At 30.2% G+C, this 72,089-nt stretch overlaps 1 protein-coding gene across 12 annotated transcripts; it reads right to left on the bottom strand.

Annotated features, from left to right (window-relative positions):
- Positions 1–23,194: 23,194 nt before the first annotated feature.
- On the bottom strand, positions 23,195–68,977 carry LOC142328597 (uncharacterized). 12 transcript variants are annotated; one of them, XM_075372387.1, is made up of 3 exons: positions 68,878–68,977; positions 49,096–49,240; positions 23,195–24,432 (listed from the first exon to the last, which is right to left on the bottom strand). In XM_075372387.1, exons 2-3 carry the CDS (start codon positions 49,222–49,224, stop codon positions 23,245–23,247), a joined length of 1,317 nt encoding a protein of 438 aa, XP_075228502.1. In that variant the 5' UTR covers positions 49,225–49,240; positions 68,878–68,977; the 3' UTR covers positions 23,195–23,244. The 12 variants fall into 12 exon arrangements, with proteins under 12 accessions (XP_075228502.1, XP_075228501.1, XP_075228500.1 ...); XM_075372386.1 differs by lacking the exon at positions 68,878–68,977 and adding an exon at positions 67,855–67,979; XM_075372385.1 differs by lacking the exon at positions 68,878–68,977 and adding an exon at positions 62,784–63,101.
- Positions 68,978–72,089: the final 3,112 nt, after the last annotated feature.

Genomic DNA, 72,089 nt, shown 5'->3' with positions numbered 1-72,089 from the left:
ATCTACTACAAAATTAGAAACGCAAATATGAATTACAGATATAATACAGTGAATCAAACTGAAACTTTTGATGACATTATATTATTTCTTGACTCCTATCTTTGTGAATTTATTTATTTCTTTATTCATAAATACAAATAAAGTTTTAAGCCCAGTTACAGTTCCCGGATGAGAGGTGATGAATTTCGTAGCGTATGAAAAATGTCAAGCCTGATCGGAATTCGCACCCGATGAAAGGTAGAGAAGCTATGATAAGGAAATCCCGACCGAAAGGAGTAAATATATATTCCTAAATTCTTTTAATGATATTATTGGAAATTTTCCTAGTATTTAATAAATGCTTTATTTTTATAATTTTTATAAATACAGTCATTTTGAATTAAATAAAGTGTTTTAATGAATTTGCGCAATTACTTTCTTAAAATAAGAATTTTGTTGGTGCCAAAAACATATCCAAGTTTACCCTAGATTTGGTCTTATAAAGGTTTTTTTTTTGAAAAAAGGGAATCCACCTCTCTGAGTTAGTTTTATTGAGTAAAACGAAACCTGTATTTTGAATTTTTCCTGATATGATATGCCTTAAAATCCAGGCTTTACTTTTAGTTGTTCTTACTACATTCTGACCCCCGTAGGGAAAGACACCCTTCTTGTGACGATCCCGGTTGCCACACCTTCCCTCCAATCCTAGCCCTGATGGGCTTTACCGGAGGTCGTCTTTTACACCCATAAATTTAATAACACAACACAATCATCAGTTTAACCTCTACGAGGATGCCACCGATGCAAATGTCTCGGCAGATATTCCATCAATGTATTTACACAATCTACTATCACCTTCGTTTGGCCTCTTCCAAACACAAACAGCTACCATAACTTACAACCTACAACTATCAAATTAACCGGTTCACGGAATCGCGATCCCCGCGCCTTCCTCTAACACCGAAGGTTTCACGCAAAAACTCTTCCTACATCTAACTTTAATTAGACTAGATCATTACTTCATTAAGTATTGATTAAACACTCAGATCTTACTTGATTAAGTCTTTAAACACCAAAAATACTTTTCTCATACCAACAAAACAAATACTGATCGCAAAAAAGACAATTTTTCCTACGTTTCAATTTACTCAATGGCCTCTTGATTTACTTAAAAATCACAACACAGATTCACAAATTAATAAGCCGCTAGTGAAAACATACCCTATCTTGCTCTGATCTGGTTCGCTTTTGAGAACGAGGTCAATACCTACACCTTCCCACATCACAGCTCAGCGATGAATATCTCGGCTAATCAGAGTTCGCCAAAACACCTATCTTGGCGAAGTAAGTATCCAGGCGGTCCCCTAGCTGCCCGGGTTGCTATTCTATCCATAACAGCATCAGACCCCCGCAACCAACCTCCGCAGGGCTGAGTATTTAAGGTATAGTTGATGTCATCAACTATGTTCCATTCCCTTTCGGTTTTCCAATTATCTTGCAGATCAAAACCACAATTGATCCTCGCAAGCTATCTGGCTACTTTGGTACATTCAGCTTCGTACTTGGGGCAGACATATAAGACATGCGCACATCGTCAGTGACTCTACACTTCGGACACAAGCTTAAATTAATCTGGCCAACCTATGTCGAAAAACTCCATGTCCAGATAGAAACTGTGTAATATGCCGATTGGGGGAAATTCACCCAACCTTCTAATTCTCACATCAGGAAAACTTCCACGCGTGTCAGATGATTCAGTCCCCATGCATGACCTTGGAAACCCATGAATGGAAACCTTGGTCATCTATTTCTTTGCCCAGAGGCAAGTTGGCCTACCTTCATAGCATCATAACGTAATTGGCGCTCAGTCGCAAGGATATCAAGCGGCTTAATATCAGAAATAAGATAAACCGGCTCTCTTGGAAAACAGTCCCACAGATGCCAATCACAAATAACAACTGGAGATGATGGGCTCTCAACAAATATTCCTATAATATTTGTACTTCATTCGAGTACAGTACGAATAGCTGGATATTTGGGGTTCGAGTGAATCGAAAGTATTACAACCCTTTTATGCTTTTAAAGCCATCTCAGAAGTAAACTTGAAACGGCAAGAGAGTTTATTCAATGCTCAGTTGATCTTAATCTTGAAAATTTGGAAATTTTGACATCGTATGGAGTTACACTATTTTTCTAGTCTTGATGAAAACTTAAAGAATGAGGTACTGCGTGATGGATGTTAATGTTTTAAAATTTTTAAGTTGTACCCTCCTCTCCAGTAAGAGAAAGAATGCCATTATTACCCCTGAAGGTAGAGTAATTGACCCATAAATTCTTCTGAACATCACGAATCTCCATTTGAAACAGCTTGAAAATTAGAAAGCAATATTTTTGACCACGTATTACAGAAAATAAAATTAGGAGAAGAAAACTAGAGTTATTTCTTTTAAAAAATTCTAAACTAATAAATTTATTCTTTTTTTTTATTGAGCTTTTAATATAAAACCGTTTTATTTATATTTTATTACATGTATACAATTCTCGTTTTGTTACTTCTCTACAGTGCATATAAAATATTTCTCTATTTTATAAATGTACTGATTATACATAATTCTCTGTGATACATAGTGTAGTACAATAAGAAGTAAGACTTTAAAAAAGAATATATTTGAAAGGTACTAAACGAAATGAATTAATGAATTATTATTATTATAATTATTATTTTACTATATTTCTACATTTTTTTTAACAGATAATAACTATTGTCCAGATTTAATGTGGGCTTATCTTACACACTATAGGGTTATATTTCAGTAGTTTGTGTATATAAATACACACACACACACACACACACACACACACACACACACACACACACACACACACACACACACACACACACACACACACACTCATACACACAAAACTATGTTATGGTTTGGAACAGAAAAAAATAACGGGAGTATTTTAACCTAATTTCCATTAAGACAACCTTCTCCTGGTTGTTTTTTCTCTTTATTCTTCTTTTTTTTTAAATATATTAATAATAATAATAGTAAACAGGCTTAATAATAGTAGTAATCATCTTCAGTGTTAAAAATCTTCGAAAGAATTTATATCTTTAGAATTTAAAGCCATCCATTTAATGCACAGGTAAATCTCTTATGATATATTTTAAAAACTGTAGTTTTACGTATTTAGAATTTGGGCTCTATAATATAATTTGGGCTTTCTATAATATGAAATTCTGTTTAATGTTCGACATTTAGATCATCATTTGATGATAAATTATTGCCTCGTAATAATAATAACTAAGTTAGAAGACTGAATTTAAAGGTCAGAAAATGTATTACTGTTTATTTTATGTAGCATCTAAATTTAAGGTCATCTGTAAGGGTGATTTAAATTCCTCATATATATATTACATTTTCAAGTTAAATTAATTATTCGTTGTTATTTCTTGGTAATATCGAGACAATAATATTTATAAAGAAAATTTTTTTAAGTTTTAAATTGTGGTAGGACGCTCCGGCGTCTCATCACCGATGAGTGGACGGGGACTCCTGGCGGAGCCTGAAGGGGGGGGGGAATAAGACTGTAGTCCCGGTGGGAGGATCCATCGGTGTCCCCTCATTTAAGGCATGGCGACTAATCGAAAGACCGGGTCCCGGCTACCTGGGTTGGACCTTGAGTTCTGCGGAGGTAGTTTGAGGCGATACCACCCCACGGAGCTGTATTTATGCTAAATTGCAGGTTCGGCTCTAGGGGACGGGATAAACAAAGAGTAAAAAAAAAGTGTTTTAAATTGATTAATAAAAAATTGATTGATTATTTCAATAAAAATCCAAAAATATATTTCGTGCTAAAATTGTTTCAAATGTTATGTAATTTAATTCTTTCCCCTTCTGAATTCGTTTACTAAAATTCAAAAACTAGATCATGTAAAAGTAAAAGTTAATCATAAAAAAAGAATTCCCCGAATAACGGAGATAGAACCTCCGTTTAAAGTATGAAAAAATGTATTTAAAAGTAATATAAAATATTGTGTATTTTAATTATCATAGCTTCAAAATTTTCGCTAAAATTCATTCCCAATCATAAGAAAAAAAAAACATTTTTATTACAAAACGAGCAAGTTCATTCAAAATAAAAAAATAATTTGTGTAAAATAATTTTCTTTAAGTTTAGTTAAATCAGCTTTTACTGTTTTCTCGTAGATACAAATCAAAAATGTACTGACATGATAATGAGGACAAATAATGAAATAATGGTTTCAGTTTCTATAAAATGCAAAATTATATTGTGAATACACAGATGTGTTAAGAGATAATTATAAGAATGTTTCATTAAGAATAAGCTAATACAGAGATCGCTGTAGCAGAATAATGCTTTATAAAATTTTTAATGTGCTTCAAAATAGAATTCGCCCAACGTAAAAAATGGAATACGTATAACTACAGAATAGCAAAATTATTAACACAAAAATAAAGTCATTGATTACGTTTATATAATAAATAATAATATTGTAAAGGTGTCCCATATAAAACGCATCCCAACCTTATATTGGTAGGTATTGAAATAATAAAAAGGCATGAGTAAATGTAAATGTAATTTTTATTATTACCATCCATTACCTTACATTTAGAGTAAATGTTGGAAGTGGCCGCCATCTTCTTGAATACAAGCTTCAATTCTTTTTACAGCGTTTCTTGCAACTTTTTTCAAAGTTTGTGGCTGGATATTTAATACGGCTTGTTCAATATTGACTTTCAATTGTTCAAGTGTTCGTGGTTTGTTGCTGTAGGCATTTTCTTTGAGGTAACCCCATAGAAAAAAATCCGCCGCAGTCAAATCTGGAGATCTTGGTGGCCACAAGCCTCGACCGATAACACGATTACCAAAGAATTCCTCGACGAAATCAGAAGTTGAACCTGCGTAGTGCGATGTCGCACCGTCATGTTGTAGCCAGCAGTGTCTGTCTTCCTCTTCCAAGAGTGCAATGAACTGAAATAAAATATCCTGATATCGTTTTGCATTAATGGTGTACTCGAAAAAAAAAGGACCGATTATTTACTTCCGCGATATCGCGCACCACACGCCCAACTTCTGCGGGTGTAATTGATTTTCGTGATAAACGTAGGGATTTTCAGCACTCCAAATTCTACTGTTTTGGCTGTTTACGTAGCCATCCAAATGAAACCGTGCTTCATCTGTGAAAAATAACGAATCCATAACATTAATTCCCTCACGCAGAAATCGACGGAACCGTTGACAATATTGTAACCGTTTTTCTTTGTCGGGCTCAAGAAGTCGATGAACCGTTTGAATGCGATAAGGTCGTAATTGTAATTGTTTGGTCGCCCGATGAACAGTTGATTTAGACAAATTAATTTCAGCAGACAAACGTCTGAACGATTTATTTGGCGAAGCGAGTAATCGGTCTTTGATTTCAGCGACTGTATCTGTATTCAACACTGACGCAGATCTTTTGTGTTCCTTGTTATTAACAGAACCAGTCTCTCTAAATTTTGCAACTAACCTTAATACTGATGTTTTGTTAGAAGCTGGTTTATCTGGGTACTTATGGCGAAACAAATCTTGCACTGCAACCACTGATTTCGTACTGAAGTACGACTCAACAGTGAAAACACGTTCATCTAGCGAAAGCACCATCTTGTCTCTAACAATACACTGAACGTTATGATTGCATTGTTGTTACTATCGGTAGTGTTCTACTGCGTCACCGCGATGTTCAGATGTTGGAAGAGTCCATTTCAGTAACGAGTAGGGGAGTAAGCTTGACTTTAGAAATTTCATGGATGAGTGATTGATGGGTTGCGTTTGATATGGCACACCCTTATTTAATAACTCGCATTATTAAAATTACTAATAAGATTTTATTATTTTTATTTTCCAGGCGAATAAAGTTAGAATAGCTATATTAAAAGGGAATTAAAGGGGAAATGATATTATCGTTAACATGTCAAAACTTGAGGTATTGAGTTTTTTGCAAATCTTTACGTTTAAGGGCCCAACTATTTCATCTTGACCAATAAAACACATATACGTATGTGTATCGCACTGCTTTTGTCCTTATATCTCAGAACTGACCGAACCGATTTTCTTCAAATTTGGCTCAAATATTTATGTATATGAGGCATTGGTCATTTTTTCAAAATTTGTAAAGGAGGTAGGGGGATATCACGAAAAAACCAATTTTGATTTTTTCAAAGAAATTTCAGAAAAAATGTTACTAAAATAGGATTTATTTCCTGCAATATACATATAAATAATCAAAAAAAAATCTGCCGATCTCTGTGGCGGATACGGATGCGGATGTACGGTAACCAAATAACTATAGCTTAATTTATAATAATGATAAAAAATAAAGGGTGGAACAGTTTTTCATAATTACTTCGCTCTTTTCTATTATCTATAAAATCTAAACCCACTGTTATAAATTCTGCATAAAAAAGAATGGAGTAAAATTATAATGAAATTGAAGAATTTTTTTTAAATTTATTGCATTTTATCAGCTCTACTCGTATATAGAAGTATTTCCATTAAGGTTTTGTATAAACATAAAAAAATAACGAAAATAAATCTAGAACCAGCGATTTACGAGTCGATCTTTTGAGGTCGTCTAAATGTGTAATATAATAACAATATATCACAATCAATGTTTAATTTCTTAACTGCATCTGCATTTAACATCTTTTGATATTTTTATAAACTTTTTTTGCATACAAATAAAATTTTTTTAAACATTTATAAAAAACATAAATGCTTAGGTATTTATTTAGACGAAAATTTATTACCATAGTCACACTAACTTGGAATTTTAATTTAAACTCCTAAAAATTCGATTTTTTTCTTCTCGCTATAAAATAATTCGCTATTGATTGTAGCATGTGCGGTAATTCATCTCTTGTATGTAAAAATATAATTTAAACATCATCAACCGGAATAAAAAATCAGGGCATCAGCACATGCGATTTAATTTAAATTTCACGATTATTTGAATTATTATAGTTTTCTTGTTATCCCTTGGCTTGGATTTTGTATAAAAATATATTCTGGCAAAAGTGGAAAAAACTGCTTGAATATGGATCATTTGGAAATTTTTCTCTACATGTTTTGATTATGGTACTTTCAAAGTCTCTCCGTGATTTCTTGAGGCTTACAATTTTGAATTTATTTATTAATAGGTAATTCACGTTGTTCTTTAGCTTTTCTCTTGAATTTATTTTTCATTATCACAGCTTCTGTTTTTTCTATATTAACCGGATAATGGGCTGATATATCGCATTATATAATGAGCTTTTGAATTTCAATATTTCAAAATAGCTGTTAAAAGCTGTTATTGCCCTGGACTTCATATTTTTTTTTTTTTTAACTATTAAAATCTCAAGTATGTTCGACCTTTACTTACTTTAGAAAATAAATCTACTGGTTTTATCAACCATTTTTGGATTAGGATCCATTATAAATCTAGATATATAATGAATTCATTATAACTTTAGAGTTTTAATGGATCCTAATCCATTACATCTTTAATTTGTCAATAAATAAAGGTTGTTTACGTAGCAGTCAATTTATTCGGGAGTACAATTTAAAGAAAAAACTATTATGAACAGTCATTCGGCAAAAATGCATTTGAAAAAAACAAAATAACGATGTAATGCGGTTAGTTGGTCTTCATTTTTGTTGAAATTTTTTTGTAACTACATACGAGTAAATAATTTATTTATGAAATTAAAAATTTGTAGGGCTGTATTTCAAAAAAACAAAAAATTAAATAATTTATAATTAGGTTTTTTATTTTTTATTTGTACACTATCGTTAAAATAAACTATATACTTCTTCCTACTTTAAACATCAATAAACAACCCTCTAATCTTCTAACCACACCTTTATTTAGCATATATGAAATACCACCTTTTTTTTAAAAAAAGGGTGATCCCTTATACCGGCATTCTTTATTAGTTAAATAATACTATCTTAAGTAAATCTATAAAGATTTTTAGATATTATCTTTTATTAAGGATGTAGAATTCAATAATACATCACACCAGTACTCATATTTCTGTTTCTACCGATATATATATTTATATAGCAACAAAATCTTTAGAACTACATAGTAAATAGGAAACGGGTCTTAAAACTTACACCCCAAATAAGACCAGCACTGTTCAGACATTTTATTAAAATATACTAAAATACTAAATAAACACTACGACAGAAAAATTGAAAATTATTTTTTTTTTATTTGTTGATCCATTTGTTTTTTAACTAAAATAATTATAATTTATGCAATTTAAATTAACTTAAATAATTTATAATAATAAATAAGATATCAGTGGTAATTATAAAAAATTTTTGCGGGAATATCTTGCAATAATTTACTAGTTGTAATATAGATGAATTGTTCTAGATGGGACCGATATAAGAAGAGAATTAGATAATTCTCTCTTAATGAACGAATTGCGTGATACAAGAAGAATATCAGCATATATCTAAATTGGATAATGATAGATGGGTTAAACAAATAATTAATTATAAACCAAGCGGAAAGAGAAATGTGAGGAGATCGCTGAAGAGATGGTTATGATTTCTGTTTAAAGTTGTTACAGGTTTAATGCCTATCCAGGATAGCAAGCAAGAAGAAGAAAAGAAGCTAAATAGATGAAATTTACATATTTCATTTACCAAATTTTCAAATTTACATATTACCAAACGTAATGCATTGTACATATGAGAGGAAACCCACCGGGTTGGTCTAGTGGTTAACGCGTTTTCGCAAATCAGCTGATTTGGAAGTCGAGAGTTCCAGAGTTCAAGTCCCAGTAAAGTCAGTTATTTTCACACGGATTTAAGTACTAGATCGTGGATAGCGGTGTTCTTTGGTGGTTGGGTTTCAATTAACCACACATCACAGGTATGGTCGATCTGAGACTGTACAAGACTACCCCTCATTTACATGCCGTACAGATCATCCTCATCTCATTTGGGGGGGAGGGGTTTCTTATTGTTCACTAGTTGAAAAGATTGCTACGTACGATAAGATGGTTGTGTATAGCTTGTTTTCAATTTGGCGCCTACATATAAAAATTTAATTTTTTTTTTAAATTAGTCATGCATTTTTAAGATATGTGTTTCTTTTGTCCCACTTTTTATAATCATTTAATTTAATATATTAATAGAATTTTTGTTTATATATCAAGTACGAAGTTGTCGCAGTTTAAAATAAATTTAACCAGAAGAGATTGTCTACATATTTAAAGAATATTTTTAGAAATTAAAAATGATTGTTTATGTGTAGGTGTCTATTACTTTTTATTCATTTTTAAATAAAATTAAGATGAGAACTCACATTGATAATTTAATAAATAATTTATGTTTAAATATATTTATATTATATAATTTTTATGAAGTAATACAGGCGCCAAATTGACAAGAAAGTTGTGGGATGGACATTGACAAGGTCAGACTTTGTTAGACTACTACCTTAGCGATTTTAATTTAATTAAAACATTTTTCATATCTTTAAATTCATGTAAGTCACGTAATCTTTAGACTTTAACTATGTCTGTGTTTATGTAAAAAAAAACAACACAGGATTTGTGCATTTTAGAAACCTTGAAGTCGTTCAAGAGTTCATTTGTAGGCAACTACAAATAATAGTCGTATTTTTATAATATCTTATTGCAAATTATAATACTTCTAAGAAAAGAATTGTGGCAATTTCAGAGTTGTCATTCTCTATTTAATGCAACAAAAATCTATTGGTTTGTATCTAGATCTTTAAAAAATCTTTTGAACCTATTAAAATTGAAATTATATCCCTTGATCATTAGAGGGAGAATTAAAAGATCCAACTTTAGCCGATAAATATTATAGCCATTAGGCTTATCGTGCAGTCAGTGGATAAGAAAAAGCCCTCAAATAATTTCATGATCCCCTCTTCTGATCACTTATTCTCTTTACTGATACGGGCATCCCAGGATCATACCTACACCTCCAGAAACTAAAATAGGAAAGAAGAAATCAAAGAGATGGATCTAACAATGGAATAACCGCAGCAAGAGGCAAATAACGGGACTCAAAAATAATTTCTCCAGATAGTAGTTATCTATTCCGCTCCCAATTACACGGAAAAAGGAGGGATTTTTACAAAGAGTAGAAGCAAAGTACCGTTCAAAGATTTTGTGCAGACCGTGGGCTTTAATAAAAGTTCCCTTTCAGAAATTAATTACAAAGTGATCCGATTATTTTTCATATAAAAAAGGCTTAAGTTAAAATTTTTGCTTATGATAATGAGAATGAAGGATAATTTGACTTATCCAATGTTTTTTTTTCCTTTTTTTGGTTTTTTCCACCCTATCCCCCGGTACGGATCCACAACAAAGCAAAGCACAACCCAAGGGGTTGTCTACTCAAACGGGACTTCCCATCCGCTGGCTATAAGTCTAGTCTGACAGGTCAGCCCGCCGATTAGATCTTTTCATTGCCTGCCTCTAACCCCTAGGGCGAGGTATCCAAGTTCGACTATGTCGTTCCTGGACTCCACCCCAGAAGCCGGGACTCGGTCTTGACGCCAATGCCTCTAGTGAGAACACCCTGTGCAGGGCACTCACACCGAGTCTCGGTCTTTTTCGCGAAGAGATGAGAGAGTCCCAGTGCCTCATCACTGCCGCCCATCCGTGCAAGCACAGACGAACGGCAGCTCCGCAGGGGGCTGGCCCTCAACCCCTCGCCGCTCCATCCTTCCTTGCTTTGTGCCGGAGTATTCGTGTCACGAAGTCAGTTACCGTACGAAATCTCTCTGCCCCTGATAAAATACAATCTATGATTGTGTTAACTATAAGGGGCCCAAACTTATACAGTGTTACTACAGCTTATTGTACCTCACTCATTAAATATCTTATTGGTCAGATTTGAGAATAAATATTTGGAAATGTATAGTTAGGTTTCTGTCAAGAATACGTGAAAGTTTATCTGATTCCATTTTCTTAATTGTTTTAAAAAAATGTTTATACGCTTGATTTAAGCTTCCTTCCCGCCTTGTTCACCATACATTAATATTTTTTTTTTTTTAAATTTGCTTATCATACTTCACTTTATAATTATATAATAATACCAAATACGTAATGAAACTACCTCTAATTTTTGGTTTACCAGATCAGTTTAAAACACTATGACATTTAAAATTTTGAAACAATCTATTTATGAATTTCATACATTTTTAGCCACAATAAAACCTAGTATATGAAAAATCTTTTTGGATGTCTCCAAAAGAATTATTTTAACAGGGAAAATTTTTTGTATACACAATTTTTTGTTTACCAGGTTTTTTTTAACCTCCGGAACCACCGTTAGATATTGCTTCAGAGGATGAGATGGATGATTTTTAGCGTGTGAAATGCCGTACCTGACCGAGATTCAAATCCGGGACCTCCGGATGAAAGGCCGAGACGCTATCACTCGCGCCACGGAGGTTCAAATCCTTGTAAGATTTAGTTGTTTTATACGAATTTGAATTACAGTGAAGTGATGTACTTTGATGGCTGGAGTTCAGTTAACTACACCTCTCAGGAATGGTCAGGCTGAGTCTGTACAAGACTACATCTCAATTACGTGTTATATATATTCTCATCTCATTCGGCTGTTGAGGAGGGTTGCTTATTATTCACTAGTTGAACAGTTTGCTACGTACACATTAGGGAAATTATAATAACATATACCTTATGAAAATCCGACAACGTAGTTCCGAGATATTTCTTTTAAAATTCAACTGTATGCAATATTTAATCGGCCGAAGTTTACATATTATAGCCTGTTCCTTTCCCCAATAAAAGAGGACCTTAAATCATGGGTTCACTCTCCTAATGATTATCAAATTATAATAGTCGGGTTGATATATCTTTACCGATGAGTCTGAACCTTAATAATTTGTTTTACAAAACAAACAAAAAATAGAAGGTTGTTATTTTTATACTCTGTTACTTCTTGAACTAACCTACAAAATTTCATTTAATTACTGAAATTTTCCATCGGAACACTGAATGAAAAGTTCTTTTTATCTTTCTCGACTTTATGACCATGTGAAACGCAATTTTTTAAACGTACTCTATTAAATGATCTTCCAGTTATCGTTCATATTCTACGTAATAGCAACTTCAATCAGATGTCATTTGTTTTTAATTCTAAGAACCGGATAATGAGAAAAAATATATAGTAACTTAAATTAACTACTATTACTTCTCAGATGAAATAACATTTTTAAATAGAAATATAATTAAACATTTCGCGTCAGTGCGGAGGAAGTACAACAACTGTCAAAAAAACGATTAGCCGGCACATTGTCTTATAAGTAGTGGTTTATTATGGAGTGAGTCTATACTAAGCGTCTGTTAACAATAATTTTTGTAAAATATTTAATTTGAAATATCAGTTGTTCATCAGCGTTGTACTATTAGCGTTTTAAAAATAATTATTACTGATTGAAATAATTGTTAATTTATAAATAGTTGATATCCGGTAAATTTTTGGTTCAGGAAACTTCCTAAATTTGGAGAAAATTGTAGGTTGATATAAAATTATAATTAGTAGGTTATTTTTTCGTTCTTCACAACAGGATTTAAATTCCCTACATAAAGAAAATAAAAATCTGCATTTTTTAACATTTTTTTAAAATCAAATTTTGTTTATCCCCAAAATGAAACTATACAGGTTAGCAGAAAACTGATTGAAACTTTTGTTTTGTTTCATTATTACTTTCCCGTCTAGCGCTATAGCAAAGCTACAGTTGTAAAATAAAATGTATTGTAATCGATCCAGTTTGGGCATATGCGCTTTTTATCGGATCTTGACGTTTTGATACCTAAGGAACCCAAAAAACCGGATGGAAATTTTGCAGATGTCCGAATGTTTCATATGTACGTGTGTGTGTTCGGTATCGCCCTCTAAATCACCTTATATTTCCAGAACTACTGGACCGATTTTGACCAAACTTATTCAGATTACTTCTATATTTCGGGATTGATACCATTAAATTTCCAACTTAAAAGGTCAAGGGGGTGAGCCTGTAGAGCAAGGTCACCCTCAGTATCTCGAGATTTCGCCTAATTAAGGTCATATTTTTCTTAGGCACATTTGTTAAAAGTTAAAAAATAACAATATATGAAAAAAAACGATTTTTGCAAAATCGCACCCCCACCCCCAAAAAATACACTAAAATAGTAGCCAAGTGGGCATACTGCGTCAGTAGTACCGATTGTCACCACAAGTAGCACTAGTGTAGCACTGACGTACAGCTGTTGTAATTCACAGCTATGTTGTGACGTCACATGTGAGCAGTAGAATTAAATAAATGAATAATATTTAAAGTATGAAAAAGTAACTCGCCTGGCTAGGTCTCAAACTCGATCGTGAGTTCATGCGTGCGTTCATGCGCGCGCGTGTGTGTATATGTGTGAGCTGTGCATCAGAAACTCCACTTTCCCGGAAACCAGCTTTAACCGCGTGACGGCAAAATCCTACAACTGTGTTTTCAGCTTTTTTTTAATCAGTTTTCAAAGTTGTAAGTCGAGTTTAATCACAAAAAAGATTCTTTGTAGTTTTTAATTCACTTCCACTTTTGATTTTGTTTTGTTTAAAAAAAATTGGAGTTAGATCCAAGCACCTGAAATTATTTTTTCATGTAACTTAACAAGAAACATGAAATGTTGTCCAAATTAATTATTAAAACTATTTTTACTTCCTTGTACGAAGTATTATGATCGCGAAAAATTTTGGTTTTCAGATTTCAACGGAAATATACATTTTGACCATCCCTGAATTCATTTTGAATAGTTTCGGCGTGATATCTGTAAGTACGTACGTACATATGTGCGTATGTATCTCGCACAACTCAAAAACGATTAGCCGTAGTATGTTGAAATTTTGGATTTGTAGACAAATAAAATTTTAATTAATGGATCTATAAGAGGAAGGCTTCTAATCAGATTTCATTCCCTTTTTTATTTTTTTAACTTCTTTTTTGTAACATATTTTTTAAATTAAATATATTAATTTATTAATAATTATTAACCCGTGATTGTAAAAATCTTTATAATAAATAATTATTCAATAATGACAATAAAAAAAAATTAATGAAATATTCAGAAGTTATTAGTGAAATAAAATGTTATGTACTTTTAAAAACGTGTAAATGTAATTTAATAGGCATTATTACATTTGTGTATATGTAAGAATTGGTAAAACATATGATTATTTAATATTAACTGAAAATTATAATTTTGAATCATATTATTTTTGGATTTTCTAGTTTAATTTCTTTTTAATTTTATTTAACTATTCTGGAATTTCTGTTTAATATTATCTACATTAAAGTTAACTACAGAGTGATTGAAAAATAGACCCTCACAAGAACATATACACTGAGGCATATTTGCCCGATCTTTGAAAAATTGCAAAAAATGTTTATCTTTTAGTTCATTACTCCTCTGATATTGTCGGTCAATATTCTCCCTAAGTCAGAGTTGATCATCATTTCGTTTATTTATTTTTTGTTGCCAGTAATTTAATCGCTCTTTGGTTTTTATAATTCTTCTGATCTTAATTTGTGTACATGTTCTGTAGTTTTCAAATTTTCTCTCTCTTTTTATTCATCATCCTCTCTTAATCTTTTTATACTTTCCTTGATCTTAACGTTTTCTTCCTCTTTATGTTTATCACCTTCTCTTTAATCATTTTATTCTTTCTTTGATTTTAGCATTTTCGTCCTCTTGTCGTTTTTTTGAGAGATATTTCTTCATATTATCTTTTTTTCCTGTATGATTGTTTTTTTTAATTTTTGGTTATTCGCCAAATAATCCAATAATAAAACCTGAATATTTTACACCGTAAGGTCGAAATTAACATTTGTAACCAGTATACAGGGGTTCACTAAACGGAATATTTTAATTATTATTAACTTTTTTTTATACGACACACCAGAAATCTGAAAATTTTGTTAATTGGCAACTCATGAAGATACGTATAATACTAATATATGAGTAATAAAGGGACTTTTAACTCTATCCTAATATCACATGTAAGACTGTTGAATTAATAATTGTATAAATATTTGATGTTAATAAAAACTAATATTTCAGCAATTGTGTAACTGTCCACTTTATTTTAGAATTGGAGGATCGTATCTCACTTTCAAATGAAATAATTTTAAATGAAGTCCAGCAAAAATGTGTATATATAATTTATCAGGTGTACAAGGAAGTAATGGGGTGTCCACATTAGATTTTTTCATTTAATCTTAATTAAAATGATTTGTTTCGTATTTGGACACCATAAAATGTGATGAAGTGTGATTTTACTGGAATATTAATTCTGATATTCAGACAGGCTATTCTAAATTGGATTTTGTAACTTAATGACAGTAACGAATGAAAAATCGTACATCATAATTTTATTAATTTATTTAATTACTTTAAGATATAAAAATATTTGAAGAAGAAATCATTCGTCAATTTTTAATCATCTGTAATTTATCTTTTATGTTACTTGTCAATAAATAACGGTTAATATTCAAACGTTCACTAGTAATATTTATAAATGTATGCAAATTATATTTTCACGTACGGTACTTAAATTTTTGGCATATTGCATCTTTTTTTGCGGCACACTTAAATAGATTTGACCTTAATATACTGTCGTATGTTTTATACAAATTATACTCATAGGTTGGTGTTATACTGAGTTCCTTTAGTTTCTCTTAGTGTACGTTAGTTAATTATACCTTCATGAATTTATTTTTGATTAATATATTACATGTAATATACAAATATGCACAAAACTTAATTTTTAGGTCAACATGTCGAAGGTTTTCTGTTTGTTTCATTTACTTCATGATTTCATTCACCTACTTTCATGTTACCTGGTAAGTTACTTCAAAAAATAAAAATAAAAGATAGTTTAGTATATTATGAAACTAGTTGGTTTAAATATTTGGCTAACATATATATAAAATATCCAATTTTCGGTACAAGTAAGGTTTTAATATTTTAATATTTTTACAGATGTAAGAAAGAAATTTTAGTCTTTAAAAGAAAATTAAAAGATATAACGTGGTAATTTTATTTATTTATTTATTATTAATCAATTTTCAAAGTTGTAAGGCAAGTCCAGTCAAAAAAAATTCTTTGCAGTTTTCCCATTTTCACTTTTGATTTTGTTTTGTTAAAAAAATTAGAGTTTATTGGATCCAAATAAATTTTTTGTCAACTCCTGTTTTGCGCTACTCGTTCATCTTAATTTGCAAAGGTTTCGTTTTGAAAAAAAAAAACAAATTATGCCGATCTCCATGGCGAAATGGTAGCGTCTCAGCCTTTCATCTGGGGTTCCCGGGTTCGAACCCCGGGAAGCTATGTCACGTTTTTCATATTACAAAATTCCATTTCCATATTCCATCGTAAAACGTTTCTGTAAGTTTCTCTGGTGAATTAATTCATCAAAAAAAAAAAAAAAATATATATATATACAAATGAAACCTAGTATTCTTTAAATATTTAAACACTTTTTTCAGAAAATCTTTTGGAAATTTTTATATATTTCTTTGACGTTAGTGCTGATTATATGGTTTATTTTGATGTATTTGAAGCCCCTTTGTGATTTTTATTGTGAAACCCCTTTTAATATAAATAAATAATGGAATAAAATATGATCTTATTTGTGGTTTAACGTAATTTTTTTATCGTTTTAATTATTTATAAAAATGTAATCTATTGGTTTTGAGGCAATTTTTTGAAGCATAAAAAATACACAGTTGGAATAACCGAGGTTAGCCAGCAAACCGGCCTCCGTGGTGCGAGTGGTAGCGTCTCAGCCTTTCATCCGGAGGTCCTGGGTTCGAATCCCGGTCAGGCATGGTATTTTCACACGTTACAAAAATTGTCGTTCATCTCATCCTCTAAAGTAAAATACCTAACGGTGGTACCGGAGGTTAAAAAAAACGATGAAGGTTGGCCAATGAAACCCACCGGCTTGGTCTAGTGGTGAGCACGTCTTAGCAAATCAGCTGATTTTGAAGTCGAGAGTTCCAACGTTCAAATCCTAGTAAAGATAATTACTTTTACAATGATTTGAAAACTAGATCGTGGATACCGGTGTTCTTTGGTGGTTGGGTTTCAATTAACCACACATCTCAGAAATGGTCGAACTGAGACTGTACAAGATTACACTTCAGTTACACTCATACATATCATCCACTGAAGTAATACCTGACGGTGATTCCCGGAGGCTAAACAGGAAAAAGAAACAGATACTGTTAACTTACAAGTGACATAACTCAAGTGAAAGGCGTTTCAGACATTACAATTTCAATTTTAACGAATAACTTGGATCCTAAACAAAGAATATTTCAAATTTCACCAAAAACAGAGATGAGTCCATAACTGTATATAATTACCTTATTCTTTTCAGGAATGTTACCCTTTTTTTTGCAAAGTTAAAATCTACTTTTTAAACTTTTTATATTTTCTTTGAAGAAAGAAAAAATTAAAAGGGAAATCGCTATGAAAAGTTATAAAAGTTTTAATGCAATCGAATATTAGAAGCAACTTATTTTAATTTACTTAAAATTTTTACTAAACTATAATAGTATTTGATAATGTTTTTTTTATGTTTAATTCTACTTTCGTTGTAGAGCACGTAGAATTAATTGCGGACATATACACTGATGTTAAATATAATATACATTAATATTGTATATTCATAATTAATGAATTAAGGAATATACATAATTATGTATATTCATTAATTATTTAATTTTAAATTAAAAAATTTACTGGAGAAAAGCAAACAACCACTTCTTTTATGTTTACAATGTTATATTTACATTATATAATTTTATATTGTATCATAAAGCATTATCATCTTGTTTATTTATTGAAAGATTATTGAGTAAAACTAATGACACACACACACACACACACACACACACAAAATATATTTTTTAAAGAAAATATTATTCCGTTAAAATACCAAATGGTTTATACTTTTCTACTTTTAACCTCTTCTGAATCATTCCACGATTGTTCAGAACCTGTTTTTTTAACATTATTTTTTTTATTCTTTTAACTGCAATAGTATCACGAATTGCAAAATGGAACAAGTCACGATTCCGATCACATACGACATTAGTAAGTTAGTTTTTTTTTTAACTATCATAAAATTTATACATATATATTTTTATTAATCATTTTCTTTTAAATCAGTATTTAATGAAGATTGAAACTCTTATTATTTATTTGAAAAATATATATGGGAGTATTTGGTACAATTTTTATAGCATTTTATTCTATAATTTTTATTACATTTATTTCGTTATTGATAGAGTAGGTTGAAATTTAAAATTACAATAAATAAAGTTAACATAATTATACAGTACTTTAAATTTTATCAGCCTTTTTATTAATTCTTATTTTTAATTTATTATATTTTTATATATTTTTTTTTTAGTTCAAGCAAAATAACATTTTAAAATAAAACTCCGATTGTCTATACATATAATAAAACTGATTTGATTGTAATTTTCTGCTCGTCCTGGTATTGTCACTCTAACATTCGTAGTTGACAAGTTTTGGGGTACCTCCATTCTTAAAACTACGGAGTTTTGTATCGTAGTTAATTTAAAAAAAACGTAGTTTTTTTTTAAATAAAAACCACTCAGTTTTGAGAATGAGATACTCGGAAACGTGTCAACTACTACTATTGCCTAATTCTAGCTGAAATATAAAATATAATGAAAAAAAATTCCTTTTCGGCATACCGGAAGGCGTAGGTAGATTTCACTAAGAAATGCTTACTGCTAATTAGGGGATAAAAAAGCTTTCTACCTTAATGTTAAGAAAAACTTCAAATTTACTCAATACGACAACGGTTGCATGTGAAAAAACTTTTCACACGTTTAGCATACGACAAGCCCCATCTTCTTATAATTCCAGCAACATTTTGGTCATCCCTTGCCGTAAGGGTTAGTTATATCAAAAATTATAGGTTAATCATAACAAAAGTTTTAGGTAATCTTTAGAGGACTAATGACCACTTTAAACCTGTGCCTATTAAGGAAGGAATAATTTTTTTGGTCTTCGAAACCTCATTTTTCCGCTCCCTGAGCCAATAGTTAAAAAAAATATTAATAAATAGTTATTAATAATTATTTTAACTATAAACTAATAGTTAAAATCACCAATAGTTGGTGATATTAAAAAACTTTACTTAAATAAGTTTTAGTCCCTTATTCAAAAAATAGTAGGAACTTTAAATGAATTCAATATTTTATTTAATAAGAAACTTAACATCGATATTTTGTTTTTTCGAAAAAGCCTCGGATCCCCCCCCCCAAATTGTACGATTTGGCCCGTTAATGAACTCGACTGTTATTTTTGGTCGTTATATTTTATGTATCAATTTGAATGTGATTGGCGCAAAATTACGGCAGTTATCGTGTCCAGAAGATAGTGAAATATATAAATATATATATAAATGTATATATAAACTTTTGAACTGGCAGTGGTTTTGTTGTCTAGGGGATGTGAAACGAGAAGATATGTCAAAATTTTCCTGAACCCATGGTACCTATTACAATAGGTAGATTTCTTATGAAATTTACTTAAAATATACAAGTATAATAGAATGATAATTAGCGGGTCTCTCTGTGTGCGCATCATGCAAAAAGTACTGGATTGATTTTAATAACTTTCCAGATTTATATGTTAGATGCTTGGTCATTATTGTCATTGAGAATTATTACAGTATTCCTAATGGGTTAAGATATTAAAGGTATTAAAGATATTCCTTAAAGAAAAAGCTTAATCCGTTTACTTCACTATATTTCTGTTATAGTAAAATAAAATGATTTCTGAATTCAGATCTGTATACTTTTAAATATTTTAATATCTTATTATCTGATTATTATAAAATTATTATTATTATTACAAAAAGAAAATAAACAAAATATGTTATTTGATTTGCATACTTGACCTGCAGTAAGTTTGTAGTGAGAGTTTCAGTTAAATTTCCCACGAGTTCATACTGATGTCATTGTAACACTACCATAGTCACATAAGTGTAGAAGTAGTTTTAGCTATAATGTTAATGTAGTTCAAGGACTTATTGGTGCCATGACAAAAGTGTATTGGTATTGTCATGTTTGGAAATGGAAAGGGGGACCAAAAGGTATATGTTGTGCATCAGAAAAGGTTCATTTACTTCCAATTCAAGAACTGCTGAATGTATTTGAAGGACTGTTGAATGCAAACCATCCTAAATCCAAACATTTTTCTAAATAATATAAAATTGTACAGTACCTTTCAAATGACATCGTTTGGAGATTTTGCCAGTATTATTTCCACAACCAGGAGGATGATGAACACAGATGGGGTTAAGCTAGTTCAGAAGGGTGAGCAAATTTTAACTCTGACCGGCTGGTTTTAATTACCAAAAATTATTTTTGTTTTTAATTTATATCATCTATAACAAAGATTATACCTGCCCAATGTATTTTTTTCAAGTTGTGTTCAAACAATATTTAAAATATTCATGTTGTTGATTATGCCAAGAAAATAAAATACATTATCTCCATATTATATTTTCCAGTAAGTTTTAGCTTTTACCATATAAATATGGTAAATCAAAAAATTTATATCATAATAATAATTAAAAAAATGCCCATATTATGGACTAAATTAAATTAAAAAGAGGCTGCAGCTCAGGTTATGACTATGGTATCCTGATGTTGATTTTATCTCTTCTTACAGCAACCGACAGTACAATTTCTGTTAATTGATATTAAATATCTGATTCCCACATATTATTGTTGAGAATTACATTCTGATAGTTTCTATAACAATGTCTATATGCCTCAATATGTAAATATTGTAAAACTAGTGTTAAACTATTAAATTGTTGCAAACTAGTGTTAAAATGTAAATATGTAAAATGTAATAGGGTAAAAATGGGTTTTTTTTTCACATTATCCATCAACATAAAATTTTATATTGGTTAGTTAATTTGATTTTCTTTTATATATTTTATTATAATTAACTAACAATATTATACAAAAAAAGAACTTTATTGGAAAAGGCAAGAAAACGTTCTTTAAAGAAAATTTTACTTAAAATCTAAAATTAAACAAAACAGTATTTAATATTAACCTACCGGGTTGGTCTATTGGTAAACTTGTCATCGTAAATTAGCTGATTTTGAAGTCGAAGTTCTCAGGTTCAAATTCTTATAAAGAATTCGGATTATTACTTACTTATTCGGATTTGAATATTGAGTTACTTTTATTCAGATTTGAATACTTGATCGTGGATACCAGTGTTCTTTGGTGGTTGGGTTTCAATTAATCACATGTCTCAGGAGAAGTCAACCTGAGTTGCTTCAGACTACAAATTTACCAGTACAGTTACAGTACAATGATAAGTAACTAATGACTTTAATTGTTGATGCAACTGTAAATAAAAAAGAGTATTATTACTATTTAATATTGTGTATGAAAAATTATTATCAATCTAGTATACTAGATCTACTAGATACTAGATCAATCTATAAAATAGTATTATAATTATATACTGATAGGAGTAATATATATGTATTACTCTTATCAGTATATAATTACTGCAGTTAAACATTAATTATTAATCTTCAAAACTATTGGGGCTTAATTTTTCTGAAAAAGAAATTTATATGGCTGTACTAAAAAAGGTTATATATATATAATTAACCAATCCATTTAACAAATTTTCTATCATAAATAATACATAATGATAGACCTGTTCTTATTTTTCTCAAGTATAAACATTCTGATTAGAATATAAAGAGGTGAAATTTAATTAAAAATTCTTTAAGAACTGTCACAAAATGATAATGAAATACCTCTTTCAATATCTAAAAGTACATTATGAATACTAAGTACATTTAAAGAAAAAATTATATGAATATAAATGTATAATAGTAAATACATACATTTTAATAAATCTGAATGCTACGTGAAATAATCAAGAATACATATATAACCAGTTACAACGTCAGTCAGATCATATCAGGAATAATAGTAATTTAATTTAATAGTCAGAACATAATTAGGTTAAGTTTTATATTATATACCTAATGTGTACGTAGCAATCTGTTCAACTTATGAACAATAAGTAACCCTATGGTCCAATAAGATAAAATTGATATGTATGACATGCAAAAGAGGTTCAGTCATGTACAGACTCAGGCTGACCATTCCTGAGATGTGTGGTTAATTGAGTCTAGTACTCAAATCCATAACCCACCAGGTTGGTCTAGTGGTGAACATGTCTTCTGAAAACAGCTGATTTCGAAGTCGAGAAATCCAGCATTCAAGTCCTAATAAAGTCAGTTATTTTTACACGGATTTGAATACTAGATTGTGGATACTGGTGTTCTTTGGTGGTTGGGTTTCAATTAACCACACACCTCAGGAATGGTTGAACTGAGACTGTACAAGACTATACTTCATTTACACTCGTGCATATCATCCTCATTCATCCTCTGAAGTATTATCTGAAAGGTAATTACCGGAGGGTAAACAGGAAAAAAGTACTTAAATCCGTATAAAAGTAATTTACCTTTATGAGGATATGAACTTCAGAACCTTCAACTTTTAAAAAGAGCTGTTACACAGCAATTTACAACGGTGATTTTACCTCTAGACTAGCCCAGTGGGTTTATATTATTAATATATTGTTTAATAACTAGTCAAATCTAAAACTAAATTCTATCAGAATATTATGTGTTAAACCATTAATGTAGAAAAATATTCAGTATAGAAAGGAACAGATTTTGTAGTTAGAATAACATGAACATAGATTCTCAAAATATAATACTAGTCAATAGGTACTGCTATATATTTATTTTACATTTTACAAAGTGAAATTAGACTATAGATATAAATATATTAATAAATTTTTCTGAATGTAAATTATTTTTACATTATTTTTACTATGAATGTAAATTATTTTTAATATTTTTGCATCAAAGCAGATCCATGGAAATTTTTTCTAAAGAAGAATCTTCACAAATAATATTATTTTAATGAATAATTGTATTTATATAAAATTATGTCTTCCACTATTTATTTAAGTTAAATATTTTGCTGGAAAAATGAGGAATGAAGAGTCTGCAATAAAAATGTTAACTTTTATTTCTGCAATTAATAATAAAAATAGATTATAGTTAGAGTAAACCTACTTCAATATAATAATCAAGAAATTCTGGAATTATTTGTAAAAAAGTTTTATTTTTACAAGTAACTGAATAAGGATTATGTTTATCTTTCGGAAAATCATTGCTATAATCATCTTCAGTTACATTATCAAAATTTAATGCATTCTTTGAATCAAGTGTACATATTGGCATGGTAGATACTGCTATCATTAAACCAAAACAATCAAGACGATGTAATGAAGCATTTAGTTTTTCAATCGTTAATTTCTTTGATTCTAAAATATTTTCATTAAAATAATTAACATAAATTGTTTTTAATTCCTGTATATCTCCCCTATTACGTACACTTGTATTAAAAAACATATGTAAATCCATTGCTGGAGATCCCCATCTACAAAACTGAAAATCAATAAGTTTTACATCATTTATATGGTTCTCATCATCATAATTATATAAAATATTTGTTGTCCAAAAATCTCCATGAATAAATACATTAATTTCATCATCTTTTGGTTTAACTTCTTCTTTTAAAATATTCCACATTCGTTCACCGGCATTCTGTAATTTAGCACTGTACTTTTTAAGATGTGGTATACTTTCAAATTCTTTTCCCATTATTTTAAAACCATTTATATGGAATGATCTATTATAAAAATTATTATCAGTAAATAACGTCTCGTTATTTATTTTATCAAATAAGTTTGGATATTTCTCATGTGTAAGAACTGATGCTGCGTGCAATTCAGCTAATATTTTTATAGCAGCTTTACAATGTTCAAAATCTAATTTATCTATTCGATTTGCCATTTGGTAACCTTTCAATTTTAAATCTTCTAATACTAAAACTTCTTTTTTAAATGATCCTAGTCTTAACGGCGTAAAAGATTTTCCTGAAATTTCACTTATTCTTGGGAGTATGTCATGATATGAAATCAATTCTTTATATAGCGTTAATGATTCTTTAGAAAAATTGCACAGAATACCTTCAGGATAAGTTTTTACAATTATTTTTGTTTGTTCATCTGAATTTTTACCTTGTCGACGAAAATTGACAACAACTCTGAGTAATGTACTAAGATAATGTTCACCCTTTGCTGCTGCAGGTTCTGCATTAAATGAGATGATATCAACTCCTCCAAGGGCATCAGACACTAATTCGTTTGTCAGAAGATCTTGGAGAACTTTATTTTCCTCCATCTATAACAAAAAGAATCAAATATATCAATATATGAAATATTTCTTTTCCATTTGGTGCTTTTGAAAACCATTAAAAATAAATCAAAATAGATCAGTAAAATTATGTCTGAAAAATAAAAATAGTGCTTGTTTTATAAAAATCTTAATTTGCCTTACATTCCTGAAGAATTAATAATTATCCAAAATGAAATCTTAGTAAAAATATTCTATGTTCCTTTATAAAATCATTCTTGTTGAGATTACCTGTGATATAATAATTTTTTCATTGTATCTTCTGCATGGCATATATCTCTTCAAATTTACAAGCTATAAATTTGAGATACACAGCAGGTAAGAATCCAATGATAAAACACATTCAACTAGAATATGTGCAAAATGTGCCTATTAAGAAATATAATAATCCTAGAATAGTCATTGTTAATTTGTAATAAAAATTTGTGTAAAGTCATTAAAAATGATATATCTAGCTTTTAATTCCAGCTGATTGTTACGTTATCATTGTTTATTTAACACTATCTCACACTAAATCATTTATATAAATTATTTATTTATATCTATATGATTACGTCATATAATTGTACTAATGGTTAAGTTTTATCACAACTCAATTTCTATCATTTTCTGTAAATTCTGAAGAATTATACTTCCGTTTTTGCATACGGTGAATGTTACAGGATTAGATAATTGTATATCATGAGGAATCTTTCCATTTTTCACCTTATATCTCTATCCCACAAAAATTGTATACACATGAAAATGCAATATAAAGTATACAAAACATTCAAAAAATGTTAACTTAGATCAGTATAGTTTTTATAGGGAAAACATTTTTTCTCTACAGATTATAATTATCACTGTCAACATCTGTTTTAAAACGCATTTTATTAAACAAAAAAAAAGCAAAGGTGAGTCTTTCAGGTTTAATTTAATAATTAAATTAAACCTGAAAATTTTGTGAATAAAATACCTTTTTTTACTTCAGCACCACATTATAAAATGTAAAATCATTTATACATTTAATTTTACAGAAAACACTACAAAATGAGAATTAATTTATTACGAATAGATAAACCACTCATTCCAGATATTCTTCACTATATGAAATGCATGTACTTTGTGCATTAGTATGATCTTTAAGTATATGTCATTAGTGAAAATGTTTTATATTACAACAAAACAGATTACTGAGAAGTGATGAAGTTATATGCTGTAATTTCACTGAAAACAGAAAATACATGCTATAGTCTAGAAAAAGTTTTTTGTTTAAATAATATTTATTGCTACTGTGAAAATATACTGGTAACATTTAAAACAACACTTCATACTGTTGTTAGTACTTAAATAATATTTGTCTTCCTTATTTGAGATAATAAATTAATGTATAAAAGTTTCTAAATAATCTGGCCTTCTAAAATCTTCACATTCTATTTCAATAATTAAGATTGAAAATTGAAATTTACATTCCATTTAAACAACTTATTATATTTTCTATTCAGACGTAATTATTTGGCTTTTCTGAGAAAAAATCAGATCAATCTAATGGAAACAAAGATGTAGCAAGGAAGGAGCTTGAAACTAGTCCTCATTTTTTTTTTTGGTTTAGAAATTATGAATTAATCCTTTTTTAGAATAAGCTTGATCAGTCTTTACATGAACAAAACTGAATATGCAAATGAAATATGCCAACTACAAGTTAAACAAAACTGGGACATATAATATTCTCAATTTAATTTTAATTAACTTATTTTTATAATATTCTGAATTTTTATATCATAAATTACCCATTTTATATTGTAGAATACTGCGAAACAGCTCCTACCCTGTCCCAAAAAAATAAAATAAATTCTGGTTATGTTTTCAATGAAGGCTTACCTATGCTGCTTAGAAGAAACAATGGTTTATAAAAAAACATTTTTGTCAGAGAAAAGCAGTTCTTGAATTTCTTTGTGACTTAATAGTAATAATTTATTTTGTGTTTATAACCTTTTATAATCCAATAATGATATCATTAATCTAGGTAAATGTAAATAGTCTATCATTACACTTTATAATATAATTTATTGTCATTTTCTTGCCAGTAAAGGCATAAATATTTGTGTCCAGTTAATATTTATCAAATGACCTTGAACTACACCAGTTTTATAAATTTTTAGGTATCTATTTACTTTCTTTTATCATGGCTTTGTTTAATAAAGCAAACAGTATTTAGATAAATGTTCATTATATTGATAGAAAAAAAAAGAACATACCTAATTTTAACATAAAAGTATGTAAAAATCATACACTTTCTGTAGTAAGCTGTTTTCTCTGTACTAATTTAAGTTGTGTTTCAGTAATAAATATTGTATTTAATATAATTTTCTTTATTATCCAACCACAATAACTTGCTTTCATTCAGATTTTTACAAAGGTTGGTTGCTATGAACATGATTTTGGCTAAGGAATTAGCTTTAATGAAGAATATAACATATAACAGAGTTATAAAGATTTTTAGACCACACATTACTTACAAAAAAAAGTTAATCTTCCGTGTAGCATGCATTATTTCATAGAACACTATGTAGAATAATATATTCCAATATTGTAATAAATAATATTTTAATAAAATTATTAAAAATTATGAATGATTCACTTTTACATTAGATGGAAATTGTTCTACCACAGCAGACTTATGACACTGATTATCCAGAATCTTCTTAGCCAAGTGAATTTACCCATGGTATTATTGCTTTTGAGAAACACCATTAACAAAAATTCCAATTGTAATACTGTAAAATGAATATGAAAAACAATTTTCATATAATTCGAAAGATGGTTTTTTTTTACTATTTTAAAATGTTATTTTCATCATGCAGTTCAACATAATAATTTGTATTCATACTTTACTACAGATTTAGATATGTAACTTTATGAATGTACTGATCATCTCAACAAAAAAAATGTTAATAACGATAAGGCTTTTGACTGAATAAGAAATTTGATCTGATAAATTAAAATTACCATCACACTATTTCATTAATTTCTAATACATTAATTGAACATATTTGTTTAAATAATAATAATAATAATTTTTGAAATGAAATCGATTACTAGATTCCTAATAATTAATTAGCCACAAATGTGTCTTAAGAAAATTTGTAAGACTTGTAGTAGTTTATTAATACTAATCACTTACTGTGTTGATCCAAATCTAAATTTTACACTATTTATTCAAATTTATTAATGAAGAAAAATGTACGGATAATTTTATCACGATGTAGCAATTTAAATTAATATGCTTATATCTATCTTAAACTGTTTATTATACAATAATTTAATATGAAGAGCACTGTTCGTTTTCTCTTTGCATGAACTAAACTGTATTACTACAAACAAGGTATAAAGTTCACTCTCCAGCTATGATTGGTTGTTTATATCTAAAGTGGATAATGACTTATGCAATACATTATTAAATTTTATCAGCAGTATTATCAACCAGTACTGTAAGATGTAATTTGAAAAAAGTCTTTGTTGTATATTAATTTTAATCCGTAAATTCCTTTTTATTAAAAAAAATAATAAGACCGCATGATAATAATATTACTTAAGAAGGCATAAATTTCAGTCAGGATTTATCTTCTTTTTTATGGTGTTGTTACTTAACATTTAAAACTTTGTTTTTTGGAGATATTTTCATGTTTGTTTATCTATTAGAAAATGCCACTTTAAATATTTGTAAAAATTTTGTTATCTTAATTTATTATTTAAATATGTATTTCTATTTAAATAACACAAACCTTTAGAATATAAATAATATAAATAACACAGAAACAATAATGGAACCAAAGAATAAATATATTGTAATATCAGTTAAGGGGGTTAAGTAATCCTTCACTGTCCCTAAACAACTCCTTCTCTTGTCTGTCAATGAAATAAATAAACAAATATTTTATTTAGATTACATTACACTTATACGTAGATCTATCAATATTGGCAAGTCTGCTAATCCTGATTGCAAACATAAAGGAAATGCTCCTGCATTTTCCTGGAAGGAACAGGGTAAAAATAGAGAAATCAGGGCAACGTTATAATGATAAATAAAAAAGAAAAATGTTTGTAGTATAATGTTTGTATTCTTACCAATCTGGAGACTTTACTTCTTAATTATGTATTTCTAAAAAACTTAATTTTCCTTAATGGTTTATCTTTATGTTAAAGAATGCGTGACAGTAGTCTATTTTTATTTAAATTTCCCTAAATGTTATGCCTTCTATGGTAAAATGAAATATCAACCACCTAGTTGAAATATGAACCCTTAATTTTTAGGATAAAATTTTATCAAATTTGTTTAAACTTAAATATTATTTTAGTTTAAATACAAAAAAAAATTATTATAATAATATTAGTTATAAACAAAAATACACTAAATATTAACTTTTGCCGATAACACAGGAAACCCAGGTTGTCTTAAGAAAGGCAACCTAGGCGGTTTCTTATACCGAAGGGTCACCATAAGAAAAAATTGGCAAAAACATCAAATTTTTAATTTGAAGCTATGACTTCCGCATAATCTTACATATCACCATCAAAGCTTATAGTCAAATCCATTTTTAGATACCATCCTAAAATCATATTTTACATTTTAGTGAGTTTAATTTAAGTGGTGTTTTAACATTTTTTCAATGTATTTTTTTTATTTTCTACTTTTTAGTGCATTTAATGTAAAAATGGTTTTTAAAAAGTTTTTTATATATTTTTTTATTTTTTACTTTTTACTCTTCATAAGTTTATACTTTACAGCTACGCTAGCACACAGTTTTGAGCGTATTTAACAAAAGATCAGATTTGTACGTTTTATGGTAAATGAATGCAATCAAAACATACAGGTAAAAGATTTAATTTCCGGATAATCAAGATCCGATCGATCAAGAGTGTACCCGATCCGTTAAACTGTTAGTGCTCGACCTACTGACACATACGCCGTTTGAATCGTGAAAATCGGACGAACAGTTGCCAAGATATTAAGGTGGCACCCCATCGCACCCCTTCCACAGCTTCTGAACGGTGCCTCGGGGGACTTGAAAATATTATCATCCAGCGGGTACCACTGGGAGCGAATGGGGTATCTCCAAGAGTGTTGAAGAAATTTTTCAGAGCACTGGGACCGACCGTTTTCGAGATATTTTCGATTTTCCACCAAATATTCAGATCCGGTTAAAAGTACTAAATTTTCCCAAAATTTCAATATATATTTCGCATATGTATTGATATATGTACGGTATATCGATATATAATAATATTACACGTATACACCTGACCACCACGAGAAATGTACTAATGAACTGGGATTTTCCGCTTATGATCGGTACATTCTGGTACGCACACACAGACACACATACAAATGCCATTTAGGGTAGGGTAAAATGTTATTGCATTCTTTGTTTATATTTCAAGTAAGGAAGCAGTCACAGTTTAATTAGCTGTTGAATAAGAATGATATATAAGAATGTTTTACATTCATACATATCATTCTCATTCATTCTCTGAAGTAATGTCCTACAGTGTTCCGGAGGCTATACAGAAAAAAGAGAGATCATTTGATCTCAACTGATACAGTTCCTGGCAAGAGTCTAGCAATTTTTCTCATATCATTTTATTCATCATCCCATCTTTCTCATTAAAAAATACATACAAAAGCATGTACAAGGTCGTAGAGTAAAACAAGTTTTCAAATTTAATTTAAGCTCTTTATACATTATAGTTGATTCCTTTTTTTTATTTTTTTATTTTATTTTTTTTTTTAGAATAACGTAAAAAACCAAGATAATTATTGTTATACTCTTTTTAGCTAAAAACCAGTACTAAATATGATAACATGTTAAAGTGATTAAAAATTATAAACTGCTCACTACAAATTACATGGAAATTTTCCTCTAAGAGAACTTTTCAAAACTAATTATGTAGCTCTGTTTAGAATAAATTGATTGAAGATGAATCTGTACAATCTAGTACAGAATTTAGTCTAAAGGACTAAAAAGTCCTTTAAAGTATCTATTTTTATATAACTTGAAAGTGAATTTTTAATGTTCTTAAAAGTATGATTGTGTATACATTAGAAAAAAAATTATCTACTTTTTGATAATATATTTTTAATTATTTTTTTTACTGCTGCTTACATATTTAGTAACAATAAAATAAAAAAATGAATGGTTTTTTATTTATTTTTTTTTTTTGAATATTTGAAGTATGGAATTGGAATTTGCCATTCACATTTTTTTTACAGTGTTTTGATTATTTTTTATAAATTATTTATGTTTTTGAGAAATAACCATTACCCAAACAGTTGTATTCAAAAATCATAGCTTTTAGCTTTGCATTTTATTGTTTTTTAAATCAAAGTTATTGACAGTAATGTAAATGTTTTTGAAAACGCGTCATATTTGTTACACTATCAAATTAATGTGTAATATGATAAACTAAAAATTTACTGCAGATTTATTTATTGGTGAGCTGAATATAATTTTAATGAAATGATCATGAATTTTTGGTTGCACTTATTAGACCAAGATGTGATAATTGACAACATTTGATAGTTAGGATACAATACCGAGGAATGTACAGCAATTTCTATTAAGAAATTATGAGTATTCATAATCTTAGTAGTTAGTAATAATATAAAGAGCATTTCGACTTACAGAAACCTAAAGAGAAGTTTAGAAAACATCAGAAACTATAAAAAAATTTGTCTGATTAATTTTCTGGTTCCTTTGGTTGAATATTTTTATTGATTTAGAAAAACCTGTTCTATCTTTGATACGGTACTGATAAATCTGCAAGAAATGCCATTTACATAATCTTATTCTTGATAAAAAAAATGATTCTCCCTGATTATATTTATTTTTTAATTAATTTTAAAAAAGTGTGCTAATTTAGTGATCTTTATTTATTTTTATTTTTAGCCATGTGTTCAAGCTTTACTCTTTAACAAATGGACCTATTTTTATGACTATTTATTTTAGGTAGGAAGTTCCTTTGATGTTCTTGTTAATCTTTATCCAGATAACCTAAGTGGAAGAGGTTTTTTAAACAATAAAGCATACTTTAATTTTTTTTTTCATTTTTCATTGCTTAGTATTGGATTTTATTCCAGTATTAAAATTATTTTTACCCGAAAAGGATTAGTAGGAAAACTTAAGAAAACTTTAACTAATTATATTCTGTAAGTTATTAAGGAAAAAAATAATATACATTCCTGAATTACAAACAGCCAGTACAGAACCAGTATAGTTAGTTTCTATTTCTTTGTATTTTTTTTTTTTTTTTATTAAAGTGCAAGTTTCTTGTCTTTGCAATTTCTTGAAAGCAGCCTTTTTTCATTTGAACATGTTTTGTTGGAATATTTTTAAATAAAAAAAGCTAGTATTATATATGACTTCCCTGGCTACACCAGTCAAGTCATTATTATCAAAATAAGATTTAAGCATCAAAATTTCTCAATTTTGAATAAAAAATTTTTGATTTTAGGGGCTTCTTACTCAGGGAAAATGTAGGAAAACTTATTTATAAAGAAGTGGTCCCTAACAATATAAAATTAACTAAAAGAACTGATTAAAAATATTGAAAAAATACATACAACATATATGAAAGTAATGAAAATAATTACTTCTCATTTTGGTTCAAGAATATATAATATAGAGGCAAACGCTACTTTAATTTTAATACAAAATGAAATGATGAAAAAGATATAAAAAAATTTGTAATAAAAATTAAAAGTTAGAGCAAAAAAAACAGGATATATATTTTTTAGAAGAGGAGAATAAATTTTAACAAAGTTTTTCTAAATGTTTATAAATTAAAGCATAAACAAATTCACTTCAGAAAAATTTTCCCTAAATCTAACATCCCCATCAATAGAGGCTAAAATAAGAAAAGGAACATTTTCAAAAAGCTTTTCTACAGTTTAGTACCAAGGTCTATAATTTTTTTAAAAATGTAGATATTTCTTGATAGCTGTACACATGAGTAAACTTTTTTTTTTAATTTTTGAAACATATTTTAACTTAAGGTTGATTTAGAGCAAAAGAACACAAACGTATTTTTAGTTTTAAAAGGTAGGGGGTTGATTTTTTGAAAAATATTTTTTTGGATTATTTATATGCACATTTTAAAAAACAAATTTCTTTAAAAAGATTTTCTCTAAATTGTCTATACAGAAAATTGAAATTGGTTTTTTCACGATAGCCTCCCACTTCTTTATATATTTTGAAAAAATTACAATCAATGTTCCATATATAGAAATATTTAAGCCAAATTTGAAGAAAATGGGTTTGGTTAATCTTGAAATATAAGGCCAAAAGCAGCATGACACACATACGTATATATATGCTCATACATACGTATGTTTTTTTTTATCTGGATGAACTAGTTGGACCCTAAAATGTAAAGATTTGCAAAAAATTGGTTTGACAAAACGATATCCCATTTTTGATCTGGTCACCATACTTTCCCCTTAAATTTAGCTAATCTAACTGTATTCGCTAGGAAAGTAATAATGTGAAGTAAAAGGAGGGTTTGTTTAGAAATAGAAATGATTCTGACTTAAAAAAAAAACAGTCCTAATAATTTTTTTTTTCAATTTTTCTTTGTTTTTACTTTTTGAAGATGTACCAGATTAAATAAGTTGTAGATTACTGATAGTCATTTTTAATTTGGCTTTGACTTCAAAAAGCTAAATTTAAAGAACTAAAAAATATTTTTTTTTACTTTTTAGGACAAAATGTTTTAAGAATATTAATATTATTATTTTAAATTCTTTTTATGTCTATGGTTTATAACACAATTGCATATTTGTGATATGATTTACCTAACGCGTTTTCCTGTACCGCAAATTGTATTGGGAAATGAACTAATGATTTTTTTTAGCATTACTTGACCTCACACATGCTTCTGTATATTTTTTAATGAGATGGATAAAATTGAAGGTAGGTGAAAAAAATGACAGACCCTTGCCAGGAATCAATCTGGAGGCTGGGTGACTTATAAGTCAGCATTTATTTCTTAATTCTTGGTATTCTAAATTATTTTCTAGCATATAACAGGCTTATTTATTAATTAATAAGTACAAAACACATTATATAAAATGTTATTTCAAGTTTTACATTTTTTTTAATTTTATGCCCTTAAAAATATTAATGATTATTGACACTTTACAAATTATATGGAAATTGTTCTTATAGAACCAGTAATGTCACTGAAGAAGGAACTTCTTATTAATTAGTCTAAAAATGATCTTTTGAAAGAACAATTTCCATGTAATTTAAAAGTTAGTCATTATATTTTTTAATATTACTGAAGTAATATCATCGTTCAACACCTATCTATAAGAGTCTTTTCTTCATTTTTCTTGACAAAACCAGAGGAATTTGCTTACTATGATTATTATAAACAAGATAACTTACTATCTTCAATGTACTAGAGAGTGATGGAAATACATTAAATGAGCTCTTTATCAGTTCATTAGTTATACTGTATTCTAGTGGTTGTTCCAAGATGACTAAGGTGTCTTGAAAAAGGTAATTTGATGTATACTGTAAAAAATTATAGCAAAAGTTTCTTTTGTTAATAATGTAGGTAGTATAATTAAAGAAATTAAATAGAAATGTGTTTTTAATTATGTCTTTATCTTCTCTCAAATAATTAAAAATGTATATAACGTATTAATATTTTTATAACTTTTACATGTTTATTCTTCTGTGTATAAAAAAAAATTAAATTTATAATAGTGTCAGTAAATCATTTTATTCAGTGCAGAATAACAATTTTATTGCTCTTTTAAGAACACTTAAAATTTTCTAAAAAAAATTTTAAGCAATCATTTTTAATAAGTTACGTAATTTATTTATTTATAACTATACCATTATATTATTTTCTCAAGCTAAAATTACATCAGTAATTTTATGATACATATTTTTTTTCATTGTAAATATTCTAAGAGCAATAAATAAATAATACTGGTGCATCTGAAGTCAATATAAAATTTAAGCATAAAATTTAATGGATGTATATGATGTGTTATAGTTTTATATTGCAATATTTTACAGCTCTATTTCATCATTTCATAAAAAAAATAATAACTACTGAATGTATGCTGTAAAAAATATTGTTTACATACGTATAATAAATGAATTGTAGGGTAAATAACGTAAATTTTAAATATGGATGAACTAAAAACGCAAAATTATTTAGGAGAATTTAACTACTTTATGATTCCATTATGAATTATGATTTTTTTAATTTTCTTTCATATTCCTATTTTGCTGTTTATTATGATATATCAAACTAGTTTTGTAATTTAGTTTCCTAAGCAATTTATGCACACAATTACTTTATATTTTATTACAGTTCTTCTAGGTTATCTATTGAAATGTCTACTCCAAGGAATTTGGTTTATTTTTTATGTTTCTGATTTTAATTTTTCTTTGTTAATTCGTTCTCATTCACATAAATATACTTATTTGTGTGTGTGCGCGCGCATGTGTGTGTAAGCTATATGTTGTTATTAGGTGAAAGACTTGCATGAATTTCATCAGTGTTGCCAATAGACATAATATAAAACACATTTGTTTTATCAGTAGTAACTCAAGGTCATTCTACGGCAATGAATTTCAACACTGGTTGTGCTTTGTTGTACTGACAACAAAGCAATACTCAATACTGCAGTGACTGATTGAGCATCAGTACAGTCTAATGAATGTTATGGAATTATCTATACTATTATATAAAGGGAAAAATGGTTTTTGTTTTCTTTGGGATAAACAAAAAAAAAGCCACCCAATCAATCGCAACCAAATTTTTATCCACGTTCTTGGCATAACTGAGAAAGTTTTTAGATATATTTCATCTCAAAAAAAAAAATAATATATTTATGTAGTAATGAAGATTTGCCTGTTGAAGCACAAACTTTAATGAATTGAATTATTTAGCTGTGAACTGTGAGTCTCTATCACTGTGTGAGCTGGGTTTGAACTGAATGATTCAAATCACTTAAATGAATATATACAAAAATAATAGAATTAAATTTGCATTAAATAAAATAAAATTTATATATTAGCATGTCTTTCTTATAACTGTGATGTGTAAAGTAGCTAAAATATTACAGATTTGTGAGATCAAATCTCTTTTCTCAAAGAGTAATGTTGCACTAGAGAGCAAGTATGTATGATGAACAAGGTACTGATGTAAGCTGTAGAATTGAATGTCAGTTCGTTTTGATGAGTGTTATAGCACAGCATGCTAATATGAAACAGTTTTTGTTGCACTATGAAGAATATAGTAAAACCTAATTACTTCTCTTTTTTCCTGTTAGTCTGTTATGTAGTGTTTATTAATTTGAGAGGATGTGACATTTTTGGGACTGAATTGTATTATATGAGATAATCTGCACTATAATTTTCTTTACTTTTCATATATGAGTAGTATTAATTCTTTTAATTTGGTTTCAGTGCACCTAATTCAGAAAAAAAAAATTTTATTAATTAAGCTATTACTGATAAAATATAACATGTTACATGACAAAATTCATTTAAAATATAGCCAGTTAGTGTTTAGAAGTTTAGTATTTCAGCTTTGAAATTTTGCAAAATAATATTTTAATGAATCCTCTAATAATAGTAAAACCATTTTTTTCATTTTTATAATTTTAAAATAAGGCTAAGAAAACAGCCTTTTATATACTTAAAGTGATTGCTTGAGGAAAGGTCAACACATTTCTATTTCATTAGCATTTTATTTTTACCTGCTTGTGTCAAGATACTTTGTGTGAACTTATTAAATAATGTGATATTCTGAAAGTTCCCAAATATCTAACCCAAATTTCTTGATTTGGAGCATCTATCAACTGTTCATGTGGTAAGGTAACCTGTAGTTTATTAGATCCATGGATTTACTAGGCCGATAACAAAATGGTGGCCAGGAACAGTATCAACAGTTGACATTAAAATAACTGGTTCATCTGGTCCTTGAACTATCAACTCCCACAAGGCTTGTAATATTCACCTCCAACATTCTGACACATCATATTTTGTGTAAAAATAGACTGGTTGATATTAAATTTTTTACAAACATTCTTTTATCATATTAAAAAAAAGTTACTATTTTAATAGAACTACTTTTATTATTTAAAAAAATTGTAGTTCTTAAAATTTCTATTTTTTTTCCTCATCTAGTTTAAAACAGTTCATTAAGTTTTTTTTTTTGAAAATAACAAGAATTTTTATTCTAATTATTTATCTTAGATCTTGAGATCCTCATTTTCGTTATACTATGATTCATGATTTTAAATAATAAAGTTAGAAAAATTACACATCATAATATGTAAACTTTTTTTTAGCTGTAGAGTATTTTCTTTTCATCATTTGTAAAAAAATCATGTATGTAAGTAGATTGAAAATGGGAAGAATATTTTTAATAAGATACAGTATATAAATGAATTTATTTTTTTTTGTTTTGATGATTTAATCCATTACAGAAGCTTGAAGCTTGTACATGGGAATGTGAAAATGGAAATTTGTAGTCCATATGAAATTGCAATTCCTGACCGGGATTCAAATCCGGAACCTCTGGATGAAAGGTCAAAACACTATCACTGTGGCATGATGATCAGCAATTATTCTTCTCCTTTTTTTATTAAGCTCATAGAAAGTAGACTAATTTATTTTAACACAGAATGATCACAACTACATTAACTGACTAGCAATTTAAAACTAATTTTTTTATATAATTTTACTTCCTATTCTAGGTGTGAAATCTTGTTTTCTAGTATTTTTCTTACTCTAAATTTAAGATATAAATATGACAACTTAATTTATTTAAAGAATTTACTGAAATATGAAACCATTTATAATTTCAAATTTTCCTTTATCCTTTTACTTTACTGAAAATCATTTATGATTTTTATTGGAATAAAACTAATATTTAAAGTCGTTTTTAATTGAAACTAATAGTTTTATGTTTTATTTTTAATTGCTTTTGTTCTCAACAAGAATTTTCTCAATTTTCCATAAAGATATGCTCATTATATCTGTCACTGACTAGAGGCAGTGATTGATTGATGTGATATTCCAGAAAGGAATCTAGAACAGTTCTGTTGATTTGGTGTAAATAGGTACTTACTAGTAGGTAGTTACAAGTAGATACTTACTAGGCTGCTGGCTAAGGATAAGGACCAAAGTGGATGGATACAGTGACTTCTCCCTCCGTATGAAATTAGATTCATATGGGGGGGGGGGGGAGATCAACGACGGATGCTGTTAAATGGGTACTGGACTGGGCATAGGACAAGGCAAGGGACTCCAGGCAGGTGAGGGAGATTCCCTTTATAGTCCTCCTCAATGTAAAGGGGGCTTTTAATAGCCTACCATGGTCAGTTGCCATTGGCGTATTGTGAAAAACCTTGTAGCATATTGTGAATCTTGTAGCTTGTGTTAATGATTACTTGCATGGGAGACATCTGGAGCTTACAATTGAGAATGGAGCAGAGGAGTCGGAGATATATGGAGGGGTTCCACAGAGCTCTGATTTAGGTCTGCTTCTGTGAAACCTCTCATATGAGAGCCTCCTGAATTTGGAGCTACAGGGATATGGCCTCACTTATATGGATCATCTTGCGTTATTGGTGTTTGCAAAAACAGAAAAAGAGGTACAAGTCATTGCTAATAGGACGGTGGTAATGCTAACCCAGGATGACTACAACACTGGCCATAGTAGGCAGGCACCAAATTGTGACAGTTAGATCTGTGAATGGGATCCAAGTAGACATGTCGAGGTGTGTTAAACACCTCAGTGTGTGATTGGATCGCCCAAAATTATTTAACGCCCATCTGAAATTGGTTGTTGAGAGTGCTTAGTGTGCTGTCAGTAACCTGAGCAGCCTACTAGTGAGGAGGTCAGGTCCCAGACAGAAGAAGAGACGAACGATACTGTCGGTTGCTTTGTCAATCCTTCTCTACGTGGGGTACCTGCCTGGAGGGATGTGTTCAAGGTCAAACGGAATGTGATAAAACTCTCCTCTTTCTAAAGAAGACTGGCTATAAATGTTATCACCGCCTACCGCACGGTGTCTACCCTTGCGGTGGAGGTTATCGTGGGTGTTATGCCACACACTTGAAAATAGCTCAATTAATAAGAACTTTCGAAGGCATGAATAAGATGCAAGCTAGAAGATTTGCAATGAATGACTGGCAAGAGGAGTGGGATGCTGCACTTCTGTAGAAGGCTAGATGAACTAAAAGGCTTATTACCGAAGTTGAACCGTGGGTCCGGTGGAAGCATGGCTAGGTGAACTTCTACCTCGCATAATTCCTCCTCCGTGGCCACGGAGATTTTGCTACTTACTTGCTCCAATTCCACAGAAGACAATCCCCACAGTGTCTTAATTGTGGGGACAAGGAAACCGCTGAACACGCTTTCTTCATATGCTGTAGGTGGGAGCAGGACAGGAGGAGGTACAATGTGTTGTGACTGACCCCAGATAACTGTGTAGAATATATGCTTAGAGGCCCACACGAATGGGACACTGTGTCGAAGTTTGCAGCGGAAATACTTAAGAGGAAGCAAGCAGACTTCAGAACTTGGGTAACGTCTGAAGTTGCCTGGAAATGGTTGGTCGGCATGAACAGAAGAGCCAGAATAAAGTCCTAGATTAACAGGTGAAGAAATGGACCGGGCGGTAAGGGGGTGTAGGACAGCCCTCTGCGGAGCCGTTGTTCGTCCATCATGGATGGGGTTTGGTGATGATGCACGGAGACTCTGGATCTCCCAAGTCCGAAGGCACCTCCTGGGGCCTTGTAATGCTTAAATTGCGAGGCCGGGCTCGGAGGGGGAGTTGGTGAGGTGGTTAGGTTTAGTCGGTACGGCGGCGCAGGTATGCATACATACTTCAATAACATCTAGCGGAACGTGTTGGGAGTCCGACACTACCCCCTCGGTGGCGTACGTAAATGGTATTCCCCCTCGTCATCTTTACAAAAAAAAAAAAAAAACTTACTAACTGCAGGGCGTGCCTACGATACGTCTCCGCAGGTAGGCCTTCCGGGCGGGTTGCCCTGGCGGACGGCGTCTCAGAATGGGATTGTTCAAAAAAATATATATTTTTGAATGATGAAAATTGAAACGAAAGTTGAATTAGAAATTTAACTCTAGAAATTGATACTAACGAATCGGGATTTTCCGCTAGTGATCGTAACATTCCGGTGCCTACTTTTTGGTTATAGTTCATTATTTATGAAGAAAAACAATCACATAAATAAATAACAAATTTTAAAACACCACGCTTAAATTAAACGCACTAAGAGGTAAAAAATAATTTTAGGACAGTATTTCAGAATGGATTTGACAGCAAACACTTTAATGATGATATGTAAGATTATATGAAAATCATAGCTTCAAATCAATTTAATGTTTTTGCCTATTTTTTCTTATGCGTGTTTACACCCTACTCTTTAGGCCATTCATCACGCAAGAAAAAATTTGCAAAACCATCAAATTTTTAAGTTGAAATTATGACTCGCATACTCTTACATATCACTACCAAACCTTGTCAAATACATTCTAAGACACCGTCGTGAAATTATTTTTTACATTTTAGTGCATTTAATTTAAGAGTGGTGTTTTAAAAATGTTTCTACATATTTTTTATTTTCTATTTTTTAGTCTTCATAAATTTATACTTGTTAGCTGCGCTAGCGCACAGATTTGAGCGTATTTAACGAAATATCGGATCGGTACGTTTTACAATAGGTGAATGCAATCAAAACAAACGAATAAACGATTTAATTTCTGGATAACCAAGATGGGGTAAGAGTGGATGGGGTATCGCTGAGGGGGTCGAAAAAGTTTTTCAGAGCGCTAGGACTGACCGTTTTTTAGTAAACTGCGATTTTCGTCCGAAAATCGGATCCGGTTAAAAAGTACTAAATTTTCTCAAAACTTTCTCAACATAACCGTTAGATAAAAAACATATGCCTAGTCATCATGATCCTCAAAGTAGATTACGCTACCTGAATTCGCCTATTGCTAATAATAGATACTGCAGATAAAGAAGCGTCAATGTTCCAACTTGCAGCACCATAACGAATCACGCTTCTAACTTGCCTCACTCAAATTTTTTCGACTGTAAATTGAGCTCGAAAATTACTCAACTAATCTTCATCATATTTTCAGATATACAACATCAGATACACCACTACAGCATATCTAAAATTCAATGAAATTAATGTAATAGTTTCGAAGATGTTTGAGCCATAAAAGTTTATACATAGTCCTATAAATAAATACAGAGTTTATCTCTAAAGTTAAGACCGTTTCATTGTAAGAAAATTTATTCTGAAAACTTTATAAGTTTTTTTTTATTTCTATTCCACTATATACCTTATACTACTTCTCTATATAGTCGCCACATGAATTAAGACATTTATCGTAGCGATACACCAGCTTCAATGTACTCTCGTCGTATTCTTCTGCCGCCATTCCATTTAGCCACTGATTAACAGCATTTTTAAATTCATCGTTTTCCGCGAATTGCTTGCCACTCAAAAATTCTTTCAATTTCCCAAAGGTAATCAGAAAGAGCTAAGTCCGGACTTATGATGGGTGATCGTAAATTTCCCATCCAAATGTTAGCAGTAAATCACATGTCGGACCCGCAATACGTGGACGAACATTATCGTTTAGCAGGACGACGCCGTCGGTCAGCCGCCCATGTCGCCGATTTTGAATGGCGCGCATTAACTTACGTAGAGTTTCGCAGTGGGCTTCTGCATTTATAGTCGTTCCACGTGGCATGAAATCGATCAGCAGCATGCCAAACCGATTCCAAAAGACTGTGTCCATCAGTTTGCATCCAAATGGCTGTGGCTTGACGTTTGTCGGCCTGGTTGATGATTGAGGATGACGCCATTCACTTGACTGCCGTTTTCTCTCTGGCGTGTAATATGAAATCCATGTTTCATCGCCGATAACGATTGAATTAAGGAAAACTCATCACCTTTTTCTATGTAGCACATACAAAATTCCAAAGCTGATCCCGTTCGGATTTTTGTGACGTTTCGTTAAGACGTGCGCAAACCATTCTGAAGCCTAAATGAGGATAACAATGCGACCGATAACGGCTCTTGAAACATCAAGAAAAAGAAGCGCCAGATCGGAAATCGTTGAGCGACGATTTTTCTGATTTCATCATTGACGCGTTTCAACAAGTCCTCGGTGTTTATCGAGGGCCTCCCGGAACATTCTACTTCGTGCATATTAATTCTGTTATTTCTAAACCTTTCACACCATTTTCGGACGATTCTTTCATTCATTACATTGTCACCGTACATAGCAACCAACTGCCTATGAATTTCAGACTGCTTAATGTTTTGATGGTTTTAAAAACGTATGAATCCACGTATTTCATAGTCGGCGGCAACATCGATTTTCCTATCCATTTTATAACGTAAAAACGTAAACATAACCAAAGAAACTACAACGCGACAACTAACAGACAAAAGTGCAATGTGTACATTTCTAGCGTGGCCATGAACGACACAGATTCGCCAACCTTAAGGAGAATAATTTCCCAGCGGTCTTTACTCTAAAGATATCCCTCGTAAATATGTAAGGAAACCACAATTTAAGTAATGGTATTTTCGTAATTTTCTACCACAAAACATTAAGAAAATTAATTTTCTCTCCCTCCCACTACCACAATGCAACTGAAAATAATACCGTACTTTCCTTCGAAAAGTGTTAAAAAAAACATAATCAATTGGTGGAATCTATCAATTCTAGTCGATCAAGAATTTTATGAAAAATTCTAACCAATTCTAGAGAAAGAGAGAGAGAGTGTGTGTGTCATAGAGGGGAAGAGAGAGAGAGCACTGATTAATTATAAAGTAATTAAGGATTTATTTAGTAGGGCGACCATTATTAATTAATAATTAAAATAAACTCATTTTTGTTTTTATTTATTATTTGCTTTCGCTTATAAATTATATGTGTTTGAAATAGCCTTTATACCGATATAACTGTATCCAAATTAAATACGATTGTACACATGTATATATTGATCATTATTACTATTATTAAAATTAAATTCACTCTTATAAATAAATATCTTACCTCTTAAGGAAATGATAATTCAATTCATCCGCACGAAGTCTAATCACTTTCGTCTGTTTAATTTGTGACGTGCTTTGCTGCGTAGCTTCTTTATGAATGTTATTTGGCAGCTGGTAGCAAGAAGAAGTGTTCGTTCATTTTATATTAAAAGTTCACTGGCTCTGTTTCAGTTCGCTACAATCATGTGGACCCCACTCATTTTAAATGCATATTATTATCTGTCTACAAAACTTCAGACCTGTCTATTCAGGTATCTGAAGTATGCAGGTCCAGTTACTGCAATGTTAATTTAAAAATTGTCGATTTTATCTTTGTATTAGGCAATTTTAATAATTAGTTGTTGTAAAATATATTACCTTTTTTCTATTTTAGATTCTAAATCACAATTCATAAAATGAAAGTATCGAGTTAACGCAGCATTTTTTTTTTTATTATTTTTTTTTAATTTTTTATATCGTATGTTATTACTACGAGTATACATATTAGATCAGCAATAACTAACAATTTTTCAATTTTTTTTTTAATTTCTATCACACTGCATTTTTTGTTCGCAAAAGTCTGTTATCTGTTTAAAAAATTCTTGATCTTTTTTCAAAATAATATTTTAAAAGATACCTGAAATGTGGGATACTTTTTTTTATACTTCACGAATTTCTTAAAAAGAAAAAAAATTATAATTTTATTTAATTAAAAAAAAAAAATATGTTATGATATATTTTCAATATAAATACTGTATGCATAGTTATTTAATAAATTTATTTTTATAAAAAAACCAAACGATTCTCTGTATTCGAAGAAAACTTCTGATTTCAAAAAGGCTAGTATAATTTGGTAATGATTTTGATTCACGTTTTGGCTTATGACAGTTAAAAAAATATACTGAGAGGCCTCTTTGCCTTTGCTTTTTAACCAGAAGTTATTCTTTTTTTTCACATTATTCTATTACTTTAGAAAACATAAGAAATAATTTTATCTTCAAAAAACGTTAAACAATTTTTTTCTAAATTTTTTTTTTTAATAAGCCCAATCTAGCAGTTAACTCTTCGTCGTTGTTTAACAGCTGATTTTCGAAGTCGAAGGTTCTGAGGTTCAAATCGTACTAAAAGTTAGTTTCTTTTATGCGGATTTGAATACAGATAGTGGATACCATTGTTATTTGAAGGTTGAGGTTCAATTAACCACATATCAGGAATGGTTGGCCTGCGTGTGTACAAGTCTATAACTCATTTATATGTCATACATATCACCTTTATCTTGTTGGGCCAGGGCAGGATTTCTTACTGTTTGTTCACTAATTTAACAAATTGCAACGTACACATTAGGAAAATAATAATAAAAAGATAATTTTTAAAATAAATTATTTTTTTTTCATTCACTACTTGCCTTTGCACTCCGTTGAGTACCTTTGAAGAGATCTCTTCTTCCTCAGAACAGACTTTTCAATAATAAATTTTCAAATTGGTAAATTCATTCAAATTTATTGTTATAAATAAACTTTTGGATACAAATTTCAAATTGTTATACTTGTATATTACTACAATTTAGAAATATATATATAATAATATAATAATAATCACATTACAATATATATATATATATTTCTTTTTTATTAATTTATTATAGAAAAATCTGTTTGAAGGAAGTAGAGATTTCTGAAAAAGTACTTAACACAGAAAACCATTGAGTTTAAACAAAATTTGTAATACTAAAAAATAATTATGAAATAAGAGACATTAGAAAACCAAATGATTTCTGATTGTGGAATTTTCTAAGCCGGTAATATATGAGTTATCTATAATGACAAATTATATTTTCAGTAACTGAAAAATAAATTGATGGTGAAGGTATCTCTGAAAACAAACTTTAAAAAAAACTTAAAGATAAAAAGAACGTGTTAAATCCCGTTATATGCCGCAAATCTTTACTTACACCGATGATTTTTACTTCTATCGTTGTAAATATTATATTTATATTTTGGGTAGGATAAAAACTTCTAAATACCAGTTATTTCAGTTTATTGTAGTTATTTTTAACAAAATTGAACACTTTATATTGTTATTAAAGCAACATATTTACACACTTATTGTTGCGGCAATAAGTACTGATGTGTTCCAGTAAATGCTTAAATTGATTGGCGACTGCCTTTTACTCTTTTCCTCTGTATAAATTCTCACAGATAACTATCTTTTGTGAGTGACTCCCATAATACCGTCTTTCTTCCTGTTTAGCCTCCGGTAACTACCGTTTAGATAATTCTTCAGAGGATGAATGAGGATGATATGTATGAGTGTAAATGAAGTGTAGTCTTGTACATTCTCAGTTCGACCATTCCTGAGATGTGTGATTAATTGAAACCCAACCACCAAAGAACACCGGTATCAAAGATCTAGTATTCAAATCCGTGTAAAAATAACTGGCTTTACTAGGACTTGAACTGTAACTCTCGACTTTCCAAATCAGCTGATTTGGGAAGACATGTTCACCACTAGACCAACCCGGTGGGTTCCATAATACCCCCTAAAATAAGATTTCGCAATGCTTCACATCCTTTCAACAGTATTAGTGTGCGTGCCTGATACAGAATTTATGAACTGTTTTGTGTGGTTGACAGTACTCTGTAATGTTTACTCCACTATAATAGCCACTGGTCTGAAATTATACGAGTTCCGAGTGCAATGTGATTAACAATAATGGGCAGCAAACAATCCGCTGTTTTATTTTCAACAGAAAACAAAAACACTCACCCTTTTCACGACAAATGCCTCCAAAAACCCATTGCTGTTTAGAATCCTGGCCAACATTATATCTGCGTTTTGCAGATAGGATTAATAGATTTCGACTGTTAATCCTGGGCTCTTCTGTTACAATGGGTATTTCTAAAATTTAACAGGTCAGACTTCAGATAGTTGCACCAATCCATAACTGTGTTTTGATTTATTCGTAGTTCACGCCCCCAAAATCTATAGCTGTGACTGTAAATTAAAAAAAAAAAAAAAAAAAAATTCTTTCCCATAAGGTGATGTAACCAGGAATTAGACCGTAAATGAAGACCTTTCATTGCCACCTTTCTCGACTTTCAGCTAATGTCATTTTGTGACCAATATTACATACTTTCTCCTTTAAAAAAAAATTATCTTTGAAAGAAAGAAATACGCCATTCTTTGGATTTAAAAATCGTTCAATTGAAAATATTACCAGGAATCTTCATAGGTTTTTACAAAATCACAAACTGAACATTATTTCAAACTGATCTTGTAACATCTCAAGACATGAATTTCCTCCATCGAAGAAGTTAAGTCCATCTCTACATTATTTGTGATTTCACACCAAATATGAATTTCAAGTGCATTTAATCTTTTCACCAAATTACGCGAGGATTTTCATTAGACCAATGAACACAATTATGGTGATTTATTACGTCGCTCAATTTGAAGCGTGCTTTATCAAACCAAATCGCTGAGTTAGATAAAAAAAAAGAATGTGCTCCACAACAAATAAATAAATTCATCACAAAATTCCTGCCATCTGAATGAAAATATCTTAATGAAATATGTAATTTTGATCGATAACACTTAAATGTCGATGACTTCAAAAATTTTTACGGATATTTCCAGCCCCACAGCAGTCTAATTTTAGATGATTATTTTATTAATATCACCACAAAAATTGTTTCCTGAAGTAAAACTATTTCTATCTAATCGTGGAGAATCTCCAGTCCCTTCAAAAGTTATTTTCAGGTTAAGAAATTACTGAATAATTAGTTGTAGAGAATTATAAAACCTGCCTTTTAACTGTTCATCGATAATAGCAGTTACTTTATTTTTTCATCAACACGAAATAAAACAACTCGTTCTTGTTTTCTCTTCTTAAAATTCAGTATTTTCAATACAGGTTCAAAAATTGATCTAAATATTAATTGTATAAGCTGATTATTACTAACTGCACAACCGAAATATCTCACCTTTTAGAGAATTTATATCTAGATGTAGGGAAAACTAAATTTTAACACACCAGGTTGGTCTAGTGGTGAACTCGTCATCGCAAATCAGTTGATTTCGAAGTCGAGAGTTCTAAGGTTCAAATTCTAAGAAATTTCAATTAACCACACATCTCAGGAATGGCTGATCTGAGACTATACAAAACTAAACTTCATTTACATTCATACATATCATTCATCCTCTAAATTAATACCTTAAGGTGGTTCCAAAGACTAAACAGAAAAAGAAAAAAAAGGGAAAACTAAATTTTAGCTAACTGTATATTTTTATAAATTATATTATACAAACAGTATATTCAAAACTTAATACATTTTTGCAATCGATTAAAAAATAGTTTTCATTACCCAATGATAACAACATTGCGAGACTGTCATTAATATTGTCCCTAACTAATAAATATTGGCTTAATGTTAATACGTTAACCTAGTAGCTATTATTTTTCTCTTACTCCTAGCCTGATCATTATTTACGAACAACGTATCTAACTCTTATTCAGTTTGATGAAAGATTCATTTAACTTCCGTTTAATTTTTGTTAAGTTTTATCATAAAATATTTAATGTAGTAATCATTTATAGAGGAAACGGATACATGACATAAATTATACATAAATTAAACGGATAAATTATACATGGTATATTAATCAGATGATCAATCAAATTCTCTTCCCATTCTCATTGGTTTAATAAAACTATTATTATTATTAAAATTAATTTAATAATATTTGTAAACTTAATCTTCAAAATTTAACCATGATAATATTCGGAAGTTTCAAGGATGTCATATTTTTTGTTGTTTTTTTTTATGGGTATTCGTAAGAAAACGAGAGAAAAATGGGAAGGTTGTCTGTTTTTCTTTGAAATGTAGGAATAGAGATGGTTGGAAAAAATTAAATGGGCAAAAGAAGTGAGAAATGAACTAGTAGTGACGAAAGAAGCTTAATCAAAACAGTCCAGAATTGGAAAACTAATTGGTTGGAACATTTAATAGAAAAGAAGGATTGATAAAATAGGGTTAGAAGGATCAGTAGTAGGTCCGAAGGAAACGATTTTGAAATACTTAAACGTTTCTTAAAATAGAAAGGCCTTTAAACGTTTGGGGAAACCTGAGAAAAGAGGATAATCGAGATGGATATGGTAATATGTTTATTATAACATAAGATGGCCGGAAAAAACAGAATCTAGGAACCAGTAGAGTTAAAATTTAACTATCACGGCTAGGCTTTGATAAAAAAATACTCTATGTAGAAAAACATTTTTTTTTTATATTGTACAAATTACAAGAATATTCTTAATTAAATAAATAGATGACAATTCAAAAAAAAAAACACAGTTCATTTACCGGGCGCGCATATACGCCCGAAAAAGGGGTTGGCTAAAAACATTTAATTAAACTGACGATTTTTGTGTAAGATACATATAATGTGCAATAGAAAAGTAGAAATACATTTAACAATTATGTAACAGTAAAAATATAATTTATTATATAAAACCTTTCTGATGGTAATACTCTAACATTTCAGGTAGAATTTTACGATAAGTTGGATCTTTACAGGCTTTTACGTATGGATTATTTGTTTCGAAACTTTCATCGTAATTATCTCTTGTAACATTTTGATAATCGAGCGGTTGATCACGTGATCTTACACATGTCGGTAATAAACATGCGGTAGCAATAAGACCGTAACAATCCATTCGATTCAGATAATCGTCCATTTGTTTAGTTGTAATATTATTATCCAACGTTTTATAATGTTTATTAAATGTATTTAAATAACAATTAATTAACGTTGGTATATCTTCACGATTACGTACACTAGTATTAAAAAATCTTTGTAAATCAAACGCTGGATTTGCCCATCTGCAAAATTGAAAATCCACAAATTTAACTTTTTCAACAATACCTTGATGATTATGATAAAATAACATATTATTAGTCCAAAAATCACCGTGATTTAATACACATAATTCATCTTTTACCGGTTTTAAAGCGTTTATAACTAAATCCCACATTTTTTCACCACATTCAGCCAGTTTATTCGAATATTTTGAACACTCTGGCCAATTTTTTATTTCATTTCCAAGTACATTAAAACAATTAATGATAAACGATTTCATATAATCATTATCTTTCACGTATAAAACCTCTTTACCAATCGATTCTATTAATTCAGGATTTTTATTATATAAATCAATAGAAACCGCATGAAATTCCGCTAATGTTTCTAAAGCAAGTTTACAATGATTAAAATCCAGTCTTTCAATTCTATCTTTCATTTTAAAACCTTTAAATATTAAATCATCAAGAATTAATGTATTTTCTTTATTACATTTATAATATTTCGGTGCGAATTCTTTAGAAAATGCTTTATTTAATGATGGTATTACAGTACTATACACTGTTATTTCTCTCTTCATAGCTCCAGATTCTTTCATAAATTCACTCATAACGCCATCTGGAAACGTTTTAATTATTAAACTTACATTCGAATAATTGTTATCATTACTATTATTTTTAAATGTTACACCTACTCTATGAATTGTACTAAAATAATGTTCACCATCAGGTACAGCTTTACTTATAGACATTTTTATATCAGTCGCTCCATCTAATATATTTGAAATCAATTCTTCATTTAACCAAGATGGTTTTGACTCCATTGTTTCTTATTTTTCTCTGCAAAAAAAAACATATTTTACGTAAATAAATTTTTTAATTATTACAATTTTTATTCTTTCCTTAAACTGAATAAAAATAATTTTTATGTAAAATCTATTGTTTCTCAGAAAAAAGGTACATTAATTTATTTTATACTATCTATTTCAGTCTTCATTACGACTATGATAGAATTTAAAATATCTGAAGTGTAAATGATACTAATGAGAGCTGCTTTCTCTGAAAGAAGATATATATATATATATATATATATATATTTATTTATATGGAACAGAGTGAAGATGTCAGTGGGCAGACTGAGTAGGAGTTATCCTCCAGAAAAACGGTAGATACACCGACCACATAGTCAATGTATGCAACAAGGCAGAAAAGATGATAAAAAGTCTAAACATCATTATGTCATCGCAGAATGCCCCTCGGGCCTCAAAGCGCCGTTTACTGGCGACCACCGTCGTGTCTTCGCTTATGTATGCCGTTCAGGCCTGGTGGCGCTCTATCGCTATCAGGCGCAACAAAGAGAGACTGGCGAGGACGCACAGGTGTGTGCTCCTAGGTGTTGTGTCCGCATACAGGACAGTGTCCTATGCCGCCCTGTGCGTGTTATCGGGTACACCTCCTATTGACCTAATCACAAAAAAGAGGGTGGAGAAGGCACAAGGCAAGCCAGAACAAGAGGTCAGGGATGCTGTTTATAATATCTGGCAGGAAAGATGGTCGCAGGAGGCTGTAGGTCGATGGACGAGAACCCTCATCCCTAACATCAAGCCATGGTTGTCGAGAAGATTTGGTGAGTTTGATCATCACCTATCGCAGTTTTTACAGGACATGGTTCCTTCAATAACTACCTGCACAAAATAGGCAAGAGAGAAGAGCCAATTTGCAACTACTGCAACGAGATAGATGATGCTGAGCACACCTTTTTTGAGTGCAATAGGTGGGACGCACTTAGACATAGTAAGGCACTCACAGGTATAACTCCAGAGACAACAATAGACTACATGCTAAGAAGCGAGTCAAACTGGAATAATTTTGCTAGTTTTGTTAGACAAGTTGTTGTACAGAAATACTCCGATGAGAGAAGACAAGGTGTTGGTTAGAATAGGACTGGGTGGACAGCCTTGCTGGTGAGGTCCAGCATGCTGCGGTGTGTTGGCACTGATGAGCCACCAAGGACTCCACGGGTAACAGTCAGGTAACAGCACACTGAATACTGAAGAGACCCGGCGCCGCGTCGCGGCGAACTGGGTCTGGCGTGGTGTCCAAAAGGGCAATATTAATAAAGAACTCTCAAAAAGAGCTAACCGGTAGGCCGACCTGCCATGCCGGTATATAGCCGGTAGGTGGGGAGGCCTATTTGAGTTTAAAGACACTCCCCTGGGCGGCGTAATACCAACAAGTCGGTCCGGCCCAGGAGAGCTGAGAGAAAAAAAAAAAAAAAAAGACTGAGTATCGTCTCTAATACGGAAAACTTGGCTTATAATGTGCAAATATCATATTTTTCAAGAAAGAAGACAATGAGAAACTACTTCATTTTTTTCTCTTGTAAGCCTGGAATTGTATGTATATTGTTTTTGGAAATGGCTACGCCATTTTAGTAAATAATTTTTAACTTGTAACGAGTCATCTAAATTTTCTTCAAATTACAATACCTAGCTTATATACGCTTTTAAAAATACATAAATAAAATTCTGCGACGTCTGATTTGTTATGTTTTCCTATTTTAATAAAAATGTACGTAAGATATTTAATGCCAGGCAGAAATTCTTTTATACAGAAAACAATTTACTAGTATGAAACGTTGGTATAAAGAATTATAAAGAATTTTTTAATATTTATACTAAAGGTAGAATTTTACGATAGCAAAACAATGACCACATTAAACACAAAAAATTAGAGAATAAAGGGTTTTTGAAGTCTAATAAAAAAATAAAAATAGTTAAAAAATTTGACAAGAAAGTTGTTATATTTTCCGGTCATTGGTTATTTATTTTTATATAGTGGAAAAATAATAAATAATAAATGAAAAAAGTTTAAAAATTCAAAAAATCAATATTTTAAACTTTCATCGGCCTCCCATCCACAGTATTGCCCCTAATTTTAATGCAGTTAATAAAACGATAGCTTTTTTAGATTTTTTGGGGAAGGGGAGAATTTAGGAGAAACTTTTTTATTAAATGGTAAGATAAGCATGTTTGCAAGTACCGAGCTTAATATTAAGTGGGGTTATATTTGCAATATTTTGAGAAAATTAACCCAAAGTAACCATAGATATTGATCGCAAATTTTTATCAACAAATATCCGCATATACATGAGTCTCTGATTAAAATTTCATTGAAATCGGTTTATCCAGTTAAAATTTATTAAGCATCAAACACGCCAACAAGTGTATATATATATATATATATATATATATATATATATATATACATACATATACATACGGAGGTATGAACATTACCTCTTTCCACTTTTTTTTGTTTTTATGGTTCCTGGGTCATGAAACCGTCGAGAAATGCAAAAAAAACTCATAAACCATTTTTTGACTGATTACTATACTTTCTTTCTTGCAGGGTAGCTTTAAAATTATAAATTTCAACAATGATATTTAGCACGAATTATTACATAAATAGAATATTGTATTACAAATTGTAATTAGAAAACTAATCATTAACGAAGAGGAATACATGCTAAATTTGTTATTAACCTAAATTAAAAACAAGAGAGGGATCAAAAACCGTTTCAAATAAAATTACTTGACCTAAATAAATATGGAAATTTCGATTTTTAAACCATCATCTTCAGTACATGCTAAGGAATTAGTATATAACAAACAAACAGATAAATTAAAAGAAATTATAATTTACAAATACATTAAATAAAACAAAAGCAAAAATAGGGTACTTCTTTTTTTTCAATATTTATTTTTATTTTTGAATTTTAAACAATGGTTTTACTACATTCTTTAACTTTTATTAAGAATTATTTTTTAATCAATTAACTGTTACGATTTCATTTATATATACGAGAGGTGGCTGAAATGTAATACACAGTCATTCATAACTCGCAAATAAAAATAAGTAGTCTAATATAACAAATGTGGCACAAAAATACATTTCATTTGCAACAAAAGTGCATTTATTTTTCCACGTATTCTATATTTATAGCTGTACATTTCTCTCAACGGTGATTGATTTCTCATTTCTTCATTTAAAAATGTTGACGATTTTTCCTTGGTCTCTTACCTCATTGGGTTGGGTAATTCATCATCCGCCGTGGAATGAATACCGTTAATATTTCTCTTTAATTGAGGAAAGAACTGAAAACCGCAGAATACCAAATCTGATGAATATAGAGGGTGTGGAATAGGTTCAAATTTCAACCTCACAAGAGCCTCGGTAATTGCTCGTATTATCGTGTAACAGAATTAGCAGCTCCGTAGATTGCCGAATATGATAAAAATGTCTCCTAAAGTATTTTAATGTCTATATGTATGGACAGAATTTACAGTCGGTCTGGTTTCCAGATCAGTCATGTAAACATGATGTTTGGATTCCCAGAACACTGACAAGGGAGTTTTTATGCAGAGGGTTATGTTTTGAATTTTTCTAATCGTGGGAACTATAGTTCCGTTATTCAATGCTTTGCTGTTCTTCTTCTGGGTCCTAATAATGCACCCGAGTTTAATTTCCCGTTAAAAAAAATCATCTCCTTCGTCAGGATAACGTTTCATAAGGTATTCACAATATTTCTTTCGTTGTTTGTTCTTTTAGAATTTGTGTGGCATCTACCCGAACACATTTTACTTTAGCCCATTTGTACAATAGTGTTTTAGTCATTCTTTCGATTTGCCAATTTTCGTGACGATGGATGATGCGACGGTCACTTTGAAACATCAATCTTCTTTTGGTCATTGGTCCTCACTTCTCATTGGGCCTAATAACCGGTCGACTGCTGCTAGATTCATCCTCAATGTTAGCTTCATCACTTTCGGATACATGAAATTTTATTGTCCACCTAGTTACAGTATTTCGATCAACATTTTCATAACCTTAAATAAATTTTAGACGACGATGAATAATTGTAGCATTCATTTTTCGGTTGTTAAAAATTCAATCATTGCGCGTTGTTTTATATGCGTTGATATAGCAGGGGTACTCGACTCCATAACAATGGCAACTGACAGAAAATGAGAGGGCGTGGGTTAACGAGTTTTGAAATGTTAGTAATAATAGTGAAATGAAATAACAAGATGGCATTTGTCGCTTTATGCGAATTTTATTCTCCCGTTGTATTCCAGTATGCATTATATTTTAACCGCCCATAATAATAATGTATATATAATACAATAATGTATGATACTGATAACGTATGTATATATATATTATCAGTATCTCCTGATGATGATGATTGTTTTACAATCGAAATGACCATATAGTTTTAAGTTTAAATAATTTTATTTGTAAACGGTTTTTGGGCGAATTATTATTTTCAAATTTGTTATATAAGAACTAAATTGACATACTCAAATTTTTCTTTTGTTAAGAAACATGGTGCGTTGGTTTGTTATGCACACATTTTCATTTTGAATGAAACTTCTTACATATAACCACCATCTAGCGGAGAAAATTGAACTAACAACTGTATAATAAATTGTATTTTTTTATTGTACCCCTGTTTATCCCCCTCCTTGGAGCCGGATCCGCAACTTGAAGCTTGTACACAGTTACAGGGGGTGCCATCGTCTCAAACTACTTCGCTAGAAACTAAGGTTCCCCCCCCACCAGATAACCGGAACTCGGTCTTTAATCATTAGCCATGCCTCTAATGAGGGGACTCAAGGGGTCTACCCATCTGGACTCTGGTCTTGGCGCCACGCCTCTAATGAGGAACCTCGGAGAGATCCCCCACCAGGACTACGGTCTTACTTTAACCCCCCCCCCCGTCGTGAAGTTCCAAAGGGAGTCCCCGTCCAATCATCGAAATTGGGACACCTGAGCGTCCCACCCCTCCTGGATGAAGCTGTACCAACCCTAGGTCATCCCCAAAAGCAAAGGCGGACGGGTCTCATTTCTTGCTGCTGGTCCTACAGCCACGGCCCCAAAATGAATGCTCTCGAACTTTACATAAGGAGAATTTAGCCTCAGTTTGATAGTCTTTCCGAAGATTCTCCTCAGCCCCACAATTAAAGCAATGCCCACTTTTGTCGGGACTACTGCAGGATCCGACACAGTACGTTACATTAACATTATGTTAATGTTAATGTTAACACTGTTAACATTAACAGTATGTTACATTAACATTTATTATACTTATTATTTTTTTACATTTTGTTAAAAAAGCTATTGTAGAACTAAGTTTTTTTTTAATTTATAAAAATAAATAAGTATAGAATATATGTTAATGTAAACAACGTACTGTTTATAGTACACAATAAAATCTATTATACAGTTGTTAGTTCAATTTTTTTTCATTATTTTTTCTTCATTTTGATTTTTTTGGTAATGTAATGTTTTTATTATTTAATCTCTGTTAATAAATATTCATCTAAAATTATATTTGTGTTTTGGGAATAAAAAAGGAAAACATTGGGGTTAGAGCTGGTTAAAAAATCACAACTCAAAAAACAGCTAAAATGGTACAGGATTTTGAAGCTTTTCGTTGTAAAAGTTTTTCTTGTTAGCACGCTTAATGCATGAGCGTTATTTAGGTACGATTGGGGAAAAAAAATTAACAAAATCATGTGTAATGAAACAAACCATTTAACATTTTCTCGACGGGCCGTAGGCCCGCCTTTTTTCTAGTATTTACAATAAATGTTCAAAGTAATAATAAGATGTTTTATAGAGAAAGGATCAAGCCTCTTACCTTCATAAACTTGGCTTTGTACATGTAACGAATAAATGTAAGCTATTTATAATAGCTGAAGATACAATAGAGAAGTTAAAAGAGCTTTTTAGAATGTTGACGAAAATACATTAAGTATGAAGGTATCATGTTTCTACTATGTTCTCTATTATATTATTATTTTATTGGAATAGAGGTTAGGTTATTTCTGTCTACTTAGTATAGCTATCTTAGAAAATTACTACAAAGACAAAAAAGAAACGATTTTGGAAGGGAATCGACACTTTTATTTGATTATCTACCTTTGGAAGGGGGGGGGGGGTTGAATATTCTGATTGCATCATAGATTTTGTAAAACTTTTATATCGCTATTTTTTATTATATTATTCATTGAACGTAAATAGAAATATTTCCAACATATCTTATCTCAGTTTTTACGTAACAATTAGTCGGAAACTTTTATCAAGCCTAATTTTTAAATTGTTACTATTTTAAATATTTTAAAATATTTTTTTTTTAATTAAATAACTGCATGTAACCTATGAGGAAATTGGTAACAATTAACTTTTTGTTTTACTATATTAATTGTAATACCGTTTTCTTGTAAAGACAAATATTGTATTTTTAGGCTAGTTTCCGTATTATCCTCTAAAACTAATGAAACTATTGTAATATTCCTGAAAATCAGTATAAAATTCCTTTAGTTGGTATATTTGAAATTCAGTCTTTGAAGGGAAATTTGAATGGCATTATTTCTTAAAATATAAGTTGTTTCTTTTATTAAATTTTTCCTGAACTTTCGGAATACAAAATAGAAATACGAAACTCATTTACTCAATTTCACTCACATAAGAATCTCGAAGGATGTTTTCATAGAATTTGCAGTTTGATTTTATACCGAATTTTTAGTTTCGATTCAACTTTTTACAAATATCTATAAGAATTAATTTTTTTTTTAGGGATGATGAACAGAAAATCGATAATTATTTTTTCCAGTTGGTGTTAATTTCAAAACCGAATTCGACATTGTATCACAATCTGATCGAAGACATGTGAAACTTTTTAATTTTCCCCTTTTTGGGTAGTTTAAAAAGTGACGCGGGTTGAATTTTTATAGAATTTTGAAGATATCATGTATGATAAATTTACAGATTATATCATAACAGGTTTTATTCTGAGAAATTATTAACTACACAAAACCGGTTGTGTTTTTTTTTTTTAATTACATCAGTATACGTAATATAAATAATTATTTTTATAAGTACAGGAAATTTTACGTATAAATAAATTACTTAATAAATATATATATATATATATATATATATATATATATATATATAAAATGATTTTGTCCCAATAATTTCAGTGAGCATTATTTTCTTCGGAGAGAAATCGGTTCCAAATTTTACGCTACCGGAAAACTACAACGTTTCCGAACAAATTCTTTCTCCAAACGACTTCCCAGTATGTATTCCATTATAGAAAGTAAAGTTTCTTCTGGTGATATGTGTATTTATTTATAACAGAGTGATTAACGAAAAATGTAACAAACTTTCTGAACGTGTTCTACTATGAATTTTATTCATACCATTTTACTCTTCTTCTAGGTGAGTGTTTAAAACTATAAAAGCCGTCTCTAATACCCCAGCCGCCAAACTCTTCTATCCCGCCAACTTTCCTCTTTCAAATTCCTTCTCTCCATTGCCTCCATCATTCCAGACATCCATTGTTTTTGAGGTCGTCCACGTTTTCTCCTCTCTGTTGGAGTCCATTCCAGCATCCCCTAGGCCGTCTATACTCCTCCATTCTCCTAACATGCTCATACCATTTTAGTCTTCTTCCCTCCAAAACATCAATCACTGCCTTAGTTGCCCCAATTCTTCTTCTGATCTCAATTCTCACGCTCTGCATTCTTGAAACTCCACAACTCCTGCGCAGCACATCCACCTCCACAAACACCAACCTTCCCTCATCTCTTTTTCTAATTTCCTAGGCTTCTGACCCGTACAATAAAATGCTCTCAATAACGCTCTAGTACAACCTGTACTTAGTTGTTTTCCATATTCCTTCAGATCACCCAAAGAATTGCACTTCTGGATAACCGTCCGCCCCAAACCTATACGATGATTTATATCTTTTACAGTTATACCATTTTACTCAGAATCAAATAAGCTATAAACTTTTTTTTAAACTTTTATGTATTTATTAACCATTTAACAAAACTATATTACGCTAAACATAAAATAACGTGTTTTTCGACCCCCAATCTTTTGTTTTTTCCCCAAATTTCTGGAAAACGACTAAAAATACAAGACTGGGATCTATTTTTTTTCAGTTTTTCAGATCAGATTTCATATAAACCATTAAATTTACCCCTTAATTTGGATTCAAAGAAATATAATTTGGCTTTATTTTACTGAAGGTGTAAAAATCAGGGAGAAACATTTCTCCAACCGACAATTCCTAACGAAGCGTTTTCAAACCTATATTTATGAAATGTATTAGACTATTCATATTTGGTATATGGTCTGACCTCTGTAGCGGAGTGGTAGCATACTGCCCTTTCACCCGAAAAGTTCCGGATTCATATCTCTGTCAGACTTGGCATTTTTCGTAGTTTTTTTTAAAAAATTCGTTTTCAAAAAAAAGGAGCTCTTTAACCTGTAATTGTGATTATGAATAGATAAAATGCTTTTTAATGTGACATAGACAATGTCTATATATAATATTCTAATCAACAAAAAATCAGCCACCGGGTTGGTATAGTGGTGAACGCGTCTTCAGCTGATTTGGAAATCGAGAGTTCCAGCGTTCAAGTCCTAATAAAGTCAGATATTTTTACACAGATTTGAATACTAGATCGTGGATACCGGTGTTTTTTTTCATAGTTGGGTTTCAATTAACCACACATCTCAGGAATGGTCGAACTGAGATTGTACAAAATTACACTTCATTTACACTCATACATATCATCCTCAATCATCCTCTGAAGTATTATCTGAACGGTAATTACCGGAGGCTAAACAGGAAAAAGAATAAACAACAAATGTGTGTACAGTACATTTGCTTACGTTTTTTCAGGGTTCATTTATTAAAGGATTACTCTTATTTCATCAATTTTGATTAGCATAAGACTGATTTAGTCGGGAAACATCACGAAAGATATTTTACATGAAATTTATCCTGGAGCTAATAAGGAGATTTTTTGTTGAGACCTAAATAAACATATATGTTGTCTAAGATAAAGATTATGTAATATATTTCTAAATCGTTTCCCTCTTCTCTCTACATCTCGTTTCGGAATAAAATTTGACCTTTTACTACTCTATATTATTGACACTAAGTTCTTCGTTATTCTGTAGGATTTTAGGTGTAATATCGTAAAGGTTCGTTATGGCAAAAGTCACATATCATTCCGAAACTGAGTCGTTTTTAAGAATAAAAACCATACCATGCCAAGCTTATTACGAAAAGTTAGTAAAGTGGTTTCCCGGTGTCTTTTTTAAAATAAACTGTTACATATCAGCACACCAAGCCCTCGAGATTCATGTAATATTCAACCCTCTCTATAAGTTATTTGGTTTCACTCTCTTCACAACAGGAGTTGGACTGTTAGTGTGAACATTACAACCTCTTGCTGACTCAGGTGCTTTTCAAGTGTCATAAGTAAAAGAAATTCTAGAGCAACAAATTATTATGTCTATTTCTACTGTGAAATGTATTAAATACAATGCTTCAATCAGCAGGGGAAATTCATTAAGCTACTATTATAAAATTAAATTTTAAAAATATTTAGAATATAAAAATCTGGTTATTTTTACATAGCATAATTTGTACACAGTAAAAAAATAAGGATTCTTTTTTCTTTAATTCTAACATATAAACTATGATACTATGCTTATCTAATAATGTAGATAGATTATTATAGTTAATTATCTAGTGCGACAGTTGTATTATCTAGTATGAAATAACAGCAATTTCTTGAGCATAAAAAGGAATAAATAAAACAAATTTCCTGCCAGTTTTTCTCTATCAAACAGCAGTTATATTTATACTGTATACTGTATAATATATAATTTTAGTTAATATTAGTGGACAACTTAGCGTAGATGTTTTATTTTGTTTTTTACATATATATTTTTTCTTTTGTTCTTAACTAATTACTATAATAATTTACATAATGTGTGACTTGTTATTCCGACATTGCGCAATACTACTATTTCAGCTTAAATCCGACTGTTTATATACATGAAGTAAATTTTTTTTAAATTATATTTGAATTACTGATTTTTATTTCAGAATATTTACAGCCAACAAAAACTACTGAAGATAAATTGATGAAAATTTTTATAGATGTTCTTATGGTGCAAGTGCACACTAAGAAAGGCTTTTTTGAAATTCCAAGTTTAACATGGAATTACAGTGAAATTTACTGTTTTCTTAATTTCTCGGTAACAAATAAAGTACCAATTTGATTTTTAATGTGTGTAATTTAAATTTCACGTCTAAAAACAAATTTACCTAAAAACCAAATCTTCATGTTCAATCCAAAAACCAATTCCAACATTTTTTGAAATGCAACTTTAAAAAGAGTGAAGCCGTAACAAAATGTTGAACAATGGGCTGTAAATTTTCCCCACTTCCGACTATAATAAATGAGATATTCATTAGATTTGGGTTTGCAGTACTTTTCAGATAAATTTCTAAAAACCATTTTCGGATTTTTTTAATTTAGATTTTTTAAGGGGTGCGAAGGTGTACAAATACAGCCAAAATAACTGTTACTGTATGTGCGACGCGACTGGCTGTACCTGCCTCCGGTTTATTTGGCTAAAAAACATAAAATAAAATAAAAAATTGACATCGATGGGAAACGCAAGTAAGCATATAGTGCAGGCAAAGCCGCTAGTTTAAATACATTCGTATTAAAATAAAACAAAGATTAGAAATAAGTAAAATTAAATTCTATAATAATAAGCTAAACCTATAGATATTGGGTAAAAAAAATATTATAAATCATCATTTTGATAATTTCATTTAGAATAAAAAGGAAATCCGGTTCGGGTTATTAAATAAATTTCATAAGAAAGCTTCCTATTGTAATGGGTACCGTGATTCAACTTTCGGAAAATTTCGACGTATCTTCGGGTTTCACATCCCCCAAACCCCAAAACCACCGTCAGCTCAAAAGTTTATATACAGTATACATTTAATATTTATTTCACTTTCTTGTGGACACGATAACTACCGTAATTTTGCGCCAATCACTTTCAAATTGTTCCTTAAAAATAAATCGTCCCAAAATCTCGGTCAAGTTCGTTAACGGCCAAAATCGGACCAAAATGGAGTGGAAATGGAGGGCTTTTTCGAAAAACAAAATACCGCTATAACTTTCTGTTTAAGTAATATATCGAATTCGTTTAACATTCCTACTGTTCGTTGGATAAGGGCCTAAAAATTATCTAAGTAAAGTTTTTTGATATCACTAACCATTGGCCCAGGGGGTGGAAAAAATTGGCTTTCGAAGACAACAAAAATCATACCGCCCTTAATAAGCACATTATCGAATCGGTTTAAAGTGGTTGTTAGTCCTCTAAACATTACCTAAAACTTTTATCTGTAACAACTTTTGATATAACTAACATGTACAGAAAAGGATGACTAAACTATTGCTGGAATTGTAAGAAGACGGGGGCTTGTCGTATTCTAAACGTCTGAAACGTTTTTAACACACAACCATTGTCGTATTGAGTAAATTTGAAGTTTTTTTAAATTTTAAGGTGGAAATATGTTTTATTCCCTACTTCCTTTTTCCTGTTTAGCCTCCGGTAATTACCTTTTAGATAATACTTCAGAGGATGAATGAGGATGATATGTATGAGTGTAAATGAAGTGTTGTCTTGTACAGTCTCAGTTCGATCGATATATCATCGATATATTTGTGAATTACATAAAGAAAAACTATAATAAACATAATTTCTATTCATAATAAATCCAATGCTTTTTATTTAAATAATAGAACAGCACATAATCAACTACATGAATAATTCAACCTAACCGAGGTACTTCACCAAGGCGGCAGTTATTCGACAACTGTCATCAGTTTGGCCTCTGTCAGGATGCTACCGATGCAAATGCCCCGGCAGACATTTCCATCAGTGTATTTAAACAATTTATTATCGCCTAAGTGTAGCTTCCTTCAACCACGACCATCTGTCATAACTTACAACCCTCAACTATCAAATTAACCGATTCTAACACGCCTTTCTCTAATACAGAAGGTTTCATTAAAAAATGTACAAAATAACAAATACGTATTCTCAAATAAAATGTAATACAATTATTGCAAAAATATAAATATATATTCACTATTAAATATATAATTATAAATATATCTCCGCCGATCACCGTGGTGGAGTAGTAGCCTATTTGGTTTTCATCCGGAGATCCCGCGTTTGAATCCCGGTCATGCATGACATTTTTCATACTCTACAAGATATTTATTTTCATATTCGCATGTACAAGCTTCTCAAGCTTGCATGTGGGAATATTGTACATTAAGTTCACCATCTTGGTAGATTTCCTTATTTATTTTTTAATCGTTAGATTACATTCAAAGACTGTAGGTAGTGCTCGAGATTGGTATCTCATAGAAATAAAAATCTTAGAACTTTATAGAAACCTCATAAAACCATAAAAAAACAAATTAAGTACAATTTTAAAATTTACAAAAATATTAAAACCTATATAACCGCCTAACAGTTAGTTGTTGTCAACTGATTACAATTCTTCCAACTTAATATAAAAAAATACTTATAAAAAATATACTACGTTTATGTAAAAGAAAAATAAAAAATTATTCAAAACATAAATTGTTCCATTTCTTCATCTACTCGGTATATCCATCCACTATACATTAAAATTATGTTACTATAAGATACAATTTAGAATTTGAATTTGTTTTTAAATAAAATAGATAATACTAGTAAACAAGAGCTGCCAAAATTCCAACGTTAATTAGGGACAAAGAGGGGAAGAGAGAGAGTTTGAGTGAGGAAAGAGAGAGAGAATGAGTGTGTGTGTGTGTGTGTGTGTGTGTGAGAAAGAGAAATAGGAGAAATATAAATAAAACAAATTAACTTTACAATGCCAATAATAGTTACAATTAAGTTAGCAATTAAAATAATCTGAAACGTTTTTCTTTGAGAAATGTAAATAGAATATGACAATGCTTTTGAGTAAAACTGTATAAGTTGCTCTCCATTATAAAGCATTAAATGTACGTTATATAAAGATTGTTTCAAATTAAGTTTTTCTATAATACGGGTACCGAAAGAAAATCTCATTTACACTGTAATATATATGAGTATTCCCATTAATCAATTTTACAATAAAATTTAAATTTTAATTATAATTGTAATCGTTTAATTTATGAAAACAAGGTAATTTTTATGAAATGTATCATGGGATAGTTTTTAATTTTTTTACTAATGATGAGATTTTTACTTTTAAATTGATTGTTTTTTTAAATTGCATTATTTTTGTTATAATTAAACCGATCGAAGAATAAAATTTATTTATTAAATGAAAACATTTTATTCTGTAACAATTATCAACTTCACGTTATAATTCATCTATTTTTTAGTATTGTAGATTTAAGATACAATTAATTCATTTATTATAATAAAATCAACTTACCTTATTTATTTACACTTTTTTTATTTAATCAAAATATACATTATCAATATTCATTTAATTTACCCAGCGGTTATAAAGTACAACATAAATAAAAATAATAATTTATTTCACTTTTGTTAAAAAGACGTAGTTACTGTTCCACTATAAAAACACAACATAATAATTTCTAAGAACAGCACGTGACACATAACACATTACACATAGTGCTGCTACCATGCGTGTAAGCATTGCACTAAATAAACCAAGGTTGTTCTTCACGTCGTTTGTTACAGTTATCTGTATTTCTACTTTTTTTTTTATTCACTTTGCATCGTTATCTATTTTTTTTTTTTTTTCATTTTATCTGTAAGGTTTGTCTGAAAATATATTATTTTCTTACACTGAAAAAATGGAAGTTTGTTAAAAATAATTGCTCAAGATATTCGCTTTATTTCAATTATTGTGTAAAATTAATAACCCCACTTATTTGTTGTGAAATTTTATATTAAGCCATCGATAATTTTCAGTTTAATTTATTATAACGTTCATGTATATTCTGAAAAATGTACAGTATTTTCACTTCTACCGTTAAAATATTATTTTATATGATAACAACAGATGTTTATTGAAAATTACCGGCACAGTTAAAATATTCATTGTTAAACAGAATTTTTTAAATTCATATTTATACTGTCATTTAATTAATATTTAGGATATTTATATTAATTGTTCAGGAAACAATTTTAACATCTTAAGTTATCTGTAATCAGGGGTATGTTTTACTTGCCAACAACAGGTAACTTAATTTTGTGGTTATTTTATTAATACATTTCTAATAATAGTCTTTAAAACAAATTAGGTATCGTTATACCACTGGGTATAACACTGGTATACCACTGGGTTGGATCTAGTGGTCAAGTCGTCATCCCAAAACAGCTGATTTCGAAGTAGAGAGTTCTAAGGTTCAAATCCTGGTAAAAGCAGTTATTTTTATACGGATTTGAATGCTAGATCGTCGATACCGCTGTTCTTTGGTGGTTGGGTTTCAATTAACCACACATATCAGGAATGATATTTCATTACATTTCATTTACATTCAAACGTATCATCCTCTGAAGTAATACCTTGCGGTAGTTCCGGAGGTTAACAGAAAAGAAAGTAGGATCGTTATATGGTTTCAAATTGACATAAAGGCCGGCCTCCATGGCGTTAGTAGTAGCGTCTTGGTCTTTTATATGGAGATCCCGGGTTCAAATCCCGGTCAGGCATGACATTTTCACACACTACAAAATTGCCATTTCACCATCTCATCTTGTGAAGCAATTCTTAACGTTGGTTCCGGAGGCAAAAAAAAATATATATGGATTTAAATTCGTATAATTCATGAATTAGTGAATACCGTCACTTCCTCAGATGCTTTTAACACAACAAATTCTGATGCGAATTTTTCTTACTATAACAGAGGATTTTTTTTTTGTAGTGCACATATTACCACCCTTTAAAATTCAATTTAGTTTTATTATTCAATTTAATATAAGCATTACGTTTCTCGTTTTAAAATTATTAAAATCATGATTATCACTCATCTTTATTGCACTAAATCTATTTATAAATATTTTTACAAATAAATATATTGATTATTATTTTTTATATTACAGTCAAGTGGCTTTGAACAATTACAAGAGAAACAAATAAAAATCACAGCGGAGAATGTATGAATGGAAAACAGATAGCTTAATAAAAAATATAACATTTTTAATCATTTTTTTCGTTTTTATTAATTACTAGCATATACATCCGGCGTTACTCGGGGTCATTATTTCTTCATAGGTTCACCCATTTTGTTTTTTTTTTTTTTTTACAAAAATTGTCACTAACTTTCCCCAAATACAAATCTTCTTTGGATTCCTTCTCGTTGAATTTAACCTTTTTTTTTTTGTTTGCAAATCTTTTTTTTTACAATCCTGTTTTAATCACACCTGGGCAACCGGTAGACACCTAAAAGTCGTTGCCTCGGTCGGCTTGACGTGACGCGTCGATGACTAACCACCACCCTTCAGCACCGTCCACCCATTGGACCATCCCGTCGGGATCCCAGCTGGTTCATTGAAGCCACACGATCTCCGCTTCTGGATGTGGTGTGGCTCCTCCCCAGATGCGCTACCCTTCCCGATCCTACCTCTAGTCGGGGTCCGAGTATGCCCTATGCATACCCCCCGACCCTCGTGCACCCGACCATTAAACCTCGAGGGTAATTAAACTCTGATTTAGCCGCCCGCGATATTCTGGTTGTGTACGTTTCTTCACAACTTAAAACCGTTGCTATCGATTATGTGTTTTATCTGCTCGCAATACCTTTGCTTCCTTCATATTCGATTGAATTTGACCGATGAGTTTAGGTTTTCTTTAGTCAAATCAGTACGCTAAAATTTATACACTTCTCAATGATAATATTGTCCAAAATTTCACTAAATACTATGATCTGAAATCACTCACTATCAAGAAACTAAGTTTTATATCTCGCATTTCGATCTTAACTTATTCATTTTTAAGTTCAAACTAAAGCAGCTGACATCTCTCTCGCACTTCTATTATATTGTTAAGAACTTTCAAGATCTTCTCTACTGCAGGAATGCTCCAGAATATTCTAAAAGCATTTCGAAAATTTCAGATTGATCTAGAAGCTCCAGTTAGAAACGTTTTATAATGTTGCAGAATGATATAGAATACTTCAAAATGTTTTGAAATATTTAGGAAATTTTAAAAATCTCCAAAAAGGAATAGTTTCGAAAATAATAGTAGTAATGTAATAGAGTTCTTACTCCCTCCCGCTCCCGAGGCAGTTGTGGTAAGGATGTCTAACAACCACAGCAATTATTTTGCTCAGTTAGTAAGTAAAAGTTGTTCCAAGATTGTTTGAAATTGGTACAGTTGTTGTTTAGGAGGAAATGTGAAAGAAACATACAAACATACCCACACACATACAATGACTTTTATTTATATTAAGGACCTGTATTGGCAAAAAAATTAATGACAGTAATTATCATTTCATGAAAAATTTATTTAAAATATAAAAGAGCTGTCAAAATTTAGTAGACAAATTTTATTTAGAGATGGAAAAATGTGTTAGTAAGAATTACTCGTATAAATTACTGCAATATTTTTTGTCACGTCAAAACAATTAAAATCTAAATTTTTCTTTTATTTAGGTCACCGCCAAAAACTTCTTAAAATTTGAACTAGGCGTTCTAAAGTAACTAGTAAGGAAAATTAACATTGTAATCTTGTGATCGTAAAAGAAGATTTAAAGATATATATTTTCGGTTATTCGTAACCTCCCTAGGGTGCTCTATAAAAGTGAAAGAGAGAGAGGGAGCGAGAGAGAGTGAGAGTGTGTGTGTGTGTGTATGTATATATATATATGTGTGTGTATGTGTGTGTGTGTGTATGTATATATATATATATATATATATATATATATATGTGTGTGTGTGTCCACTCGGATAACAAAATTTTTAGACTGATTTTTTGTGTAAAATTTCGAAGAGAAATACCGGCTGATTCAAAAGGACTTCACAAGTTTAAAACCATATAAGAATTAAGAGGTAACTTACAGATTGGTTGAGGTCTCATTTCGTAGAAAAGCATATTAAATCTGTCACCCAGCATTCAATTTCGTTCGACATGACTTACATTTGTAAAGCGACAAACATCCCACCTGAAGTCGATTTCTTTCCGGTCTGTAGCCAGCAAGTCGGGCGTTACTTCTGCAGCTGCAGGTTTATACGACGTCTTAGCTCAACTAAATCAGTAGCCAAAGGAGGTACATAAACCTACATAAACCCTATCTTTCATGAAACCCTACAAGAAAAAATATAGCGGAATCAAATCTGGGGATCGAGGTAGCCGTGCAATTGGACCTTCACTACCTAGGAATCGAGTATCAAGAAAATCTCGGACTTCTAGAAGGCAATGAGGCGTCTTCCTGATAGTAATGGCATACATCTTGGTCATCATCGTTTAACTGAGGAATTAGAAATTTTTGAAGCATATTGAGATAAACGATACCATTTACGGTTGCCTTCTGGAGGAAGAACGGACCGTAGAGTCTTTGTTTGCTTAAAGTACAAAAGATATTGACCTTTGGGCTATCACGAATGTGCTTCAAAGTTTCATGAGGGTTTTCCGCTACTCCATATTCGGCAACTATTGGTGTTCACCTTGCCCCTGATGTGAAACATTGACTTATCACTAAAAATTACATTATCTCAAAATGTATCGTTTTCTGCAATTGTATCCATAATTTCCACACAAAACTGCCGCCGAGCAACTTTTTCGTCATCTGGAACATGTTAACTATGGTTAGTTTGTATGGCTCCAAATGCAATCGTTTACGTAATACGCGTCAAACAGTCGTTAGTGGAATGCCAGTCTCACGTGACGCACGTCTAGTTGATTTCTTCGGATTACATGCTAACCTTTCTCTGAGTTGTTCCACAGCAGCTTCAAAAATATGAGCTTAATTCAAAAATATGGCTCTTACCATTATAACATTAAGAATTATGGGAGATTCATCAATAACAAGTTTATCAGACATACAAACATTTTTATAAAAATCACTTTTTTGGTCTCAGGGATCCCGAAACAGGATATTTCCATATATTCATATAATCATAATCATAAATTTGTCCCAAGATAGTTAAAAATGGTTTTCTTTCTTTATTGAGAATTCAAGATAGACTAGAAACAAGCCAATTTTGCTGATATAAAACCCGAGCAATTGCCAGAAACAATACTGGTAAATAGGCCATGTTTTGAATTATTTTTAATTGCTCATCAAAAGTATTGATTATTTAGAAGAACTTAACAAAAATTATAAACTTAAATACGAGACTCTATATTATATTTAAAAATCCAAAAAAATCTCTAGTGCCATAAAAATTACAAGCATAGAAAGATAACAAAAAAAATGAAGAATTAAATATCTTAAGTTACATGCTTTTAAAGCAAGAGCCGCGCTTATGTAAATTTACAGTAGATATATTACAAGTTCAATAAAAGTATGTAATAAACATCAAAGTAGGCTACTTACCAAAAATAGTTTTAATATCCATTCGAAATAATAAAGAGGATAGAAGCTGGCCGGCACGAAAAACCGGACTTTACAGTCGTAAAAAATTGCATCCATTACTTACACACTTATGTGAAAGTAATAACTGCACTGACTCTAGCCAAAAATTTGTACGCTCATATATACTTGGAATAGCTTCTGGAATATTTCCGTCGTATCGTGAAATTAGACAAGGGTGACGAGACTATTTTAGAAAACTTTTGTTTCTGCAATTAAGACGGCGCCGGCGTGTAACAGTAGTTATTAAATCTTCTCACAAATGTTGCTAGTGTCTCTATTTTGTAATTAGTATCTTTCAAAATGTTATTTTAATTTAAATTTTTCAAAAATCTTATAATGTTTATTTTACTTTTTTCCATCTTGGAAGGCGGGGCAGCTGTCCCCTTGTCCCCCTTTGGATATGCCTATACTCAACATCTACATAATTAATTTAAGGTTTAAATACATTAACAAGATTAAAAATTTAATTAATATTGCAAATTTTAATGGAAAATAATTTTTATTAAAAAAACGTTAATTGAACCCAATTTTTGGATCTAAACTTAGATATTTTGGACAATATTTTTACCGATAATAACTTAAAATAATTAATTTTAAGACGCTACCACTCGCACCACGGAGCTCGGCAAATTTTACCTGGAAGTTAATTTGAATTTTTTTAATTATATAAGGCTACTTATCATTAAAATTATCATAAAAAACAGTGATGACGAAAAAAATTTTTTTTTTCTGTAATTTAAATTTTGCTTAAAAATGTTTTATTTATTAGAAGACAAAAAATTGTTTTAGCTGTTTTTCTGAAAAACAATGAAAATCTTTTGTTTGTGGAATCCATTAAAAAATATTTAAGACTAAATTTACAAAATAACGATTTATTTATTTTAAAACGTGTTGGTTAATCGCATTTAAAAAATAAAAATATAAAAAAACGGTACTAGTTATAAACATAGTAATATTATTTTATTATTATAATTTATGTCTTACCTAATAAAAATGTTGTGCAATATTACAACCTAATATTAATAATTTCGCGCTTAAAACAGCACAGTGTACAAATCTTGAACAGCTAATGCAATTAAATTTTATCTGAAGTACTTTTATTTTATAATACAAAGAATAGTGTAAAGATATGAAATTGTATACAGACGATCATAAAGAAAAATATTTTACTGTGTGTGGCAACACTGATTACTATGGTTTATGGATTATAATTTTACGCACACGATAAGCTAAAAATTACTTAATATAATAATACTACAACTTCAAACAGAAATGTATTAGTAAACAGATAAAATATTTTTACCGGTGTTAAGTATTACATTAATTTATATTTCTGAAATGCTTTTATTTTCTTTATTTTTTACATTTCGTCGTGTTTACTTGTTGCTACTCAGTTACTATAGAATTATATTTTAATGTTATTTAGGTCATAAGATAACCCTATATAGATTTATTAACAATAACGTATTACAAATCAACTTTAAAAATTCTAGTTAGATTTTTATATAAACTTAATCTAAGTTTTTATTTTTAAACTATTTAGCGTAATTAAATGAGTAGTAGACGTCAATTAAATTCAAATTTATTTAAAGTAGTATTAACTTATCCTCCCCTACTAAAGGGCATTTGTATGTATGTCTGTCTGTCTGTGTGTGTCCGTTTCCCTTAGCTTAGCACATAGCTCAGATAAAAGGCACCGGAATGTACTGATCACTAACGGAAAATCCCCCGATTCGTTAGTACATCTCTCGTGGTGGTCAGGTGTATACTTGGTATATTATTATATATTTATTACTTGTTGTTATTAATACTTGTATTATATATTTATTTCTTTAATCTATATATATGTGTGTGTGTGTGTGTGTGTGTGTGTGTGTGTGTGTGTGTGTGTGTGTGTGTGTGTGTGTGAAATATAAATTAGTAATATATTTTTTTATGTGATTGTTTTTCATAGTAGAATAATGAACTATAACCAAAACATAATTGCTCAAATTAACCTACAGCTGCAAAACTATTTCTTCTGACCATCCTTCATTATCCTTTTCTGATTTCATATTTATTATTCATCAAATATTCATTTTAATTTAAAAAAAGAAACTGCTAACACTTTTTTACTTCCATGTACGAAGTACGTGTATTGTGTAAGTACGTGTAAGTACGAAGTATTGTGATCGCGAAAAATTTCGGTTTTCAGATTTCAACGGAAATATCCATTTTGACCATCCCTGAATCCGTTTTGACTAGTTTCGACGTAAGTCTGTACGTACGTATGTATGTACAGACTTATCTCGCATAACTTAAAAACGATTAGTTGTAGCATGTTGTAATTTTGGATTTAGGACTGTTGTGACATCAAGTTGTGCACTTCCCCTTTTGATTGCAATCGACTGAACCAAAAGTGCCCATAAAAGCCATAATCCAAAAAATTGATCTGCAGCACTAAGCCCTCATTGAGAGCTTTCCAAAGATATGTCATAACTGGTACTTATATTCATTGTTTCCAGAGTTACAGCCAAACGAAATTTTAATTAATGAAATTTAAATCGTAACAACGCCGCATCGGTTCGAATCACACTTCATCTCCTTTTTTTAACTTTTTTTTTTTAATTTAAATATATTGATTTATTAATAATTATTAACTTCCGATTGTATAAAAATTGTTATGATAAATAATAATTCAATAATGACAATAAAAATATTAAAAAATGAGAAAAATATCAGAAGTTATTAATGAATAAAATTTTATGTACTTTTCATTTTAAAAAAACCGTATATACGTAATATAATAGGCGTACAATTAAGTCATGTGGTGTCCACATTAATTTTGGTGAAACATCTGATTATTCGTTATTGTTTTCATTTTGTTGATGGTTACATCATAATAATTTAAAAAACATTGTTTTAGATAGGTATAAGACAAACATTTATTTAAAGAGTAATAAAGGGACTTTTACTCTACCGTAATATTTCAGGTAAGATTGTTGAATTAATAATTGTATAAATATTTGATGTTAATCAAATATTTGATATCTTAGCAATTGTGTAACTATAAATAAAAAATGCGTTCCATAACGATCGCTTGAAAAGATTTGTTGGTAAGTGGGTTTTATACTTTAATTATTTCTTGTATAATCATACTAACGGGCCATGTTTGATAAAATTAATTGTATAACTGACCACTTTATTAAAGAATTGGAGGATCGTATCTCACTTTCAAATAAAACAAGTTTAAATGAAGTGCAGAAAAAATGTGTATATGTAATTTGATAGACGTACAGGGAAGTCATGTGGTGTCCGCATCAGATATTTTTATTATTAATACTAATGTTTTAATTCACATTAAAAATTCATGTTTTCTATTATTATTTAATATTGGATTTTTATTAATTTTAAATATATTTTTACAGTTTAATTTAGAGTCCATTTCAGAGTACTGTGAATTATGTGTAGTTTTTCTTTTAAGGGAATTCTTATTCTAATCACAGCTAGCGGCGTGCCTATGGTACGCCGCTAGAAGCTAGTTTTGATACTAATATCAAAACGTACTCTAACTTCCAATACAAATAATAACGATTATAATAAACTTATTGTAAAATGATTATCAGTTTAGGATTTTTCAATATTACTTCTTTATTAGTAAAATTAAAAAAAATATATATTTATGTGTATATATGTTGGTTTTTTGTTTGGCACGTTGACAAATGTAAACTAAAACGTTTGACTGTTGATAAATCTATTTATCGTATTTACACTTTATTATGCGCGATTCTGTTTTTAAGGCTACAAAACCGAGAAATATAATACAATTGTTCTTTAATTTTATAACTGTTTCAGTTAAAATTAAAAATTTTTAAGTAATGTTATTTTTGTATTTAGTTTTAATATTATTTCAATTTTTCTTATTTGTAACCAAGTACCTTTATCGAGCTTTGGAGCATAGACAATTATTTCTTTCCTTTTTCTGTTTAGCCTCCGGAACCACCGTAAGGTATTACTTCAGAGGATGATACGCATGAATGTAATGAAACTGTACAAGACTGTTGTCTTGTACAGTTCCAGGTCGACCGTTCCTAAGATACGTGGTTAATTGAAACCCAATCACCAAAAAACACTGGTATTCACGATCTAGTATTCAAATCTGTATAAAAGTAACTATCTTTATTAGGATTTGAACCTTAGAACTCTCGACTTCGAAA

This window comes from Lycorma delicatula, chromosome 8 (genome assembly GCF_047948215.1).
Source record: "Lycorma delicatula isolate Av1 chromosome 8, ASM4794821v1, whole genome shotgun sequence".
In the NCBI taxonomy this organism is placed as follows: Eukaryota; Metazoa; Arthropoda; class Insecta; order Hemiptera; family Fulgoridae; genus Lycorma; species Lycorma delicatula.
Note: the sequence above shows the minus strand (reverse complement) of the source record. Positions and strands in the feature narration are given on the sequence as shown.

Excerpts from the sequence above, each read along its gene's own strand:
- LOC142328597 (XM_075372387.1), bottom strand. The coding sequence starts at position 49,224 with ATGGAGTCAAAACCATCTTGGTTAAATGAAGAATTGATTTCAAATATA. Across the intron at positions 24,433-49,095 it reads ATTTTAGTACAATTCATAGA|ATGGAGGAAAATAAAGTTCT; the intron begins GTAGGTGTAACA and ends TTTTTGTTATAG.